We start from the raw sequence: 72,089 nt of genomic DNA, 5'->3' as shown, positions 1-72,089 counted from the left end.
GGGTCGGGCCACCGCAGAATACCGGGTCGGGCCCCCGCAGAATACCGGGTCGCGGAGTCCCCGCAGAATACCGGGTCGCGGAGTCCACGCAGAATACCGTGTCGGACCCCCGCAGAATACCGGGTCGCGGAGTCCACGCAGAATACCGGGTCGCACCCCCGCAGGATACCGGGTCGAGCCCCCGCAGAATACCGGGTCGGACCCCCGCAGAATACCGGGTCGGACCCCCGCAGGATACCGCGTCGGGCCCCCGCAGAATACCGGGTCGCGGAGTCCCCGCAGAATACCGGGTCGGACCCCCGCAGAATACCGGGTCGGACCCCCGCAGAATACCGGGTCGGGCCCCCGCAGAATACCGGGTCGGGCCCCCGCAGAATACCGGGTCGGACCCCCGCAGAATACCGGGTCGCGGAGTCCCCGCAGAATACCGGGTCGGACCCCCGCAGAATACCGGGTCGGACCCCCGCAGAATACCGGGTCGCGGAGGCCCCGCAGAATACCGGGTCGGACTCCCGCAGAATACCGGGTCGGGCCCCCGCAGAATACTGGGTCGGGCCCCCGCAGAATACCGGGTCGGACCCCCGCAGAATACCGGGTCGGACCCCCGCAGAATACCGGGTCGCGGAGTCCCCGCAGAATACCGGGTCGGGCCACCGCAGAATACCGGGTCGGGCCCCCGCAGAATACCGGGTCGCGGAGTCCCCGCAGAATACCGGGTCGCGGAGTCCACGCAGAATACCGTGTCGGACCCCCGCAGAATACCGGGTCGCGGAGTCCACGCAGAATACCGGGTCGCACCCCCGCAGGATACCGGGTCGAGCCCCCGCAGAATACCGGGTCGGACCCCCGCAGAATACCGGGTCGGACCCCCGCAGGATACCGCGTCGGGCCCCCGCAGAATACCGGGTCGCGGAGTCCCCGCAGAATACCGGGTCGGACCCCCGCAGAATACCGGGTCGGACCCCCGCAGAATACCGGATCGCGGAGTCCCCGCAGAATACCGGGTCGCGGAGTCCCCGCAGAATACCGGGTCGGGCCCCCGCAGAATACCGGGTCGGGCCCCCGCAGAATACCGAGTCGCGGAGTCCCCGCAGAATACCGGGTCGCGGAGTCCCCGCAGAATACCGGGTCGGACCCCCGCAGAATACCGGGTCGGACCCCCGCAGGATATCGGGTCGGGCCCCCGCAGGATATCGGGTCGGGCCCGTTAATGATATGCTAACGGTATTTACTGTACGTGCGTTCCCGACCGCATTGACGCCGCCTTTGAGGTGACGGACAATAGCAATTTGGCGTTAAATTGGCGCCTGCCGCGGTTTTAGCGTCATAACCTATTCTCCGCCCAATCGCATTTCCTGATTTCAGCGACAGCCAGCGGAGAATCCCGCCCTCGTTCTTTATGAGCCAGGGTTATATTCTGGGGTCTTCCCATCCACTTAGAGAATGATATTGTTACAGCTGAGCAGAATAACTGCAGGTTAATCCAGTAACAGACCAGATAACACCCAGAGTACCGTCACCCACCAAACCCCACCCAGCTCACCCTCACTCACTAAACCCCCACCCAGCTCACCCTCACCCACCAAACCCCCACACAGCTCACCCTCACCCACCAAACCCCCACCCAGCTCACCATCACCCACCAAACCCCCACCCAGCTCACCCTCACCCACCAAACCCCCACACAGCTCACCCTCACCCACCAAACCCCCACCCAGCTCACCATCACCCACCAAACCCCCACCCAGCTCACCCTCACCCACCAAACCCCCACACAGCTCACCCTCACCCACCAAACCCCCACCCAGCTCACCCTCACCCACCAAACCCCCACCCAGCTCACCATCACCCACCAAACTCCCACCCAGCTCACCCACAACCACCAAACCCCACCCAGCTCACCCTCACCCACCAAACCCCCGCCCAGCTCACCCTCACCCACCAAACCCCCACCCAGCTCACCCTCACCCACCAAACCCCACCCAGCTCACCCTCACCCACCAAACCCCACCCAGCTCACCCTCACTCACCGAATACCCACCCAGCTCACCGGCACCCACCAAACCCCCACCCAGCTCACCATCACCCACCAAACCCCCACCCAGCTCACCCTCACCCACCAAACCCCCACCCAGCTCACCCTCACCCACCAAACCCCCACCCAGCTCACCATCACCCACCAAACCCCCACCCAGCTCACCCTCACCCACCAAACCCCCACCCAGCTCACCATCACCCACCAAACCCCCACCCAGCTCACCCTCACCCACCAAACCCCCACCCAGCTCACCATCACCCACCAAACCCCACCCAGCTCACCCTCACCCACCAAACCCCACCCAGCTCACCCTCACCCACCAAACCCCCACCCAGCTCACCATCACCCACCAAACCCCCACCCAGCTCACCCTCACCCATCAAATCCCCACCCAGCTCACCATCACCCACCAAACCCCCACCCAGCTCACCCTCACCCACCAAACCCCCACCCAGCTCACCCTCACCCACCAAACCCCCACCCAGCTCACCCTCACCCACCAAACCCCACCCAGCTCACCCTCACCCACCAAACCCCCACCCAGCTCACCGTCACCCACCAATCCCCACCCAGCTCACCCTCACCCACCAAACCCCCACCCAGCTCACCATCACCCACCAAACCCCCACCCAGCTCACCCTCACCCACCAAACCCCACCCAGCTCACCCTCACCCACCAAACCCCCACCCAGCTCACCGTCACCCACCAATCCCCCACCCAGCTCACCATCACCCACCAAACCCCACCCAGCTCACCCTCACCCACCGATCCCCACCCAGCTCACCGTCACCCATCAAACCCCCACCCAGCTCACCCTCACCCATCAAACCCCCACCCAGCTCACCCTCACCCACCAAACCCCTACCCAGCTCACCATCACCCACCAAACCCCCACCCAGCTCATCCTCACCCACCAAACCCCACCCAGCTCACTCTCACCCACCAAACCCTCGCCCAGCTCACCCTCACCCACCAAACCCCCACCCAGCTCACCATCACCCACCAAACCCCCACCCAGCTCACCCTCACCCACCAAACCCCCGCCCAGCTCACCCTCACCCACCAAACCCGCACCCAGCTCACCATCACCCACCAAACCCCCGCCCAGCTCACCCTCACCCACCAAACCCCCACCCAGCTCACCATCACCCACCAAACCCCCACCCAGCTCACCATCACCCACCAAACCCCCACCCAGAGTACCGTCACCCAGCATATCCCCATTTGCTGATCACCCTCACACCCAGCCTGTCTCTCACTCACACATGTACCTACGTCAAACAGTTCGACGCTGTGTCTCAGTTTGCCCATCTCTCCTGTGGTGATCTGTCGATCTCTCTCCAGTTCAACCTGCCTTTCCTCAATGTGGTTCTGTGCAGATAGAATAAAGATTTTGCATCTGTTTGGAGGCCAAAGCTCGGCAGTAGGAGAAGACAGCGGATAATTTCTCCCTCTGAGCACTCCTGGTCAGGCAGTGGGGGTGTGGTATTTTCACTGGACCAGTGACCCAGAGGCCCAGAGTACTGCTCTGCGGGCCCGGGTCCGAATCCCACCAGGGCAGATGGTGCAATTTGAATTTAATTAAAATTGGACTCCCTCCATCCTCACTCCCTCTGAACTCCTTCCATCCTCCCTCACTCCCTCTGAACTGCCTCACTCCCTCTGAACTGCCTCACTCCCTCTGAACTCCCTCTGAACTCCTTCCATCCTCCCTCTGAACTCCCTCCATCTTTGCTCATTCCCTCTGAACTCCTTCCATCCTCCCTCACTCCCTCCATCCTCCCTCACTCCCTCTTAACTCCTTCCATCCTCCCTCACTCCCTCCATCCTTCTTCACTCCCTCTGAGCTTCCTCCCTCCTCCCTCACTCCCTCCATCCTCCCTCACTCCCTCTGAGCTCCTTCCATCCTCCCTCACTCCCTCCGAGCTCCCTCCATCCTCCCTCACTCCCTCCGAGCTCCCTCCATCCTCACTCCCTCTGAACTCCCTCCATCGTCCCTTACTCCCTCCATCCTCACTCCCTCTGAACTCCCTCCATGCTCCCTCACTCCCTCTGAGCTCCCTCCCTCCCTCACTCCTCCCTCACTCCCTCCATCCTCCCTCACTCCTCCCTCACTCCCTCCATCCTCCCTCACTCCCTCTGAGCTCCTTCCATCCTCCCTCACTCCCTCCGAGCTCCTTCCATCCTCCCTCACTCCCTCTGAACTCCCTCCATCCTCCCTCACTCCCTCCATCCTCCCTCACTCGCTCTGACCTCTGCCTCGCTGTCCTGCCTCAAGCTGCCTTGTCCCATTGCTATTTTGATCTGTGATCTGCGGCTGTACCTTGATCTCAGCGACTTCCTCCTCCACCGTCACCGTGTCGTGGTCGCGATGTCCTTTGATGGCACAGACGCTGCACAGACAGGATTGGTTAGTTCGACAGTAAAACTCCAGAGCTCGGCCGTGCTCCGGACAGCGTCTCTTCCCAAAGTCTCTGACCTGGTCTTCCAGTTGATGGTGCCGGAACACCGTGTCCTCATAGTGGGAGCGGAGGTGGGTTTCACAGAAGGAAGCCATGCACACCACACACGACTTGATGGCCCTCAGCTTGTTGTCGGTGCAGAAGTCGCAGGGGACCTCGCCCGGAGCTGCCACAGTGTCGGGGGAACCCTCCACGCCCGGCTTCACCATCCTCTCCACAATCTTGCACAGGACAATGTTCTTGGCCAGTGGTGGGCGTGGTCTGAAATCCTGCCGGCATTCTGGGCATTTACAGGTGTCCGAGTCGGTGTCCTCGTCCCAGCAGCTCCGGATGCAATCCATGCAGAAGTTATGTCCACAGGCAATGGTGACAGGGTTCTTAAATATTTCCAGACACACCGGACACGACAGACTCTCCTCGGAGAGAACAGCGTTGCGCGTACTCATTGTCACCTGAAGCAAAGCAGGGACACCTCTCATTAAAAGCAGTTTCTCAATAAGGCCACACACACACTGGCTCCTGTTTTTCAAAGCCCATTCAGCATTTCTGACGGAAAGTCACTGTTGTAATGTGGGAAGCAGCAGGCAACGTGTGCGCAGCAAATCCCACAAACCTCACTGTGACAATGACCACACCGTCTGATTTTTGCACCAAACCAAACCTGCGTTTGGAGAGGCAGGTTTAACCAGGGACAGTCAGCATGGTTTTTTTTAAAACTTAGAGTACACAATTAATTTTTCCCAATGAAGGGGCAATTTAGCGTGGCCAATCCACCCAGCCGGCACATCTTTAGGTTGTGGGGGCGAAACCCACGCAAACACGGGGAGAATGTGCAAACTCCACACGGACAGTGACCCGGGGCCGGGATCGAACCTGGGACCTCGGCGCCGTAAGGCAGCAGTGCTAACCACTGCGCCACCGAGCCCCCAGCATGGTTTTGTTCAGGGGAGGTCATTTCTGACCAACTTGACTGAGTTTTCAGAAGAGGTGACCAGGTGTTTAGATGAGGGGAGTACATTTGATGGAGTTTACTTGGAATACAGCAAGGCTTTTGATAAGGTGCCACGTGGGAGACGGTAGCGACGGTAAGAGCCCACGGGATCCAAGGAAATTTGGCAAATTGGATGCAGAATTGGCTGAGTGGCAGGAAGCAGAGGGTGATGGTCGAGGGGTGTTTCTCTGACTGGAAGCCTGTGTCCAGTGGGGTCCCGCAGGGATCAGTGTTGGGGTCCCGCAGGGATCAGTGTTGGGGTCTCGCAGGGATCAGTGTTGGGGTCCCGCAGGGATCAGTGTTGGGGTCCCGCAGGGATCAGTGTTGGGGTCCCGCAGGGGTCAGTGTTGGGGTCCCGCAGGGATCAGTGTTGGGGTCCCGCGGGGATCAGTGTTGGGGTCCCGCAGGGATCAGTGTTGGGGTCCGGCAGGGATCAGTGTTGGGGTTCCGCAGGGGTCAGTGTTGGGGTCCCGCGGGGATCAGTGTTGGGGTCCGGCAGGGATCAGTGTTGGGGTCCGGCAGGGATCAGTGTTGGGGTTCCGCAGGGGTCAGTGTTGGGGTCCCACAGGGATCAGTGTTGGGGTCCCGCAGGGGTCAGTGTTGGGGTCCGGCGGGGATCAGTGTTGGGCCCCGCAGGGATCAGTGTTGGGGTCCCGCGGGGATCAGTGTTGGGGTCCCGCAGGGATCAGTGTTGGGGTCCCGCGGGGATCAGTGTTGGGGTCCCGCGGGGATCAGTGTTGGGGTCCGGCAGGGATCAGTGTTGGGGTCCCGCAGGGATCAATGTTGGGGTCCGGCAGGGATCAGTGTTGGGGTCCCGCAGGGATCAGTGTTGGGGTCCCGCAGGGTTCAGTGTTGGGGTCTCGCAGGGATCAGTGTTGGGGTCCCGCAGGGATCAGTGTTGGGGTCCCGCAGGGGTCAGTGTTGGGGTCCCGCAGGGATCAGTGTTGGGGTCCCGCGGGGATCAGTGTTAGGGTCCGGCAGGGATCAGTGTTGGGGTCCCGCAGGGATCAGTGTTGGGGTCCGGCAGGGATCAGTGTTGGGGTCCCGCAGGGGTCAGTGTTGGGGTCCGGCAGGGATCAGTGTTGGGGTCCCACAGGGGTCAGTGTTGGGGTCCGGCAGGGATCAGTGTTGGGGTCCCGCAGGGATCAGTGTTGGGGTCCCGCGGGGATCAGTGTTGGGGACGGCAGGGATCAGAGTTGGGGTCCCGCAGGGATCAGTGTTGGGGTCCCGCAGGGGTCAGTGTTGGGGTCCCGCAGGGATCAGTGTTGGGGTCCGGCAGGGATCAGTGTTGGGGTCCCGCAGGGGTCAGTGTTGGGGTCCGGCAGGGATCAGTGTTGGGGTCCCACAGGGGTCAGTGTTGGGGTCCGGCAGGGATCAGTGTTGGGGTCCCGCAGGGATCAGTGTTGGGGTCCCGCGGGGATCAGTGTTGGGGTCCGGCAGGGATCAGTGTTGGGGTCCCGCGGGGATCAGTGTTGGGGTCCCGCAGGGATCAGTGTTGGGGTCCGGCAGGGATCAGTGTTGGGGTCCCGCAGGGGTCAGTGTTGGGGTCCCGCAGGGGTCAGTGTTGGGGTCCCGCAGGGATCAGTGTTGGGGTCCCGCAGGGGTCAGTGTCTGGGTCCCGCAGAGATCAGTGTTGGGGTCCCGCGGGGATCAGTGTTGGGGTCCCGCAGGGGTCAGTGTTGGGGTCCCGCAGGGGTCAGGGTTGGGGTCCCGCAGGGGTCAGTGTTGGGGTCCGGCAGGGATCAGTGTTGGGGTCCCGCAGGGGTCAGTGTTGGGGTCCCGCAGGGATCAGTGTTGGGGTCCCGCAGGGTTCAGTGTTGGGGTCCCGTAGGGATCAGTGTTGGGGTCCCGCAGGGATCAGTGTTGGGGTCCCGCAGGGGTCAGTGTTGGGGTCCCGCGGGGATCAGTGTTGGGGTCCCGCAGGGGTCAGTGTTGGGGTCCGGCAAGGATCAGTGTTGGGGTCCCGCAGGGGTCAGCGTTGGGGTCCCGCGGGGATCAGTGTTGGGGTCCGGCAGGGATCAGTGTTGGGGTCCGGCAGGGATCAGTGTTGGGGTTCCGCAGGGGTCAGTGTTGGGGTTCCGCAGGGATCAGTGTTGGTGTCCCGCGGGGATCAGTGTTGGGGTCCGGCAGGGATCAGTGTTGGGGTCCCGCGGGGATCAGTGTTGGGGTCCCGCAGGGATCAGTGTTGGGGTCCCACAGGGATCAGTGTTGGGGTCCCGCAGGGATCAGTGTTGGGGTCCCGCAGGGGTCAGTGTTGGGGTCCGGCGGGGATCAGTGTTGGGCCCCGCAGGGATCAGTGTTGGGGTCCCGCGGGGATCAGTGTTGGGGTCCCGCAGGGATCAGTGTTGGGGTCCCGTGGGGATCAGTGTTGGGGTCCCGCGGGGATCAGTGTTGGGGTCCGGCAGGGATCAGTGTTGGGGTCCCGCAGGGATCAATGTTGGGGTCCGGCAGGGATCAGTGTTGGGGTCCCGCAGGGATCAGTGTTGGGGTCCCGCAGGGTTCAGTGTTGGGGTCTCGCAGGGATCAGTGTTGGGGTCCCGCAGGGATCAGTGTTGGGGTCCCGCATGGGTCAGTGTTGGGGTCCCGCAGGGATCAGTGTTGGGGTCCCGCGGGGATCAGTGTTGGGGTCCGGCAGGGATCAGTGTTGGGGTCCCGCAGGGATCAGTGTTGGGGTCCGGCAGGGATCAGTGTTGGGGTCCCGCAGGGGTCAGTGTTGGGGTCCGGCAGGGATCAGTGTTGGGGTCCCACAGGGGTCAGTGTTGGGGTCCGGCAGGGATCAGTGTTGGGGTCCCGCAGGGATCAGTGTTGGGGTCCCGCGGGGATCAGTGTTGGGGACGGCAGGGATCAGAGTTGGGGTCCCGCAGGGATCAGTGTTGGGGTCCCGCAGGGGTCAGTGTTGGGGTCCCGCAGGGATCAGTGTTGGGGTCCGGCAGGGATCAGTGTTGGGGTCCCGCAGGGGTCAGTGTTGGGGTCCGGCAGGGATCAGTGTTGGGGTCCCACAGGGGTCAGTGTTGGGGTCCGGCAGGGATCAGTGTTGGGGTCCCGCAGGGATCAGTGTTGGGGTCCCGCGGGGATCAGTGTTGGGGTCCGGCAGGGATCAGTGTTGGGGTCCCGCGGGGATCAGTGTTGGGGTCCCGCAGGGATCAGTGTTGGGGTCCGGCAGGGATCAGTGTTGGGGTCCCGCAGGGGTCAGTGTTGGGGTCCCGCAGGGGTCAGTGTTGGGGTCCCGCAGGGATCAGTGTTGGGGTCCCGCAGGGGTCAGTGTCTGGGTCCCGCAGAGATCAGTGTTGGGGTCCCGCGGGGATCAGTGTTGGGGTCCCGCAGGGGTCAGTGTTGGGGTCCCGCAGGGGTCAGGGTTGGGGTCCCGCAGGGGTCAGTGTTGGGGTCCGGCAGGGATCAGTGTTGGGGTCCCGCAGGGGTCAGTGTTGGGGTCCCGCAGGGATCAGTGTTGGGGTCCCGCAGGGTTCAGTGTTGGGGTCCCGTAGGGATCAGTGTTGGGGTCCCGCAGGGATCAGTGTTGGGGTCCCGCAGGGGTCAGTGTTGGGGTCCCGCGGGGATCAGTGTTGGGGTCCCGCAGGGGTCAGTGTTGGGGTCCGGCAAGGATCAGTGTTGGGGTCCCGCAGGGGTCAGCGTTGTGGTCCCGCGGGGATCAGTGTTGGGGTCCGGCAGGGATCAGTGTTGGGGTCCCGCGGGGATCAGTGTTGGGGTCCCACAGGGGTCAGGGTTGGGGTCCCGCAGGGGTCAGTGTTGGGGTCCCGCGGGGATCAGTGTTGGGGTCCCGCGGGATCAGTGTTGGGGTCCGGCGGGGATCAGTTTTGGGGTCCCGCAGGGATCAGTGTTGGGGTCCGGCAGGGATCAGTGTTGGGGTCCCGCAGGGGTCAGTGTTGGGGTCCCGCGGGGATCAGTGTTGGGGTCCTGCAGGGATCAGTGTTGGGGTCCCACAGGGATCAGTGTTGGGGTCCCGCAGGGATCAGTGTTGGGGTCCCGCAGGGATCAGTGTTGGGGTCCCGCAGGGGTCAGTGTTGGGGTCCCGCAGGGGTCAGTGTTGGGGTCCCGCGGGGATCAGTGTTGGGGTCCCGCAGGGGTCAGTGTTGGGGTCCCGCAGGGATCAGTGTTTGGGTCCCGCAGGGATCAGTGTTGGGGTCCGGCAGGGATCAGTGTTGGGGTCCCGCAGGGATCAGTGTTGGGGTCCCGCAGGGATCAGTGTTGGGGTCCCGCGGGGATCAGTGTTGGGGTCCCGCAGGGATCAGTGTTGGGGTCCCGCAGGGATCAGTGTTGGGGTCCCGCAGGGATCAGTGTTCGGGTCCCGCAGCGATCAGTGTTGGGGTCCCGCAGGGATCAGTGTTGGGGTCCCGCAGGGATCAGTGTTGGGGTCCCGCGGGGATCAGTGTTGGGCTCTTGCTGTTTGTGGTTTGTATGAATGATTTAGAAACATAGAAAAACATAGGAGCAGGAGGAGGCCTTTCGGCCCCTCGAGCCTGCTCCCCCATTCACTATGATCATGGCTGATCGTCCAACTCAATAGCCTAATCCCACTACCCCCCACCCCCCCCTTAACCTGTGTTCCCCTTCACCCTCAGTGCGACATTCAACTGCAACTTGAAAACAAACAATGTTTTGGCCTCAACTACTTCCTGTGGGAGTGAATTCCACAGGCCGACCACTCTCTGGGTGAAGAAATGTCTCCTCATCTCGGTCCGAAATGGTCTCCCCCGTATCCTCAGACTGTGCCCCCTGGTTCTGGACACCCCCACCATCGGGAACATCCTTCCTGCATCTACCCTGTCCAGTCCCCCCCACCATCGGGAACATCCTTCCTGCATCTACCCTGTCCAGTCCCCCCCCACCATCGGGATCATCCTTCCTGCATCCACCCTGTCCAGTCCCCCCCCACCATCGGGAACATCCTTCCTGCATCCACCCTGTCCAGTCCCCCCCACCATCGGGAACATCCTTCCTGCATCGACCCTGTCCAGTCCCCCCCCCACCATCGGGAACATCCTTCCTGCATCCACCCTGTCCAGTCCCCCCCACCATCAGGAACATCCTTCCTGCATCGACCCTGTCCAGTCCCCCCCCACCATCGGGATCATCCTTCCTGCATCCACCCTGTCCAGTCCCACCCCCACCATCGGGATCATCCTTCCTGCATCCACCCTGTCCAGTCCCCCCCACCATCAGGAACATCCTTCCTGCATCTACCCTGTCCAGTCCCCCCCACCATCAGGAACATCCTTCCTGCATCCACCCTGTCCAGTCCCCCCCACCATTGGGAACATCCTTCCTGCATCGACCCTGTCCAGTCCCCCCCACCATCAGGAACTTCCTTCCTGCATCTACCCTGTCCAGTCCCCCCCACCATCGGGAACATCCTTCCTGCATCGACCCTGTCCAGTCCCCCCCACCATCAGGAACATCCTTCCTGCATCGACCCTGTCCAGTCCCCCCCCACCATCAGGAACATCCTTCCTGCATCCACCCTGTCCAGTCCCCCCCACCATCGGGAACATCCTTCCTGCATCGACCCTGTCCAGTCCCCCCCACCATCAGGAACATCCTTCCTGCATCGACCCTGTCCAGTCCCCCCCCACCATCGGGAACATCCTTCCTGCATCTACCCTGTCCAGTCCCCCCCACCATCGGGAACATCCTTCCTGCATCGACCCTGTCCAGTCCCCCCCACCATCGGGAACATCCTTCCTGCATCGACCCTGTCCAGTCCCCCCCACCATCGGGAACATCCTTCCTGCATCTACCCCGTCCAGTCCAGTTAGAATTTTATAGGTTTCTATGAAATTCCTCCTCATTCTTCTGAACTCCAGCGATAAAGTATCAGATAAAGTATTCAAGGATTCAGGAACAAAGACCTCGGCCTCGAGCTGCTATTTTTCCGGGAACCCCTCAATAGACTGGGGTTGTTTTCCATGAAGCAGAGGAGACTGAGGGAGGACCTGATTGAAATGTATAAAATTATGAGGGGTGTTGTAACCCAATGGAGTTCTCAGGATCATGACCATATAGTAGAGGGCGGTATGGTGACACAGTGGTTAGCACTGTTGCTTCACAGCTCCAGGGTCCCAGGTTCGATTCCCGGCTTGGGTCACTGTCTGTGCGGAGTTTGCACGTCCTCCCCGTGTGTGCGTGGGTTTCCTCCGGGTGCTCCGGTTTCCTCCCACACTCCAAAGATGTGCAGGTTAGGTGGATTGGACACACTAAATTATCCCTCAGTGATCAAAATGTTAGTTGGGGTTACTGGGTTACGGGGGTAGGATGGAGGTGTGGGTTTAAGTAGGGTGCTCTTTCCAAGGGCCGGTGCAGACTCGATGGGCCGAATGGCCTCCTTCTGCACTGTAAATTCTATGATTCTACGGTTTCCCATGACCTCCCCGGAATATGAACTTACCCTTTAAGGGGGCGGGGCTTCCGCTAAGCAAGGAGAATTCCTACTTGCATAAAATCCCTGCCCTGGGTGTAGGTCGCGGAAGGAGGCCCTGAGGGGAGTGGAAGCGTATTTTGAATTGCATTGTAATAAACCTTTGCCAGCTTTGACAAACAGTCATCCAGACTCAACAGGTTAGCTCCCCTCTCTCGCTCCACAATCGTTGCCAGGCTTGCTGAGATTTTCTGTTTTTGTTGTAATAATCCATTAATTTCTACTTATCATTTCTGCTTTCTGCTAACCAGCGGGTCCAACACTGGCGATGAGGATTCAGTGGAGCTGACGTCGGCACCAGTTGCTGCGCACCCGACTTATCTCATCAAGATCCCAGGAGGCCTTGGGAGGCCCTACTACTAACCGCCGAAATGCCGTGTATCGGAATACTGGAACCTTTTAACGCAGATGCCGATGATTTGGGGCAATATGCGGAACGAATGCAAGATTTTTTCGAATAAATGCGATGACCGGCGATGAGAGACAAGCTGTAGTTTTGCTAACGGCCTGCGGAGGGCACGCCTACAGTGTGATAAAGAGCCTGCCTCACCCAGACCCAGGTTCCCGCCGTTCGCCATCCTGGCGACCCCAGCGGGGGGGCGGATTTTGACTCCAAACCACCACTCATTGTGCGCCGCGTCCGGTTCCACACGGCTGCTCAGGCACTGGCTGAGACTTGTAAATTCGGAGCAACATTAAAGGAGGCACTCCAGGACCGCTTAGTGTGTGGAATCCGTGAGGCGGCCACGCAACGGAAATTACTAGCTGAGGCCCGCCTGGACCTGCCCCGCACGGAGGAGAGAGCCATTTGCTGAGACAGCGCCAAGCAAGGGGTCCAGGACTCCAGGGAATGGGGTACTCAGACTGGGGCCCCGAAACTAACGGCCATCACACTCAGCAAGAAGTGGGTAGGGCAGCCCCTGGCGGTGGGACATCTACCGGAGGAGCACAGGCCGCTGTAATAGAGGCTGGGAATGCCGCCGGACTTACTCTCCCGAACTAGCAGCAACAGGAATACGACCAACAACCAGTGGGGGCTGCAAAAGAACGCGGAGACCAAGGGAACATGAGGCGCTGTGCAGATCTACCCGCCCCCTGACCCACCAGGCGCTACCGCCATGACAGGGCTCTCTATGGAAGATAACGACAGCACCTACCAGCAGTTACACTGCGCGGCCGCACCGAGACTGCCGCCAGATCTCCCTGCACAGTGTGGCCTTCAATCACTGACCCTGTTGGACACCAACTTATACGAGGGAACCACTGGCAATACAAAATCTTAGAACAAAGAAACGTACAGCACAGGAACAGGCCCTTCGGCCCTCCAAGCCCGTGCCGACCATGATGCCCCAACTAAAAGAAAAACATCTGCCCTTACCCGGTCCGTATCCCTCTATTTCCTCCCCATTCATGGACCCATCCAGATGCCTCTTAAATGTTGCTAATGTGCTGCTTCCACCACCTCCTCCGGTAACAAGTTCCAGGCACCCACTACCCTCTGTGTGAAAAACGTACCCTGCACATCTCCTCTAAACCTTGCCCCTCGCACCTTAAACCTATGCCCCCGAGTAATTGACCCCTCTACCCTGGGGAAAAACCTCTGACTATCCACTCCGTCTATGCCCCTCATAATTTTGTAGACCTCTATCAGGTCTCCCCTCAACCTCCTTCGTTCCAGTGAGAACAAACCGAGTTTATTCAACCGCTCCTCATATCTAATGCCCTCCATACCAGGCAACATTCTGGTAAATCTCTTCTGCACCCTCTCTAAAGCCTCCACATCCTTCTGGTAGTGTGGCGACCAGAATTTAACACTATACTCCAAGTGTGGCCTAACTAAGGTTCTGTACAGCTGCAACATGACTTGCCAATTCTTATACTCAATGCCCCGGCCAATGAAGGCAAGCATGCCGTATGCCTTCTTGACTACCTTCTCCACCTGTGTTGCCCCTGTCAGTGACCTGTGGACCTGTACACCTAGATCTCTTTGACTTTCAATACTCTTGCGGGTTCTACCATTCACTGTATATTCCCTACCTGCATTAGACCTTCCAAAATGCATTACCTCACATTTGTCCGGATTAAACTCCATCTGCCATCTCTCCGCCCAAGTCTCCAAACGATCTAAATCCTGCTGAATCCTCTGACAGTCCTCATCGCTATCCGCAATTCCACCAACCTTTGTGTCGTCTGCAAACTTACTAATCAGACCAGTTACATTTTCCTCCAAATCATTTATATATACTACAAAGAGCAAAGGTCCCAGCACTGATCCCTGCGGAACACCACTGGTCACAGCCCTCCAATTAGAAAAGCATCCTTCCATTGCTACTCTCTGCCTTCTATGACCTAGCCAGTTCTGTATCCACCTTGCCAGCTCACCCCTGATCCCGTGTGACTTCACCTTTTGTACCAGTCTACCATGAGGGACCTTGTCAAAGGCCTTACTGAAGTCCATAAAGGCAACATCCACTGCCCTACCTGCATCAATCATCTTAGTGACCTCCTCGAAAAACTCTATCAAGTTAGTGAGACATGACCTCCCCTTCACAAAACCGTGCTGCCTTTCGCTAATACATTCACTTGTTTCCAAATGAGAGTAGATCCTGTCTCGAAGAATTCTCTCCAGTAATTTTGGAATATTGTGAAAAGTTCCTCCAGAACCTGGCCATGATTTTAGCCGCCCCCTCCAGCATCTGTTGACAAAGGGGTAACACTGGGATTGGGGGTGAGAGCAGCAGGCAGCATTCATCGCCATGAAACAACACCTCTTCTCATCACGACTGTCAACCCACTTCGACCCAGCCCGGCCAATCCCGTTGACCAACGACGCTTGTCCCTGCAGCCTCGGGCCCGAGCTGGCCCACACCATGGACGACGGTTCTGAACGTCCCCTCGCCTTCGCCTCAGGAATGGTGCCGGTCGCAGAGAAGCAATATGCCCAGATCGAGAATGAGGGTTTAGCTGTGGTATTCGGGGTCAAGAAATTCCATCAATGAGTCTACAGGCATCGCTTCACCGTTCACGTGGATAACAGGCCTCTCCGAGGGCTCTTCAACCTCTGCGTTGTAAGGAGAGGCTGGATGGCCTGGGACATTTTTCCCTGGAGCATAGAAGGCTCAGAGTTGAACATCCATAATCAGAACATTGTCGAGACGTCGCAATGGCAAATTCCCCAATTGCTCCCGCCCGTGTCCAGTGATGGGCATTGCTGATCGCAGCGGGTGACTCTGTGTCGGGGCACTGCGCCAGGAACAGGGTTCCCCATGCTGGCGCAGGAAGCCGTCTGCCCCACTGGGCAGTCCTCATACACCAGCTATGCCGTGTCCGTCACATGGTGCAGTGTGCCACGCCTTGCTACAAATTTAGCAAATTTTCCACTCTTCAGCTTCACAATTGAAGCAAAATAATCAGAAAGTAGTTCAGTCACAAAAAAAACAAAAGTTACAGAAATAGGGACAAGGAATTCAAATGAGCAGATTAAAGAAGTCAAACACTCCCCTAACAGGTACAGCACGGGGTTAGATACAGAGTAAAGCTCCCTCTACACTGTCCCCATCAAACACTCCCAGGACAGGTACAGCACGGGTTAGATACAGAGTAAAGCTCCCTCTACACTGTCCCCATCAAACACTCCCAGGACAGATACAGCACGGGGTTAGATACAGAGTAAAGCTCCCTCTACACTGTCCCCATCAAACACTCCCAGGACAGGTACAGCACGGGGTCAGATACAGAGTAAAGCTCCCTCTACACTGTCCCCATCAGACACTCCCAGGACAGGTACAGCACGGGGTTAGATACAGAGTAAAGCTCCCTCTACAATGTCCCCATCAAACACTCCCAGGACAGGTACAGCACGGGGTTAGATACAGTGTAAAGCTCCCGCTACACTGTCCCCATCAAACACTCCCAGGACAGGTACAGCTCGGGGTTAGATACAGAGTAAAGCTCCCGCTACACTGTCCCCATCAAACACTCCCAGGACAGGTACAGCACGGGGCTAGATACAGAGTAAAGCTCCCTCTACACTGTCCCCATCAAACACTCCCAGGACAGGTACAGCACGGGGTTAGATACAGAGTAAAGCTCCCTCTACACTGTCCCCATCAAACGCTCCCAGGACAGGTACAGCACGGGGTTAGATACAGTGTAAAGCTCCCTCTACACTGTCCCCATCAAACACTCCCAGGACAGGTACAGCACAGGGTTAGATACAGAGTAAAGCTCCCTCTTACACTGTCCCCATCAAACACTCCCAGGACAGGTACAGCACGGAGTTAGATACAGAGTAAAGCTCCCTCTACACTGTCCCCATCAAACACTCCCAGGACAGGTACAGCACGGGGTTAGATACAGACTAAAGCTCCCTCGACACTGTCCCCATCAAACACTCCCAGGACAGGTACAGCACGGGGTTAGATACTGAGTAAAGCTCCCTCTACGCTGTCCCCATCAAACACTCCCAGGACAGGTACAGCACAGGGTTAGATACAGAGTAAAGCTCCCTCCACACTGTCCCCATCAAACACTCCCAGGACAGGTACAGCACGGGGTTAGATACAGAGTAAAGCTCCCTCTACACTGTCCCCATCAAACACTCCCAGGACAGGTACAGCACGGGGTTAGATACCGAGTAAAGCTCCCTCTACGCTGTCCGCATCAAACACTCCCAGGACAGGTACAGCACGGGGTTAGATACAGAGTAAAGCTCCCTCTACACTGTCACCATCAAACACTCCCAGGACAGGTACAACACGGGGTTAGATACAGAGTAAAGCTCCCTCTACACTGTCCGCATCAAACACTCCCAGGAGAGGTACAGCACGGGGTTAGATACAGAGTAAATCTCCCTCTACACTGTCCGCATAAAACACTCCCAGGACAGGTACTGCACAGGGTTAGATCCAGAGTAAAGCTCCCTCTACACTGTCCCTGTCAAACATTCCCAGGACAGGTACAACACGGGGTTAGATACAGAGTAAAGCTCCCTCTACACTGTCCCCATCAAACACTCCCAGGACAGGTACAGCACGGGGTTAGATACAGAGTAAAGCTCCCTCTACACTGTCCCCATCAAACACTCCCAGGACAGGTACAGCACGGGGTTAGATACAGAGTAAAGCTCCCTCTACACTGACCCCATCAAACACTCACAGGACAGGTACAGCACGGGGTTAGATACAGAGTAAAGCTCCCTCCACACTGTCCCCATCAAACACTCCCAGGACAGGTACAGCACAGGGTTAGATAGAGAGTAAAGCTCCCTCTACACTGTCCCCATCAAACACTCCCAGGACAGGTACAGCGTAGGGTTAGATACAGAGTAAAGCTCCCTCTACACTGTCCCCATCAAACACTCCCAGGACAGGTACAGCACGGGGTTAGATACAGTGTAAAGCTCCCTCTACACTGTCCCCATCAAACACTCCCAGGACAGGTACAGCACGGGGTTAGATACAGAGTAAAGCTCCCTCTATACTGTCCCCATCAAACACTCCCAGGACAGGGGCAGCACGGGGTTAGACACAGAGTAAAGCTCCCTCTACACTGTCCCCATCAAACACTCCCAGAACAGGTACAGCACGGGGTTAGATACAGAGTAAAGCTCCCTCTACACTGTCCCCATCAAACACTCCCAGGACAGGTACAGCACGGGGTTAGATACAGAGTAAAGCCCCCTCTACACTGTCCCCATCAATCACTCCCAGGACAGGTACAGCACGGGGTTAGATACAGAGTAAAGCTCCTTCTACACTGTCCCCATCAAACACTCCCAGGACAGGTACAGCACGGGGTTAGACAGAGTAAAGATCCCTCGACACTGTCCCCATCAAACACTCCCAGGACAGGTACAGCACGGGGTTAGATACAGAGTAAAGCTCCCTCTACACTGTCCCCATCAAACACTCCCAGGACAGGTACAGCACGGGGTTAGATACAGAGTAAAGCTCCCGCTACACTGTCCCCATCAAACACTCCCAGGACAGGTACAGCACGGAGTTAGATACAGAGTAAAGCTCCCTCTACACTGTCCCCATCAAACACTCCCAGGACAGGTACAGCACGGGGTTAGATAGAGAGTAAAGCTCCCTCTACACTGTCCCCACCAAACACTCCCAGGACAGGTACAGCACGGGGTTAGATACAGAGTAAAGCTCCCTCGACACTGTCCCCATCAAACACTCCCAGGACAGGTACAGCACGGGGTTAGATACAGAGTAAATCTCCCTCTTCACTGTCCCCATCAAACACTCCCAGGACAGGTACAGCACGGGGTTAGATACAGACTAAAGCTCCCTCGACACTGTCCCCATCAAACACTCCCAGGACAGGTACAGCACGGGGTTAGATACCGAGTAAAGCTCGCTCTACGCTGTCCCCATCAAACACTCCCAGGACAGGTACAGCACAGGGTTAGATACAGAGTAAAGCTCCCTCTACACTGTCCCCATCAAACACTCGCAGGACAGGTACAGCACGGGGTTAGATACAGAGTAAAGCTCCCTCTCCACTGTCCCCATCAAACACTCCCAGGACAGGTACAGCACGGGGTTAGATACCGAGTAAAGCTCCCTCTACGCTGTCCCCATCAAACACTCCCAGGACAGGTACATCACGGGGTTAGGTACAGAGTAAAGCTCCCTCTACACTGTCACCATCAAACACTCCCAGGACAGGTACAACACGGGGTTAGATACAGAGTAAAGCTCCCTCTACACTGTCCGCATCAAACACTCCCAGGAGAGGTACAGCACGGGGTTAGATACAGAGTAAATCTCCCTCTACACTGTCCGCATCAAACACTCCCAGGACAGGTACTGCACAGGGTTAGATCCAGAGTAAAGCTCCCTCTACACTGTCCCTGCCAAACATTCCCAGGACAGGTACAACACGGGGTTAGATACAGAGTAAAGCTCCCTCTACACTGTCCCCATCAAACACTCCCAGGACAGGTACAGCACGGGGTTAGATACAGAGTAAAGCTCCCTCTACACTGTCCCCATCAAACACCCCCAGGACAGGTACAGCACGGGGTTAGATACAGAGTAAAGCTCCCTCTTCACTGACCCCATCAAACACTCCCAGGACAGGTACAGCACGGGGTTAGATACAGAGTAAAGCTCCCTCCACACTGTCCCCATCAAACACCCCCAGGACAGGTACAGCACGGGGTTAGATACAGAGTAAAGCTCCCTCTACACTGACCCCATCAAACACTCCCAGGACAGGTACAGCACGGGGTTAGATACAGAGTAAAGCTCCCTCCACACTGTCCCCATCAAACACTCCCAGGACAGGTACAGCACAGGGTTAGATAGAGAGTAAAGCTCCCTCTACACTGTCCCCATCAAACACTCCCAGGACAGTTACAGCGCAGGGTTAGATACAGAGTAAAGCTCCCTCGACACTGTACCCATCAAACACTCCCAGGACAGGTACAGCACGGGGTTAGATACAGAGTAAAGCTCCCTCTACACTGTCCCCATCAAACACTCCCAGGACAGCTACAGCACGGGGTTAGATACAGAGTAAAGCTCCTTCTACACTGTCCCCATCAAACACTCCCAGGACAGGTACAGCACGGGGTTAGACACAGAGTAAAGATCCCTCTACACTGTCCCCATCAAACACTCCCAGGACAGGTACAGCACAGGGTTAGATACAGAGTAAAGCTCCCTCTACACTGTCCCCATCAAACACTCCCAGGACAGGTACAGCACGGGGTTAGATACAGAGTAAAGCTCCCTCTACACTGTCCCCATCAAACACTCCCAGGACAGGTACAGCACGGGGTTAGATACAGAGTAAAGCTCTCTCTACACTGTCTCCATCAAACACTCCCAGGACAGGTACAGCACGGGGTTAGATACAGAGTAAAGCTCCCTCGACACTGCCCCATCAAACACTCGCAGGACAGGTACAGCACGGGGTTCGATACAGAGTAAATCTCCCTCGACACTGCCCCATCAAACACTCCCAGGACAGATACAGCACGGGGTTAGATACAGAGTAAAGCTCCCTCTACACTGTCCCCGTCAAACACTCCCAGGACAGGTACAGCACGGGGTTAGATACAGAGTAGCCCTCCCTCTACACAGTCCCCCATCAAACACTCCCAGGACAGATACAGCACGGGGTTAGATACAGAGTAAAGCTCCCTCTACACTGTCCCCATCAAACACTCCCAGGACAGATACAGTCGGGGTTAGGTACAGAGTAAAGCTCCCTCTACACTGACCCCATCAAACACTCGCAGGACAGGTACAGCACGGGGTTAGATACAGAGTAAAGCTCCCTCTACCCTGACCCCATCAAACACTCCCAGGACAGGTACAGCGCGGGGTTAGATACAGAGTAAAGCTCCCTCTACACTGTCCCCATCAAACACTCCCAGGACAGGTACAGCACGGGGTTAGATACAGAGTAGCCCTCCCTCTACACTGTCCCCCATCAAACACTCCCAGGACAGGTACAGCACGGGGTTAGATACAGAGTAAAGCTCCCTCTACACTGTCCCCATCAAACACTCCCAGGACAGGTACAGTCGGGGTTAGATACAGAGTAAAGCTCCCTCTACACTGACCCCATCAAACACTCGCAGGACAGGTACAGCACGGGGTTAGATACAGAGTAAAGCTCCCTCTACCCTGACCCCATCAAACACTCCCATGACAGGTACAGCACGGGGTTAGATACAGAGTAAAGCTCCCTCTACACTGTCCCCATCAAACACTCCCAGGACAGGTACAGCACGGGGTTAGATAGAGAGTAGCCCTCCCTCTACACTGTCCCGATCAAACACTCGCAGGACAGGTACAGCACGGGGTTAGATACAGAGTAAAGCTCCCTCTACACTGACCCCATCAAACACTCCCAGGACAGGTACAGCACGGGGTTAGATGCAGAGTAAAGCTTCCTCTACACTGTCCCCATCAAACACTCCCAGGACAGGTACAGCACGGGGTTAGATACAGAGTAAAGCTCCCTCTACACTGTCCCCATCAAATACTCCCAGGACAGGTACAGCACGGGGTTAGATACAGAGTAAAGCTCCCTCTACACTGTCCCCATCAAACACTCCCAGGACAGGTACAGCACGGGGTTAGACACAGAGTAAAGCTCCCTCTACACTGTCCCCATCAAACACTCCCAGGACAGGTACAGCACGGGGTTAGACACAGAGTAAAGCTTTCTGAGTTGTCTGATCACGATTGTACAGATATCTCCCTGCTTTCTCACCGTGGAATTTTGTGTTGAGCCCTAGATTGTCCGCTGAGATATAGCTCAGACTGATTGGATACACAGGGAGGAAATGATTGATGAGATGTTGAGTTTGGGGACAGGCTGGGTGTGGTGGAGGGGATTGTGACCTCAGCTGTGAGCTCGGGTCGACAGTGATGTCACCTCAATGCGTGTGTGAGATTGGAGAAATGTTGAGATCTCACTGTGACAAACTCATCCCTTTGATTTCCTCACTGCCCTGACCAGCTGACGGCAATTTGGCAAATCAAGATCCCACAATACACCAAGGTGGTATTGACCAGGAAGCAGGGGAGCACTCCTCACATTCCTGCTGATACTGCTGTGTAATCTTTAATGAAGCTATGAAAAAGCACACAACACCTTTTCACATTTCATTGGAGAGGTGGCATTTTGCACAAGTAGCACTTCCATAGTTTTCAAATAAAAACAATCTCGGGAAATCTCCGATGTGTCTGCGCCATCTGTGGAATGGGAAACTGTTAATGGACCATACACTGTTGTATTGAGGAAGCAAGGGGGCTGCAGAAGGATTTGGACAGGCTAGGAGAGTGGGCAATGAAGTGGCAAATGAAATACAATGTGGAAAAGTGTGAGGTTATGCACTTTGGAAGGAGGAATTTAGGCACAGACTATTTTCTAAATGGGGAAATGCTGAGGAAATCAGAAGCAGTAAGCGACTTGGGAGTCCTTGTTCACGATTCTCTTCAGGTTAACGTACAGGTTCAGTCAGCTGCTAGGAAGGCAAATGGAAATATTGATTGATTGATTGATATTTATTGTCACATGTACTGAAGTACAGTGAAAAGTATTTGTCTGCGGCCAAGGGAACGTACACAGTAAGTACATAGTAGACAAAAGAATAACCCACAGAGTACATTGACAAATGGTACATCGACAATCAGTGATTGGTTACAGTGCGGAACAAGGGGTCAAACAAGCGCAGCATAGGGCGTGGTGAATAGTGTTCTTCCAGGGAACAGATCAGTCCGAGGGGGAGTCGTTGAGGAGTCTGGTAGCTGTGGGGAAGAAGCTGTTCCTATGTCTGGAGGTGCGGGTCTTCAGACTTCTGTACCTTCTGCCTGATGGAAGGGTCTGGAAGAAGGCAATGCCTGGGTGGGAGGGGTCTCTGATAATGCTGTCTGCCTTCCTGAGGCAGCGGGAGGTGTATGCAGAATCAATGGTGGGGAATGCAAGCTTGTGTGATGCGTTGGGCTGAGTTCACCACACTCTGCAGTTTCTTGCGATCTTGGACCGAGCAGTTGCCATACCAGGCTGTGATGCAGCCGGATAGGATGCTCTCTATGGCACATCTGTAGAAGTTTGTGAGAGTCGATGCAGACATGCCGAATTTCTTCAGTTTCCGTAGGAAGTAGAGACGTTGTTGGGCTTTCTAGACTGTTGCATCAACGTGAGTGGACCAGGACAGACTGTTGGTGATGGTGACCCTCAGGAACTTAAAACTATCGACCATCTCCGCTTCGGAGCCATTGATGCAGACGGGAGTGTGTATCGTGCTGCGCTTCCTGAAGTCGATGATCAGTTCCTTGGTCTTTCCAACATTTAGAGAGAGGTTGTTTTCGGTACACCATGCAACCAAGTGATTTATCTCCCTCCTGTAGTCTGGTTCGTTGTTGTTTGAGATACGGCCCACCACAGTCGTAACATCCGCAAACTTATAGATTGAGTTGGAGTTAAATCTTGCCACACAGTCCGTGTGTGTACAGGGAGTACAGTAGAAGACTGAGCACACATCCTTGCGGGGCCCTGGTGTTGAGGACTATGTGGAGGGAGTGTTGTTACCTATCCTGACAGATTGCGGTCTGTTGGTGAGGAAGTCGAGGATCCAGCTGCACAGGGAGGGGCATGTCCAGGATTGCGGAGTTTGGTTATTAGTCTTGTCGGGATAATGGTGTTGAAGGCGGAGCTGTAGTCGATGAACAGCAGTCTGACGTAGGTGTCCTTGTTGGTGAGGTGTTCGAGAGTTGATTGTAGAGCCAGTGAGATAGCAACTGCTATCTCTCTAATGTTAGCATTCCTGTACAAGCCTCCCCGAACAGGCGCCTGACTGTGGCGACTAGGGGCTTTTCACAGTAACTTAATTTGAAGCCTATTTGTGACAATAAGCGATTTTCATTTCATTCACGTCGAGAGGGCTAGAATACCAGACCAGGGATGTACTTCTGAGGCTGTATAAGGCTCTGGTCAGATGCCATTTGGAGTATTGTGAGCAGTTTTGGGGCCTGTATCTAAGGAAGGATGTGCTGGCCTTGGAAAGGGTCCAGAGGAGGTTCACAAGAATGATCCCTGGAATGAAGAGCTTGTCGTATGAGAAACGGTTGAGGACTCTGGGTCTGTACTCTTTGGAGTTTAGAAGGATGAGGGGGGATCTTATTGAAACGTGCAGGATTCTGCGAGGCCTGGATAGAGTGGACGTGGAGAGGATGTTTCCACTTGTAGGAAAAGCTAGAAGCAGAGGACACCATCTCAGACTAAAGGGACGATCCTTTCAAACAGAGATGAGGAGGAATTTCTTCAGCCAGAGGGTGGTGAGTCTGTGGAACTCTTTGCCGCAGAAGGCTGTGGAGGCCAAATCACTGAGTGTCTTTAAGACAGAGATAGATAGGTTCTTGGTTAATAAGGGGATCAGGGGTTATGGGGAGAAGGCAGGAGAATGGGGATGAGAAAAGCGGAGCTCCCCATTGTAAAATACACCTTATGTACATAGTAGACTGTGGTAGTATGTATTGGGGGTCATGTGGGACTGGAAGCCCTAATGTCATTGGCTGACAGATCCCGGGTCCTGGTTGGCCGTTGACCTCATACTCCGCCCTGGAGGCGAAGTATAAGAAGCCGGTGTCTTCCCCCGCAGGCCAGTTTACTATCGGGCTGCTGGGGAACAGACACGCTTAATAAAGCCTCATCGACTTCACTCTATTTGTCTCACGGAGTCTTTGTGCGCCACAATTTATTAAGCGTGCCTAAAAAGGACTATGGAGCTCAGGATCATTCCAGAATGCCTGAGGATCAGCCCCCACGCAGTGAATGCAGCAGCAGCCTTCAAACACTGGCAGACTTGCTTCGAGGCCTACATCACATCGACCACAGGCCGAGTCTCAGATGAACAAAAACTGCAGGTCCTGCACTCGAGGGTGAGCACGGAGATTTTCACCCTCATTGAAGACACCCGCGATTTCCAGACGGCGTTCGCAGCACTGAGAAGTCTCTACGTTCGCCCAGTTAACCAAATCTACGCTCGCTGCCAGCTCGCGACGAGACGGCAAGCTCCTGTAGAGGGTGCCATCTCCGCTACTCCACTACTGGGCCGATATCTGGGGTTTGAATATCTGTGTGTGTCTCTCTCCAGCTGGCACTGAAACTTCAGAGGCCAGGGGATGTCGCACTGGGACACTTCCACTGAAGAGAGCACTGATTCAAGCCTGCCGTTTATTCCTAACCGACAGCCTGAGACTTATAGCACACAGATCTCCAGACCCCTACCAATACCCAGGTGATTCTCTCTCTTGCCGGTGGTACAACACCCACCCGGTTCCTACTCCACTAGAGTAGCTTTCCCAAGAGAGAGAATAGGACACTGCTGTTTATTTCCTAACCAGCAGTCTGTCCTGAGTGAATCGCTCAAGATGACCCTCGATTCTTGAACCCGGAATTAAGGTGAGGAGTATTTTAACAATGACTTGGTCAGAGATCGCTGGTGAAAGATTGAAGAATTTAAACGACTCCAATTATCATCAAATCAAGGTTTATTGCAAAACCCAGGTCAAAATCATCAACAGAAGAAACACAATAAAATCTTATGCTCTAATACACACTAAGTCTATTCAAAGGTAATATAGCGGACACAACGAAAATTCTTATGATTACACAGTTTTTAACAATATCACAAGGCACAAAACAAGTTCCCTTCCCCAAAGCCTCAACCACTATTAAAGTCAAGGGAGTTTCGTAAGCTGCTGCAGGGTACTTACGGTCACAGGCTGCAGAGGTCAAGTCAGGGGTGCAGAGGTCGAGCCAAGAACGAAGAGCCCCTGCTCGAAAACACAGCCCCTTTTATATAGTTATACCTGGCTTTGTTCTGTGATCGGCCAGCCCCTTTTGCATTGAAAAGGTAGGTTTTTAAAGTTCCCGCTGATCCCGCCCCCTTTGAGCCGGTCAGAGCTTTATGTTTCCGGGTATTCCTTGCAGGTCCGCTTCTTCCAGCTAGGCAGACCTGCGCGATTTGAATTTGGCGCTGGCTCCGCCCCCTTCTTTCAGTGAGTTTCTGCCGGCAGCTTCTGTCAAGATTGGAGTACCTCCCCCAGGTCCGCCTCCAACTTGGTTTTTCTGCCGGTAGCTCCTGCTGATTTTCTAGGGGCTTTTCCAGCGCAATATGCTGGACTCAGACAGTCTGATTTCTAGTTTAACGAGGTTAGGCTCTTCTGTGGAGAATTTCAGTGTCTTCCAGCTGCTCCGGAGATGGCTGCTATTCTCACCTCGCTATGTTGATGGGGTGTTAATTGGATTCTGCTCTGGTGGAGGCCAGGTCATTTACATTTGCATGGGGCTATGACCATCCCATTGTCCTGCTTGCATGCAAGCCTCCTGTGTATTCCCGTGCCCCTTTGTCTGTGTTTTGATGTTATCTTGTTGTCTGGCTCCTTCTTCCTTGTAGCTCCTCGGGGGGTGTTTTGGAAATATTTATGTATTTATGTCCCTACTCAGCTCAGCGGGCCAAGCCTGCTGGGAAAACTGGTTCTGTTCCCTTGGCTGGAAAGTCGGTTTACAGTCTCTGAGTTTCTCCAAAAGGGCCGAATTGCCCGAAAACCTTACACTCCCGGAGAATCGATGGACGAGTTCTACGCCGCGCTGCTGATTTTGGGACGAGCCTGCAGCTGCCCGTCGGTGAACGCAAACGAACACACGGACATGTTAATGCGCGATGCTTTTGTTGCAGGTATACAATCCTCCCAAATCCGCCAAAAACTTCTAGAAAAAGAGTCACGAGGACTCTCAGAGGCACGGGCCCTGGCAGCCTCGCTGGACGTAGCCGCGCGTAATACCCGCGCCTACGGCCCCGACCGCGCGGCAGGCCATTGGGCCCCGTACGTACCCGCCGCGGCAAACCCCCTACCCCCCCCCCCCCGGACACCCCACAGGCTTGCGCAGTCCAAACGCCGAGTCGCACCGGGGGCGCCCGCTGTTATTTCTGCGGCCAGGCGAAGCACCCCCGACAACGCTGTCCGGCCCGCGCAGCCATCTGCAAAAGCTGCGGGAAAAAGGGCCACTATGTGGTGGTGTGCCGATCCCGCGTGGTCGCCGCCGTCCCGGGAGAACAGGGAGCCCTACAGGCAGTCTATGCCTCCCAACCCCCCCAGCACGCCATGTGCGACCCCCAGGCGCCGCCATTTTGGGTCCCGACCACCGCGGCCCCGGGAGAACTGGGAGCCCTGCACGCCGCCTACGCTCCCCAACCCCCCTCCCCGCAGCCCATGTATGACCCGCCGCTGGCGCTACCGATTTGGGTGCCGGCCAACACTCTCCACGGAGAGGAAGGGGTTTTTCGCGTCCCGAACGCCACCCTCACCCCCTCCCGCGCCCCACGCCTGACCCGCCGGCGCCGCCTACCTGGGCCCCGACCACCGCTGTCCCCGGTGAGGGAGCTCCGCGCGGTGCCAGCGCTCGCGGCCCCACGACTGACCCGCCAGCGCCGCCGACCTGGGCCCTCGCCCCCGTCCCGCGCCCCACGCCTGACCCGCCGGAGCCGCCGACCTGGGCCCTCGCCCCCGTCCCGCGCCCCACGCCTGACCCGCCGGAGCCGCCGACCTGGGCCCTCGCCCCCGTCCCGCGCCCCACGCCTGACCCGCCAGCGCCGCCGACCTGGGCCCTCGCCCCCGTCCCGCGCCCCACGCCTGACCCGCCAGCGCCGCCGACCTGGTCCCTCACCCCCGTCCCGTGCCCCACGCCTGACCCGCCGGCAATACAACTTACCTGGACCCCGATCTCCGTCCCCGGCGAGGGACCTCCTCACGGTCCCAGCGCTCGCAGTACTGATGCCTTGGCCCCGAACACCGCGGTCCCCAGCGAGGGAGCTCCGCGCGGTCCTAGCGCCCGCGGCCCTGGCGCTCGCACCAAAGGAACTCCGCGCGGTCCTAGCGCCCGCGGCCCGGGAACTCCGCGCGGTCCTAGCGCCCCCCAGACCCCCCAGCACTCAATGTGCGACCCGCAGACGCCGCCATTTTGGGTCCCGACCACCACGAGGGGAGGAGGGGCCCCGCCATCTTGGACCGCCCCCGACCTGTACGACGCATGGGGGCGGCCATTTTGTCCACCCCCGACGCCATCTTGTGACCCCTCATCTACGGGCGAGGTATGGGGGCGGCCATTTTATCCATCCCCGACGTCATCTTGGACGGCAACAACGGACCCCACCCCACTACTACAACCACGGCTCGCTTCGGTTACACTCGATCAGGCTCGGCCCCGGACTCTCCAGACGACGACGACAACGGTCCTAATTAACGGCCACGAGACGCCATGCCTAGTCGACTCCGGGAGCACGGAAAGTTTTATACATCCCGACACGGTAAGACGCTGTTCCTTAACTACCTACCCCAGCGCACAAAAGATTTGCCTAGCTGCAGGATCCCACTCCGTACAGATCCAGGGATTCTGCATAGTTACCCTAACGGTACAGGGGAGGGAATTCAAAAACTACAAACTTAACGTCCTTCCCCAACTCTGTGCCCCCACCTTGCTGGGCTTAGATTTTCAATGTAACCTACAGAGCCTTACGTTTAAATTCGGCGGCCCCATACCCCCACTCACTATCTGCGGCCTCGCCACCCTCAAGGTGCAACCCCCGTCCTTGTTTGCGAACCTCACCCCGGATTGCAAACCCGTCGCCACTAGGAGCAGACGGTACAGCGCCCAGGACCGGACCTTCATTCGCTCCGAAGTCCAGCGGCTACTAAAGGAGGGCATAATCCAGGCCAGCAATAGTCCCTGGAGAGCGCAGGTGGTAGTAGTGAAGACAGGGGAGAAACAAAGGATGGTCATTGACTATAGCCAGACCATCAACAGGTACACACAACTAGACGCGTACCCTCTCCCCCGCATATCCGACATGGTCAATCGGATTGCCCAGTATAAAGTCTTCTCCACCGTGGACCTCAAGTCCGCCTACCATCAGCTCCCCATCCGCCCAAGTGACCGCAAGTACACAGCCTTCGAGGCAGACGGGCGATTATACCACTTCCTAAGGGTCCCTTTTGGCATCACAAACGGCGTCTCGGTCTTCCAACGGGAAATGGACCGAATGGTTGATCAACATGGGTTACGGGCCACGTTCCCGTACCTCGACAATGTAACCATCTGCGGCCACGATCAGCAGGACCACGACGCCAACCTCCAAAAATTCCTCCAGACTGCCAAAGCCTTGAACCTCACGTACAATGAGGACAAGTGCGTTTTTAGCACCGATCGGCTAGCCATTCTGGACTACATAGTGCGCAATGGGATAATAGGCCCCGACCCCGAACGTATGCGCGCACTCATGGAATTTCCCCTCCCGCACTGCCCAAAAGCCCTGAAACGCTGCCTGGGGTTCTTTTCATACTACGCCCAGTGGGTCCCCCAGTACGCAGACAAGGCCCGCCCCCTAATACAGACCACGACTTTCCCGCTGTCGACAGAGGCTTGCCAGGCTTTCAGCCGCATCAAAGCGGACATCGCAAAGGCCACGATGCGCGCCATCGACGAGTCCCTCCCCTTCCAGGTCGAGAGCGACGCCTCCGACGTAGCTCTGGCGGCCACCCTTAACCAAGCGGGCAGACCCGTGGCCTTTTTCTCCCGAACCCTCCACGCCTCAGAAATCCGCCACTCCTCAGTGGAAAAGGAAGCCCAAGCCATAGTGGAGGCTGTGCGACATTGGAGGCATTACCTGGCCGGCAGGAGATTCACTCTCCTCACTGACCAACGGTCGGTTGCCTTCATGTTCGATAATGCACAGCGGGGCAAGATCAAGAACGACAAGATCTTGCGGTGGAGGATCGAACTCTCCACCTTCAACTATGAGATCTTGTACCGGCCCGGAAAGCTGAACGAGCCGTCTGATGCCCTATCCCGCGGGACATGTGCCAACGCACAAATTGACCGCCTCCAAGCCCTCCACGAGGACCTCTGCCACCCGGGGGTCACTCGGTTTTACCACTTCATCAAGTCCCGCAATCTCCCCTACTCCTTAGAGGAGGTCCGTACAGTCACAAGAGACTGCCACATCTGCGCAGAATGCAAACCGCATTTTTTCAGGCCAGATGGAGCGCACCTGATTAAGGCTTCCCGTCCCTTTGAACGCCTCAGTCTCGATTTCAAAGGGCCCCTCCCCTCCACCGACCGCAACGCGTATTTCCTTAATGTAGTGGACGAATACTCCCGCTTCCCTTTTGCCATTTCCTGCTCCGACATGACCGCGGCCACAGTCATTAAAGCCCTGAACAGCATATTCACACTGTTCGGTTACCCCGCATACGTCCACAGCGACAGGGGGTCCTCTTTCATGAGTGACGAGCTGCGTCAGTTCCTGCTCAGCAAGGGTATAGCTTCAAGCAGGACGACCAGCTACAACCCCCGGGGGAACGGGCAAGTAGAAAGGGAGAACGGCACGGTCTGGAAGGCCGTCCTACTGGCCCTACGGTCCAGGGATCTCCCAGTTTCACGGTGGCAGGAGGTCCTCCCGGACGCTCTCCATTCCATCCGGTCGTTATTATGTACGAGCACTAATCAAACGCCTCATGAGCGTCTCCTTGTCTTCCCTAGGAGGTCCTCCTCTGGAACGTCGCTGCCGACCTGGCTGGCGGCCCCAGGACCCATCCTGCTCCGAAAGCACGTGCGGGCACATAAGGCGGACCCGTTGGTCGAAAGGGTTCACCTCCTCCACGCAAACCCCCAGTACGCCTACGTGGAGTACCCCGACGGCCGACAGGACACGGTCTCCCTGCGGGATCTGGCGCCCGCCGGCACCACGCACCCCCCCCCCGACACCATCAACCCAACCGCCCCCCTTCCTGCCACCGCCGCACCCCGCGACCGCCCCCTTCCCAGGAGGATCAGTCCCCCTCCCCTTTGCACCGACAGCTAAAACCGTGCGGTTCCCGGAGGCGACAACGCTGGTACAAGCACTACCACCACCGCCGGGGCCGAGGCGATCGACACGGACGATCAGACCGCCCGACCGACTCGTGGTGTCGATGTAAAACAAAGATGGACTGTCCAATGAACATTTTGTTTTCCTATATCCTCTGTAAATAGTTGTAACAGGACGAAACTGTCCAATACGGTACTACCATGTAACTGTTCTCTCCTCCCAGGACCAGTACTGTAAACCCTTACCACCATACGAAGCATCACCCCGCCGGGTTCATTTTTGACAAGGGGTGAATGTGGTAGTATGTATTGGGGGTCATGTGGGACTGGAAGCCCTAATGTCATTGGCTGACAGATCCCGGGTCCTGGTTGGCCGTTGACCTCATACTCCGCCCTGAAGGCGAAGTATAAGAAGCCGGTGCCTTCCCCCGCAGGCCAGTTTACTATCGGGCTGCTGGGGAACAGACACGCTTAATAAAGCCTCATCGACTTCACTCGATTTGTCTCACGGAGTCTTTGTGCGCCACATAGACATAAAAAGAATAAGCGACAGAGTACATTGACAAATGGTACATCGACAAACAGTGATTGGTTACAGTGGCACGTGGCACAGGGAGGAATCCTGAGATTACAACCCTAGAGGTCCTGCTTTTTAGCTTACTGCCTACCTCCCTGAACTCCTGCTGCACTCCGACCTCTTGCTATTCACCCTCCCCCTTCAGGATGTCCTGTGTTCATTCAGATCCCATTGAGACCGTCAGTGACCACATCTGCAGCAAGTGTTGGCTGCTCGAGGAACTTGGGCTCAGAATTGATGAGCTGGAGACCCAGCTGCACACACTGCGGCACATCAGGGAGGGGGAACATTACCTGGACGCATTGTTTCAGGAGGCAGTCACACCCGGTAGAATAAGTTCTGTTAATTCGGACAGTGGTCAGGGACATAATTAGGGGGATTGATGGCATCCTTTGTAAGCCAGATCGAGAGTCCCGCATGGTATGTTGCCTGCCCGGTGCCAGGGTGAGGGACATCTCTGATCGGCTTGAAAGGATTTTGGAGAGGGAGGGGGAGGATCCAGTTGTTGTGGTCCACGTTGGGACTAACAACATAGGTAAGACTAGGAAAGAGGACCTGTTTGGGGATTATCAAACACTAGGGACTAAATTAAAGAACAGATCCTCCAGGGTTATAATCTCTGGATTACTACCCGAGCCACGTGCCAATTGGCATAGGGTTGAGAAAATTAGGGAAGTTAACACGTGGCTAAAGGAGTGGTGCGGGATTCCATTTCATGGGGCATTGGCATCAGTACTGGGGCAGGAGGGACCTGTACCGTTGGGACGGTCTTCACCTGAAACATTCTGGGACCAGTGTTCTAGCGAATAGGATAAATAGGTTGGTCACAAGGACTTTAAACTAGCAAGTTGGGGGGAAGGGAAGGGTAAAGCTATGGACAGTACAATGGTTAATGGAGATCAAGGCAGCAGGTTACGTGACAGGTTATTATGTAGAGATATGGGTTCAAAGACAAGGAAAATTAGGAGAAAGGGTAAGAGGAAAAATAATTTGAGAAAAGTTACTGATCAAGGTGTTAGGATTCATAACAAAGACATAAAAAACAGCATAAGTGTACTTTACCTGAATGCTCGTAGTGTACGAAATAAGGTAAATGAGTTGATGGCGCAAATCATCGTGAATGACTATGATTTAGTGGCCATTACTGAAACATCGTTAAAAGATGGTCACGACTGGGAGTTAAATATCCAAGGGTATCAGACTATACGAAAGGATAGAATGGACGGTAAGGGCGGTGGTGTAGCTTTGTTGTTTGAGGATGGCATCCGGGCAATAGTAAGGGATGATATTGGTGCTATGGAGGACAAGGTTGAATCAATTTGGGTGGAAATCAGGAATAGTAAGGCGAAAAGGTCACTGATAGGAGTAGTCTATAGTCCACCAAATAGTAACAGGATGGTAGGGCAGGCAATAAGCAAAGAAATAACGGATGCATGTAGAAATGGTACAGCGGTTATCATGGGAGATTTTAATCTGCATATCGATTGGTTTAACCAGGTTGGTCAAGGCAGCCTTGAGGAGGAGTTTATAGAATGTGCCCGGGATAATTTCCTGGAACAGTATGTAATGGAACCTACAAGGGAACAAGCGGTCCTAGATCTGGTCCTGTGTAATGAGGCAGGATTGATTAATGATCTCATAGTTCGGGATCCTCTTGGAAGGAGCGACCACAATATGGAGGAATTTAAAATACAGTTGGAGGATGACAAGGTAAAATCAAACACTAGTGTTTTGTGCTTAAACAAAGGCGATTACAATGGGATGAGAGAAGAACTAGCTAAGGTAGACAGGGAGCAAAGACTTCATGGTGAAGCAGTTGAGGAACAGTGGAGAAGCTTCCGAGCGATCTTTCACAGTGTTCAGGAAAGGTTCATACCGACAAAAAAGAAAGACGGTAGAAAGGGGAAAAATCGACCGTGGATATCTAAGGAGGTGAGGGAGAGTCTCAAATTGAAGGAAAAAACATACAAAGTGGCAAAAATTAGTGGGAGACTTGAGGACTGGGAAGTCTTTAGGGGACAACAGAAAGCTACTAAAAATGCTATAAAGAAGAGTAAGGTAGACTATGAAAGTAAACTTGCTCAGAACATAAAAGCAGATAGTAAAAGCTTCTACAAATATATAAGACAAAAAAGAGTGGCTAAGGTAAATATTGGTCCTTTGGAAGATGAGAAGGGAGATTTAATAATAAGAGACGGGGAAATGGCTGAGGAGCTGAACATGTTTTTTGGGTCAGTCTTCACAGCGGAAGACACAAATAACATGCCAGTGACTGATGGAAATAAAGATATGATAGGTGAGGACCTTGAGATGATTGTAATCACTAAGGAGGCAGTATTGGGCAAGCTAATGGGGCTAAAGGTAGACAAGTCTCCTGGCCCTGATGGAATGCATCCCAGAGAGTTAAAATAGATGGCTAGGGAAATTGTAAACGCACTAGTGATAATTTATCAAAATTCACTAGACTCTGGGGTGGTCCCAGAGGATTGGAAAGTAGCAAACGTGACACCACTGTTTAAAAAAGAAGCTTAACTTCGGTTGTAGGGAAAATGCTGGAATCTATCATTAAGGAGGAAATAGCGGGGCACCTGGAGGGAAATTGTCCCATTGGGCAGATGCAGCATGGGTTCATAAAGGGCAGGTCGTGTCTGACTAATTTGGTAGAATCTTTTGAGGACGTTACCAGTGCAGTAGATAACGGGGAGCCAATGGATGTGGTATATCTGGATTTCCAGAAAGCTTTTGACAAGGTGCCACACAAAAGGTTGCTGCATAAACTAAAGATGCATGGCACTGAGGGTAAAGTGGTAGCATGGGTAGAGGATTGGTTAACTAACAGAAAGCAGAGAGTGGGGATAAATGAGTGTTTCTCTGGTTGGCAACCTGTAACTAGTGGGGTCCTTCAAGGATCAGTGTTGGGCCCGCAGTTGTTCACAATTTACATAGACGATTTGGAGTTGGGGACCAAGTGCAATGTGGCAAAGTTTGCAGACGATACTAAGATGAGTGGTAAAGCAAAAAGTGCAGAGGATACCGGGAGTCTGCAGAAGGATTTGGATAGGTTAGGTGAATGGGCTAGGGTCTGGCAGATGGAATTCAATGTTGCCAAGTGTGAGGCTATCCATTTTGGGAGGAATAACAGCAGAATGGATTATTATTTAACGGTAAGATGTTAAAACATGCTGCTGTGCAGAGGGACCTGGGTGTGCTGGTGCACGAGTCGCAAAAAGATGGTGTGCAGGTGCAACAGGTGATTAAGAAGGCTAATCGAGTTTTGTCTTTCGTTGCTAGAGGGATGGAGTTCAAGACTAGGGAGGTTCTGCTGCAATTGTATAGGGTGTTGGTGAGGCCACATCTGGAGTAGTGTGTTCAGTTTTGGTCTCCTTACCTGAGAAAGGACATATTGGCACTGGAGGGAGTGCAGAGGAGATTCACTAGGTTGATCCCAGAGTTGAGGGGATTAGATTATGACGAGAGGTTGAGTAGACTGGGACTGTACTCATTGGAGTTTAGAAGGATGCGGGGGGATCTTATAGAAACATATAAAATTATGAAGGGAATAGAGAGGATAGATGCGGGCAGGTTGTTTCCACTGGCGGGTGGAAGCAGAACTAGGGGGCATAGCCTCAAAATAAGGGGAGGTAGATTTAGGACCGAGTTTAGGAGGAACTTCTTCACCCAAGGGTTGTGAATCTCTGGAATTCCTTGCCCAGTGAAGCAGTTGAGGCTCCTTATTTAAATGTTTTTAAGAAAAAGATAGATACCTTTCTAAAGAATAAAGGGATTCGGGGATATGGTGTACGGGCCGGAGAGTGGAGCTGAGTTCACAAAGGTCAGCCATGATCTCATTGAATGGTGGAGCAGGCTCGAGGGGCCAGATGGCCTACTCCTGTTCCTAGTTCTTATGTTCTTATGTTGACCCTGGCACCAGGGAGGCAACACACCATCCTGGAGTCTCTTTCATGTCCACAGAAGTGCCTATCTGTGCCCCTTACTGTAGAGTCCCCTATAACTAGCACTCTCCTGCACTTTGCTCTCCCCTGCTGATCAACAGAGCCAGTTATGGTGCCACTGTTCTAGAACATAGAAGATAGAACATTACAGCGCAGTACAGGCCCTTTGACCCTCGATGTTGTGCCGACTGTGAAACCACTCTAAAGCCCATCTACACTATTCCCTCATCATCCATATGCCTATCCAATGACCATTTGAATGCCCTTAGTGAGTCCACTACTGTTGCAGGCAGGAAATTCCACACCCTTCCTACTCTCTGAGTAAAGAACCTACCTCTGACATCTGTCCTATATCTATCTCCCCTCAATTTAAAGCTATGTCCCCTCATGCTAGACATCACCATCCGAGGCAAAAAGGCTCTCACTGTCCACCCTATCCAATCCTCTGCTCACCTTGTATGCCTCAATTAAGTCACCTCTTAACCTTCTTCTCTCTAACGAAAACAGCCTCAAGTCCCTCAGCCTTTCCTCATTAGATCTTCCCTCCATACCAGGCAACATTCTGGTAAATCTCCTCTGCACCCTTTCCAATGCTTCCACATCCTTCCTATAATGTGGTGACCAGAATTGCACGCAATACTCCAAATGTGGCCGCACCAGAGTTTTGTACAGCTGCAACATGACCTCATGGCTCCGAAACTCAATCCCTCTACCAATAAAAGCTAACACTCCATACTCCTTCTTAACAACCCTCTCAACCTGGGTGGCAACTTTCAGGGATCTGATCTCGCTGCTCATCCACACTGCCAAGAATCTTACCATTAACCCAGTACTCTGTCTTCCTGTTATTCCTTCCAAAATGAATCACCTCACACTTTTCTGCATTAAACTCCATTTGCCACCTCTCAGCCCAGCGCTGCAGCTTATCTATATCCCTCTGTAACTTGTAACATCCTTCCGCACTGTACAACTCAACCGACTTTAGTGTCATCTGCAAATTTACCCACCCATCCTTCTACGCGCTCCTCCAGGTCATTTATAAAAATGACAAACAGCAGTGGCCCCAAAACAGATCCTTGTGGTACACCACTAGTAACTGGACTCCAGTCTGAACATTTCCCATCAACTACCACCCTCTGTCCTTGAACAAGCTCCACATTTCCATTGTGCCCATCCCCTGCAGTTTTCCTCTCCACCCGATGCATGCTAAGTCTTGCCTCATCGCATCATAATTGCCTTTCCCCCAGATATAACTCTTGCCCTGCGGTATATACCTATCCCTTTCCATCAGTAAAGTAAACGTAGTCGAATTGTCGTCACTATCACCAAAGTGCTCACCTACCTCCAAATCTAACACCTGTCCTGGTTCATTACCCAGTACCAAATCCAATATGGCCTCGCCTCTCGTTGGCCTATCTACATACTGTGTCAGGAAACCCTCCTGGAAACAGTCAGGAAACAGTTCTGGCTGCTGTTTTCCCCTGATAGGCTATCCCCCTAACAGAATCCAAAACGGTATACCTGTTCGAGAGGGGTTTAGCCACAGGGGACTCCTGCACTGACTGCCTGCCCTTTTTCGCATTCACCCATCTGTCTGCCTGCACCTTGGGTGTGACCACGTCTCTATAACTCCTATCCATGATGCTTTCTGCCACCTGCATGCTCCTAAGTGCATCCAACTTGCTGCTCCATCCGAACCACACGGTCTGTGAGCAGCTTCCATTGGTTGGACTTCCTGCAGACGTAGTCAACTGGAATGATGGAAGCATCACGGATCTCCCACATCTCACAGTTAGAGCACTGCACCCCGCTGAGTGACATTTATGCACTAGTTGATTAATTCAAAATTAATACTTCAATTTTTATCAGATTGAGCTACAATTAACTCGATGGCCCTGGTGCTAGATTTGTATTGTAAAATTAAATGCTAAGTACTAATCTCTGTCCTCAGGTTTAGTTACTCCTCTACCTAGTTTATTGATACGTTTTAATTAGTTTTTCACATTTACTTCTCCAAATTTAACAGATTCTCCACCAGCCAATCATGTCACAGCTTTACAGGGATGTCACTTCAGTTTCCCCCCCCCCCCCACAATTTGAAAAGGTCTTTATATCATTTACCTTCCCAGGATGTTCTCTTGATTTCTCCCTGCAGATTAACAGTTACAAAGCCAGAAGAAAGTAAACAAAACAAAATGGGGAAAAAGCACCTCCTCCCATGCTGCCCCGAATTACCACACTGCTCCAAATTACCGAGTTCCAATCCTCACTCAGGCTGTCTGTACTTCACGTGCGCAGGGTGGCCTGGGGTTGGGGGGGGGGGGCGGGGGTACCTTTACGACTTGTGGCCCTACGTTCACAGTGAGCTGTTAGTGGTGTGTTCAGCTGCATGGCTGCCTTGCCGGCTGCGGCAATAGTGTTCCGTGCCCGTCCACCCCGACCCCACAGCCCACCTCCTGGCCACCTCCCGTTACTCCCCCCGGCCCTGGCAGAAGCCCCCCCCCCCCCGGCCGGCGGCACAACGGTCAGCACACTATGGCGATGTTGGACACTTTCCGTACGCCCTCTCTCTCCCTCAGCAGCCACGACGCCGGTTTCATAATTTTTTAAAAGCAAAGTGAAGCACGCCATCGGGAACTCGGCCCATCGGCGAACCGGGGAGGCCCACGAGATTACCGGGTCAGGCCCGTTAATGACATGCAAACAGTGTTTACTATACGTGGGTGCCAGACCGCAGTGATGCCGCTGTCGAGTATTTCGATTTGCCATCAATTCGGCGCCTGCCGCGGTTTTGGCGTCGAACCGATTCTCCGCCCAATCAGCCAACGGAGAACCCCGCCCCATATTCATCATGGTGCAACAATCGTCAAATCAAATAACAAGACCAAAGCATAATGGCAGCATCGGAACAGCATGAGCTCTGGCTACAGAGGAAGCAGGACAGTGAAAAGAGGTTCAGCGCGGAGGTGGAAAGAAGACATAGGGAGTATCGGAAAAACAGAGGACCTGAGATATCTGCAACCTGAAGTTGAAAACTCACCACTATTCTTAGAATTCCCCCTATACCAAAAAGAGTCAATATTCCAAATGGTGAACAGGGATTCTCACTCCCTGACTCCGATGCAGGCTTAGGCGGGTGCTATTTGGGTCAAACTATATTTTCAAATTATCTCCCGGTATAACCCATACCTGAACAGAAGATTTCATCTACTGACCACTTACTAGCCTCGACCCTGGGTCCCGCATTGCTAAGTAAGTAAAGTAGACGTTTGTAAGAACCACTGTTTCAGGTTAAAACTTTTAAGTTATTTTATTATTATAGTTTTTCTTTTAAAAGAGACAATCACTGTCTTTACAGAAAAGTAAAAAGGTCTTGCTTCTGGATTCTCCTGGTTGGTTGAAGAGACCTTCAGGTCCACCATGACAATCAATCTTCTTTAGCTTTTGGTCTTCCTCACATGGATTCGCTGTTCCACTCGGTTGCTATGCTCTATCTTACCCATGTCCCGAGCTATGAGAGCTGGCTTTCTCTCTTCTTTAGCTTTAGGTCTTTCTCAGATGTATTAGCTCTTTTAGCTCGGCTGCTTTGCTCTGTCCCTTTCCCATGACCGAGCTGACTCTGAGCTGTTCCCTTTCTTCGGGTTTATATATCTTTCTAACAGTTATTACGTTTTTATGACTTTATTGTAAAGTAAATTTTATTTCACTTGGATTGTAAAAGGTACCTTTAATCTAAATTTTTCTGACATGACTAAGTATTCATTTTGAGCATGATCTCATCTCATAGATCTCTGATTACATTGTATCCTTTGTGATGTTCAAAAATGCTTTGATTTCAAAGTGGTGTGACTTTTGATTCCTGTCATTTCTATAGTTTTATTATTATCAAATTGTGTCCCCAGCTCATAATTTTGACGTTGATTTGGGTCTAATTTGTGTTTCGTAGACAGGTTGTCTACAGCTTTCTTTAATTTACCTGATGTCAGCAGAACTTCACACCTATACATTTGTCACCTAATTCAACTGAGAACCTCATCCATTCTTTTCCAGCTGCTTACTTAGATAGCTAAGGGGCTGGTTTAGCTCACTGGGCTAAATAGCTGGCTTTTAAAGCAGACCAAGGCAGGCCAGCAGCACAGTTCAATTCCCATACCAGCCTCCCCGAATAGGCGCCGGAATGTGGTGACTAGGGGCTTTTCACAGTAGCTTCGTTGAAGCCTACTCGTGACAATAAGCGATTTTCATTTTCATTTTCATTTCAAGAAGGTACGAAACATTGCTTTTAGCTATATACTAAAATTCACTTGATTGTGACTTGAAAGACCTGCCTGTTGTGTTTGCGAAGCCTGTTTGACAAAGGCTATTTGCATTTCACAGTCCTCTCCTGCAGCTGCTGTTACCCCTTCATGGGATTTTTCCCTACATTCTCTCATGCACTCTTAGATCAGACTTCCATGTTTCAAATGCCATATCTTTCCATATTTTCAATTACACCGCATCTTTACATTTGAAACATAATATATTTTTTGGTCAATTATCCCTCCATCTAATTGTACTGACTAACATATATCCCCTATCTTTGTCATTTGTGTGTACATGATTTTAAATTGGGCACCAAAACCAATTTATAAATGTATTTATATCATGTCGATAGACTCTTTTTACGTTCTTTCCTCAAATCCAATCACCGTGAACCATAGCTGTAGCTGCTCATGAAGGTATCCCAATGGCTATATTCGTGTGTTCCACTATATCCAAAGCATTTTACTTCCTTGGGGTAGCAGCACCATAGAAACTTCCTCATGTCCCTTCGAACCAGCACACAACTCAGTCCATCAGTAACCAAAAAGGTATTTTGTCCATCACTGGCTGCCTAGTGTCCCATTTTTCCCGTCATCCAAATTGCTTTCCGTTTCTCATCGGAATGGTAAATTATGATATCATGTACCACCCACTGATTCCCTTGCTTCATTAATTTAAAAGGTTCAATCGATCCTGCTTCTATCCCTGACTTCCTCATATTAATGCCTAACATTGTCCTGAACCATGTATGTCTGCCAGCCCCTGGTGTACATGAAAGAATATCTTTCTGACAAATTTCCTTCAAATCCCTTTCATCCGTTATCATTTCCCTTACAACATGAAAGTGTATATTTTCCATTCCAACACTTGCAACATAATAAGCCAACAGTATTCGCAAAACCACATCGAACTATCCCTTTTTCTTTTTCCAAATAAATTATCCCTATTGTTAAATGCACAGTAAAAAATTAAGTCTTATCTTAAAACATTGTTCATTACCTAACCGCACAAGTTTGTGTGTTACAACTTTACATATTTTCAGCAGTTATCACAATTTCAACACTAAAAGATAAAGTACAATATCGACACATCCCTTCATGGCTTTGGGACCAATAGTTATTACATACAAAATATGGCATGTTAACAGCATCAATATTATTTGTGATGTTCTATGCAGTTAAATCAAGAAAACACACTAAACTACCACTATTCCCCCTCTATTAAAACATTCACACAGTTTAGAAATGCTGATCAAGTTCTTGAATGGCACACATACCCCCATTATCATACATACTGAAATCCTCGTGCTGGTTCATGAAAAATGAAATGAAAATCACTTATTGTCACAAGTAGGCTTCAAATGAAGTTACTGTGAAAAGCCCCTAGTCACCACATCCCGGTGCCTGTTCGGGGAGGCTGTTACAGGAATTGAACCGTGCTGCTGGCCTGCCTTGGTCTGCTTTCAAAGCCAGCGATTTAGCCCTGTGTTAAACAGCCCCTACTTATCATCTTATGCTATGGTTTGCCTTCTTTCTCAATCTCTATTTAACTCTGTCAGATTCTGTTCTGCTGCTTTTGGCTAGAAACTTATCAATTGTATCTGTCGACCTCACTCTTCTCCTTGTCATGAGTTATGGTCCAACATCACCCAATCCTATCCTAATTGTTTTATTACTCAACTGTCTGCCACCTATTTTAATTTAGTGCACTTTAAACCTCCCTCTTACTAAAATAAACTACAAAATTCCAGCATTCTTTCCTTATCAATTGGACATCTCTATGCCAAGCCATGTTAAGTCCCTTTCTCATACACATATAACAGTCTCGAACAATATACATGACATTTCTTCCTTAATAACTATTACAGCTCTCCAATGCAATATTGTTTGCTGCATTGGTTACAGCTTTCCCACCATGGTATCAAGCTACAAAAATTCTTAAACTATTGCCATTTATCATGTTGGGGTTCCTCGTCAGTCGCTGCTGTCTGCCGAGACCCTTAATAACTCCACCGTGTAGTACATACTGTGACAGTTGAGGAGTATTTATCTAAGATCTGCCTGATTAGTCAAGGTTGTAAGCTACGAGACAAGGTCTTGTGAATATCTAAAGTAAGACTCACTATATGGCATATCTAATTATAGTATACACAATGTGCCTTGCGGTCACTACCTTCATGTACAGGAGAGACTGTGCCGTAGATGGCTATCTTATCCTTAACGTGACTAAATAGTTCTACTTCTTGAGAGCTGGGCATGGGCAAGTGACCCTCCAGATAGCCTCAAAGGGTGAGAATATGATGAGTCTTAGTTAAATGTCACTCTTATTTATTAAAATAGACACGGATCTGTACGATAAAATATATGCGCAATTTCTTTAAAGAAAAAAGGGTCACACAAGTGTTTTGAGAAATGATACAGTTTGACAGATACAGGATACACGATGAGTTAGCCTCTGAGCTTCTTTAACTACATATTTGCTTAAACCTTAACATCCCATATTCACATCGACTGGTTGTCTCGGAGTTCCATACTCAATCAAAAGCAGAACTCAACGAGTCGAGATATGTCAGTTTACTCCAATAAACACCCAGTAATCCCCAAAACAGCTCTCCAAGCGAAACTCTCACTTTCGCACCTTTTGCTTGAATATTTATATTGTTTTGACACTCGGGGAGAGCCGGGGAGTTTGAGGGGAGTTTAGCTTAGCCTCTGCTTCTGAAAAACAAGTTAACTCCCCACAGTTATTTCGAGACAAAGAACAGTCTCTCTCTTGGTTGGCAAGGCCTTAATTTCAGGGAGGCCTAACAGGGCACCTGTTTCTTAAGATACGAGGTTGATACCTCCGGTAGCTATCTCCAGATAAACACCAGCCTGCTTTCTTGGCAGGGTCTCTTGCCAAGCAGTAGCCCCCATAGTAGCAAGACCATTCTATAAATGATATCCTCCCTTAGTTGGCAAACCCTATTTCCAGACAAGGCCACAAGACTTAATGAGTTCACTGCATCTGGACTCTTCCAAAAATAATACATATTAAAAAACATTATTGCGATAAGTAATGGTTTACATTGATAATGGAATCATCTGTCATCAGTTTTTAATATCGGGTTAAATACATGATTTAATATTGCATCAGCTCTGATCAGCTTTTAATATAGGTGGATACCGCCACAATATCCCTTGGAGACCGCAGATCATCCATCAGCTGATGTCCAATTAGAGATGTCTGACCGGAAGTTTCATTGCTCAGTAATAATTTGATATTTTGAGTTGTTTCTAACCCTTAAAGTTTTCTTCCGGGCTCTTGTCATTTAATTCCCTCAAATATGTAACCAATTGTATCATTAGTTTCCCCCCAATCCTGTCTAAAACATTCTTCTCTGGAGTGCAGTTCTCTTCCTTCTTGTGAACTGGTCTGTCTGTTATTTATTTCCTTTTTTTTCCCCAACTGAAAATTCAAATGAACAGGTCAAGGGTGGAGAGGGCCCTATTCTTTAATTTGTACTTTCCATCTTCGTTTTGGAAACCCCAGAAGTGCCCTCTCCAGGACGTCCGGATTTCTTTTGCCACCATTTCTTTCCTTTTTCTTTTTTGAACTGGTTTATTTTCCTTATCATTGATGTACATCATACAATTAAAGCCTCATCCTTCTGTCATTGCACCCCTGAGTGAGATTCGAAGAATCTCAAACTCCTCCTCTTTTGCTCACTCAGTGATCCAATCATTGAAACCTTACCCTGATACATTCCTGATATTGCTACTGCATTTACTTTAATTACTTTATTTTGATTACGGCCGGGTTGCTATGAAGGGAAGTTCCGAACATGACATTTTAACTTCATCATCTGTCCAATCAATGCTGCTAACGGGTTTTAATTCACTGTCTTCCCACCAATTGGGTCATGTGTTTTAATTGTGATACAATTTATTTTGCTCCAGCCACCATGCTTCTCTAATTCAACTGTATGTTTACCCAGATTCTGAACAATCTTGTCTTTACATTTTACAGCTTCACTGATTATTTTCCCTGCAGTTTTAGTTGGTAACTTCACCCAAACTTTCTCTGTGTTATCAATTGGTTTAATATCTTAATTTTTCCTGCATCTATTTTTATTAAATCTTTCCCTGCCATCAGATGCTCATTTCCTGATACTGAAAGTAATTCTCTTAATCTAACTTCTGGTCCAATATCTTTGTTCTCCAAAGCTCCTTCTTCAATTGTATTTAACATTCCAAACATCATTTTTTTTTTGCTGGTGACTTTTTGTGATCGTCGGGCACTAGGACCCTGCGGAGCTAAGCAGTGTCAATTTCATAGCTCAGTTTCAAAGTAATTGCCTGCACACAGCTCTGGCTGCTGCCGAGTAGAAACTTCTTTATCTGTTTATTCTGAGACCAATTTAGTTCTGAACATACTGATTTACTACCTCATAATACTTATCACATTTCCACCTGCCGTTTATAACTTCCAATTGATGTGAAACTCAGTTTTGCAAAATGCAACATTTAAAAAAATACAAACACCAAAGGAAATTCACAAATCCTTATTAAACATACACACTCTCATCCATCCACTCAGATCTTGGATCTCTACTCTGTAGGGTTTTAGGTACTCCTAAAAAAAATTGAGACCCCTCCGTTCTGAAATGTCTCTCTTATCCAGGAGTATTTTGTCTCTGTTAATCTTTTCCACTCGTTTCATTGCTTCAACTCTCTTGACTGTTTTCCAGGGCAAGAGAATTACCCTAATTGCCATTTTTCGGATTTCTAACTTTCTGTTCCTGGTTGTCCTTTTCAGGTCGACTCTGAAATTAAGGATAAGTACCCTTTCTGGGCCCTCTCCAAGGGTACTAAGGCACGACCTTCCTGTTTTAGTTAAGGGTCGATTGGTTATTGGTCTCTAAAGATTCTAGACGTCCTCTATTTCTCTAGGATGTTCCCTCACAATCTGCCTTACTGTAGGGATGATTTATTTTTTGGCCTCCTTTTACCAGTAATGGATGCACGATTTTTAGTGCTGTCACCAAGATGTCTTGCAGACTTTTTCTCAGGGTCAGCATCTTCTAGTCTGCTGATTTCACACCCAACCTGAGTTTTATGTCCCCTCGATCCACAGAATATCCTTACAAAGTCAATCACACATGGCCTTCCAGACTAAACTCGGCAGGTAAAGTCTGACTCACACATAGACCAGAAACATCGAATATTCTAGCCCCCATTCTGCTTAACTGGAAACTTCTATTATTTTAGCCTCGCTTTACCTAGAAACTTCTAATATTCGAGGCCTCCACGCTGGGTGCCATGAAGTAAAAAACTCACCACTATTCTTAGAATTCCCCCTATACCAAAAAGGGTCGACATTCTAAATGGTGAACAGGGATTCTCACTCCCCGACTCCGATGCAAGCTTCAGTGGGTGCTATTCAGGTCAAACTATATTTTCAAGTTATCCCCCAGTATAACCCATACCTTCACAGAAGAATTTTATCTACTTACCACTTAGTAGCATCGTTCCTGGGTCCCGCGTTGTTAAGTAAGTAAAGTAGACTTTGTAATAACCACTGTTACAAGTTAAAACTTTTAAGTTATTTTATTATTATATTTTTTCTTTTAAAAGATGCATTCACTGTCTTTACAGAAAAGTAAAAAGATCTTGCTTCTGGATTCTCCTGGTTGGTTGAAGGGACCTTCAAGTCCACCTTGACAATCAATCTTCTTTAGCTTTTGGTCTTCCTCAGATGGATTCACTGTTCTGCTTGGTTGCTATGCTCTATCTTTCCCAGGACCGAGATAACTCTGCTGGCTGCCCCCTTTCTTAGGGTTTATATATCTTTCTAACTGTTATTAAGTTTTTATGACTTTATTGTAAAGTAACTTTTATTTCACTTGGATTGTAAAAGGTACCTTTAATCTAATTTTTTCTGACACGACTAAGTATTCATTTTGAGCATGACCTCAGCTCATAGATCTCTGATTACATTGTTTCCTTTGTGATGTTCAAAAATGCTTTGATTTCAAAGTGGTGTGACTTTTGATTGCTGTCATTTCTATAGTTTTATTATTGTCAAATTGTGTCCCCAGCTCATAATTTTGACTTTGATTTGGGTCTAATTTGTGTTCTCGTAGACAGGTTGTCTCCAGCTTTCTTTAATTTATCTGATGTCAGCAGAACTTCACACCTATACATTTGTCACCTAATTCAACTGAGAACCTCATCCATTCTTTTCCAGCTGCTTATAGCTAACTTCAAGAAGGTGCGAAACATTGCTTTTAGCTGTATACTAAAATTCACTCGATTGTGACTTGAAAGACCTGCCTGCTGTGTTTGCTAAGCCTGCTTGACAAAGGCTATCTGCATTTCACAGTCCTCTCCTGCAGCTGCTGTTAACCCTTCGTGGGATTTTTCCCTACATTCTCTCATGCACTCTTAGATCAGACTTCCATGTTTCAAATGACATATCTTTCCATATTTTCAATTACAAACCATTGAAAGTCAGTGGGAAGCAGGAATTCTCTGAACTAGGATTTCTTCTTTTGTTGCTGAGTAATTGTCCTGATTCCACAAACATCCTTGTCCGTAAACTCATTACCTGGCCTCGTAATCTCCTCCAAAAACATTCCGTTGTTGTGTGTCATTCCTGTCACGCTGTGTTCTGCACATCCCACTGGCTCATTGCAGGCAGAGGGATGTGGGAAATCCTGACTGAGGCATTAATGCCTTCTGTGGTGGTCACTGACACCTCTGGTCCCAGTTTAGCCCATTACCGTTAACCCCCACTTATCCCCATCACCTTTAACCCCATTTAGCCCCATCACCTTTTCGGCTCGAACCTTTGAAAAACTGAATAACTTGGTAAAAATACAATGTGGGGTAAAAGAGGGAGACACAAAATCATTTGAATTATTTGATTTAATATTTTCAATTGTGATTGTCATACACTTCAGTTAATGCTTCATGTGTGTCTCTGTCTCAGAGTGTGACCCACAGATGTAGAAAACTGTTCCCATCACATTACACAGCAGTCGGCTTGGTAAAAGGTGTGAACTCTACTGTTTGACTTGAGAATTTTATTCAGCACAAGCCTGGACAGACAGAGGCTCTTAAGCTCAACCACAAACATTTTTATTAACTAAAGACATTCTTAATGTCTAATACAAAAGCTTTAAACAAGTGTAATGAGAGTCCATGGCTCTCGAGACAATGACAAAGCCTCCACAGGCAAAACCCCATGTATCTGCCGAAATCTCCACCCAAACTCCCTCAGGGTTTAGTTGCTACCCTTGAACTGTCCTTAAACCTCGGCTCCACTACCCCTCAGATCTGGCAGATGCTCACAACTCCCCCACAGCTGGCCCTCCCGGTGTCAGCTGTGGGTCCATGGGTCAGGGTGACCCTTCCTGACTCTCCCTGGTGGCTGCAGTGCCAGACTCTACTCTCTTGGCCTTTTTAAAATCACAGCGCTTTGTCAAAAATATCAATGCATATTTCCTGGAGCCATCCAATTGGACGGGCTTTGCTCAGCACCTATTAATCTCTTTGGCCTGATTCTTGCCTTGGTCCAGTCAAAGCCAATCATCGCGATGGCGTTCCCATGCCCAAAACAATGGACCCCATTCAGGTGTGACGACTCTTGCCCCGACATTGGTTTGGATGTGATAAAGTCCATTTCTCCTTCGCTGTGGTTGATGTTTGTTTGTATAAAGTCTGTTGCCTGCGGCCATCTCCTCTGATGGTCTCCCAGTCTTTTCAACTGGATTGTCTGGGGGTGACCCTTGTGTCTTTGCGATGGTGATGTTCCAGTGTCCCGGTTTCAGTACCGACACGTTTGAAGATTAACCCCTTCCAGCACAGTTGGGATTTGGCCTGTTTGTTTGCCATGTGTATGTCCATGAGGATTTGGGGGTTCTACGTTTAATAAAAGTCCAGTTCGAGGAGAGTCCCATCCTACATCTCCCCCGCTTTAGTATCTCGAATATTAGAGACACATAACCCGATATCAAGCCCTCTCCTGGATTTTGGTAATTGTGTTCCCCAGCAAACCCCTTCTTCACCATTTACCCAGGTTTTGCCATTTGCTTTTAGCTTCAGCTACAAGACAAAGCTGTATAATATCATAACTGGGGAATGAGGACTAACATGTGAAGCAAGTCTGACCCCAGAGAGTATTTGAATGCTGAGGCCAGGGAGCCAGCAGTTTGGGGATGTTATTATTCTGCTTCCTTCTGTGTCTCTGTGTTCCACAATGTTTCTGGGGTAAAGATCATGGAACGTAGAACATAGAATTTACAGTGCAGAAGGAGGCCATTCGGCCCATCGAGTCTGCACCGGCTCTTGGAAAGAGCACCCACCCAAGTCCACACCTCCACCCTATCCCCATAACCCAGTAACCCCGCCCAACACTAAGGGCAATTTTGGACACTAAGCGCAATTTATCACGGCCAATCCACCTAACCTGTACATCTTTGGACTGTGGGAGGAAACCGGAGCACCCGGAGGAAACCCACGCACACACGGGGAGAACGTGCAGACTCCGCACAGACAGTGACCCAAGCCGGGAATCGAACCTGGGACCCTGAGCTGTGAAGCAACTGTGCTGACCACCGTGCTACCGTGGTTTATTAATTTTGTGAGGCGCTTGGGAGGTGGTGGACTATCAGATGCAAAGTGAGTTCTTTGTAATTTTGGAGATTCACTGATGTGTGATCAATTATCCTCACTTCTGTGATCTCGAATTCTAGCGGGCGTTTAAAACAGAAAGTCGGGTTCGGGTATGATTGTTTAGTCGATACTCGCTCGCACTGGGGTAAGACAATGTGTCACATTGCCCTCATGCACCAGTTGGGATGGGACATGGGACATGGACATACCCGGGGGGGTGGAGGGGAGGGTGGGGACAGGGAGTACCCCGGGGGGGGAGGGGGTGAGGAAATACCCGGGTGGGGGTGGGGTAGGGGACAGGGTATACCCCGGGGGAGGGGGAGGGGACAGGGCGTACACGGGGGGGGGGGCAGGGAGTACATGGGGGGGAGGGGGGGTTGGGGGGGGGGATACCCGGGCGTGGTTGGGGTAGGGGACAGGGTATACCCCGGGGGGAGAGGGGGAGGGGGGAGGGGACAGGGCGTACACGGGGGGGGGAATACCCGGGCGGGGTTGGGGTAGGGGACAGGGTATACCCCGGAGGAGGGGGAAAGGGGGGGAGGGGGCAGGGAGTACACGGGGGGGGGGAGGTGGGTTGGGGGGGGAAATACCTGGGCGGGGGTGGGGCAGGGGACAGGGTATACCCCGGGTGGGGAGGGGGAGGGGACAGGGCATACACGGGGGGGGGGGGGGTGGGGGGAGGGGGGGGCAGGGAATACCCCGGGGGGGGAGGGAGGGAGGGGGCAGGGAGTACATGGGGGAGGGGGTTTGGGGGGGGAATACCCGGGCAGGGGTGAGAGAGGGGACAGGGTATACCCGGGGTGGGGGGGTGTTGGGGACAGGCAATACCCGGGTTGGGGGGGGTGGACAGGGAGTACTGGGGGGGGGAATACTGAGGGGGGGGGAGTACTGGGGGGACGGGGAGTACTTGGGGGGAGGGGACAGAGAATACTGGGGGGGGGGGAATACTGGGGGGGGTGGAATACTGGGGGGACGGGGCGTACTTGGGGGGGGGGAACAGGGAATACTGGGGGGGGGGGAATACTGGGGGGGGTGGAATATTGGGGGGACGGGGAGTACTTGGGGGGGACAGGGAATACTGGGGGGGAATACTGGGGGGGGGATATTCTGTATTTGTCTATGGTTTGTAAATGCGGTGAAATGTTGTGATTTTCTCCTCCAGCTCGCTGAGCTTTCTGTTGATGTTAAAATCACGCAGCCAATCGTCAAAGCCCTCCTCCTGGATGCAGGTGAAGATTTTGTCCAGAATGCTCTTCATCCCGACGATGCCGTAGAACGTTTCCACTGAACACTGACGGTTCAACATCTTCAGGAGTCCCTCCAGTTTGGTGATGTAACTGGCGTTGTCAGATATCTTTTCCCCCACAGCTAACAACAGGTCCACCTCTCCCTTCAAAGCCGCTAACTCGACTTCCTTCTCCCGCAGATTCGCTACACCCTCCACTCGCTTTAATTTCAGTTCCTTTATCTTCTCGTTGCCACATTCAAGAGCTTTCTCCTTTTGTTCGCAACCCGTCTTCAAAACCCCTTTGGCTTCAGTCGTATTTTTGATCAGCTCCTCACAACGTTCAATTTCTTTGGCAGCACCGAGAGCCATTGGGATTCCTGCAGGGGATGGAATGCAGAACCGAGTGAGATATCAGGGGGGCAGATATAAACCTCGCTAGAATGTTCAGTGAGGGGGGGGGGTGATCGTGTGGCAGAGGGGAGGGGGGGGCGGGGTGCTGCTGGTGGGGGACTGTTAACGTTGAAAACAATGCAAATGTATAAAAATGAGATTCACGCCCTCATGATAGCGTTGGAGAGAAACAGGGAAAACCATGAAACTCGATCTCTCCAGCGAGAATTCCATTTCCTGATTCATGTGACGTTTTTAGCCAGTGCCCCAAATCCCACTGACAGCGCGTGCAGGCTGAGGATTGTCCCATACCTTCAGTGATGGGTCTGCAGTTCTGTGCTGGGGCCTGTGGTTCTGTGCTGGGGCCTGTGGTTCTGTGCTGGGGCCTGTGTTTCTGTGCTGGGACCTGTGTTTCTGTGCTGGGGCCTGCGTTTCTGTGCTGGGACCTGTGTTTCTGTGCTGGGGCCTGTGGTTCTGTGCTGGGGCCTGTGGTTCTGTGCTGAGGCCTGTGTTTCTGTGCTGGGGCCTGTGTTTCTGTGCTGGGACCTGTGTTTCTGTGCTGGGGCCTGTGGTTCTGTGCTGGGGCCTGTGTTTCTGTGCTGGGGCCTGTGTTTCTGTGCTGGGGCCTGTGTTTCTGTGCTGGGTCCTGTGTTTCTGTGCTGGGGCCTGTGTTTCTGTGCTGGGGCCTGTGTTTCTGTGCTGGGACCTGTGTTTCTGTGCTGGGGCCTGTGGTTCTGTGCTGGGGCCTGTGTTTCTGTGCTGGGGCCTGTGTTTCTGTGCTGGGGCCTGTGTTTCTGTGCTGGGACCTGTGTTTCTGTGCTGGGGCCTGTGTTTCTGTGCTGGGTCCTGTGTTTCTGTGCTGGGGCCTGTGTTTCTGTGCTGGGGCCTGTGTTTCTGTGCTGGGGCCTGTGTTTCTGTGCTGGGTCCTGTGTTTCTGTGCTGGGGCCTGTGTTTCTGTGCTGGGGCCTGTGTTTCTGTGCTGGGACCTGTGTTTCTGTGCTGGGACCTGTGTTTCTGTGCTGGGGCCTGTGGTTCTGTGCTGGGGCCTGTGTTTCTGTGCTGGGGCCTGTGTTTCTGTGCTGGGACCTGTGTTTCTGTGCTGGGGCCTGTGGTTCTGTGCTGGGGCCTGTGTTTCTGTGCTGGGGCCTGTGTTTCTGTGCTGGGACCTGTGTTTCTGTGCTGGGGCCTGTGGTTCTGTGCTGGGGCCTGTGGTTCTGTGCTGGGGCCTGTGTTTCTGTGCTGGGGCCTGTGTTTCTGTGCTGGGGCCTGTGGTTCTGTGCTGGGGCCTGTGGTTCTGTGCTGGGGCCTGTGTTTCTGTGCTGGGACCTGTGTTTCTGTGCTGGGGCCTGTGTTTCTGTGATGCGTCCTGTGGTTCTGTGCTGGGGCCTGTGGTTCTGTGCTGGGGCCTGTGTTTCTGTGCTGGGGCCTGTGGTTCTGTGCTGGGGCCTGTGTTTCTGTGCTGAGGCCTGCGTTTCAGTGCTGAGGCCTGTATTTCTGTGCTGGGGCCTGTGTTTCAGTGCTGAGGTCTGCGTTTCGGAGCTGAGGACTTTATTCCAGTGCTGAGGCCTGCGTTTCAGTGCTGAGGCCTGCGTTTCAGTGCTGAGGCCTGCATTTCGGTGCTGAGGCCTGCGTTTCAGTGCTGAGGCCTGTGTTTCAGTGTGCAGGCCTCTGAGCAATAGCCAGGAAGTTAAAATGCTGGCTGTATGTATCAGACTCCACCCCCTCTGCCTCCCTCGCAGTTCCTCATTCTGTCTATCTCACAGTTTCTGTTCTCAGAGGTCGTGCCATTGCCGTTGCTGAGTACGCCACCTCCATTCAGCCCCTCATTTGTTTCCCCGCTGCTGAGGATACCCGCCCCCTCCCCACCCATCCCTGCCAATCTAGTTTAAACCCTCCCTTGTAGCACTGCCAAATCTGCCCCCAGGATATTGTTCCCCCTCCAGTTCAGATGCAACCCGTCCCTCTTAAACAGTCACCTCTGCCTCGGAAAAGATCCCAAAGAGCTAAGAATCGGAATGGGTGCTTCCTGCACCAATTCTTCAGCCAAGTATTCATCTGCCATAGCCTCCTGTTGTAACCCTCAGTGGCACTGGGAGGAATCCAGAGATCATCGCCCTCGAGGTCCTGCACCTTAACCTTTTTCCGAGCTCTCTATAATCACTCCTCAGGAACTCATCCCGACGTCTATTCCTGCCATTTGTGCCAACGGGCACAATGCCTGCCGGCTGCTCCCCCTCCGCCCCCAGTGCGGGCACAATGCCTGCTGGCTGCTCCCCCTCCCCCCCAGTGCGGGCACAATGCCTGCGGGCTGTTCCCCCTCCCCCCCAGTGCGGGCACAATGCCTGCTGGCTGCTCCCCCTCCCCCCCCAGTGCGGGCACAATGCCTGCCGGCTGTTCCCCCTCGCCCCCAGTGCGGGCACAATGCCTGCCGGCTGCTCCCCCTCGCCCCCAGTGCGGGCACAATGCCTGCCGGCTGCTCCCCCTCGCCCCCAGTGCGGGCACAATGCCTGCCGGCTGCTCCCCCTCCGCCCCCAGTGCGGGCACAGTGCCTGCCGGCTGCTCCCCCTCGCCCCCAGTGCGGGCACAATGCCTGCCGGCTGCTCCCCCTCGCCCCCAGTGCGGGCACAATGCCTGCCGGCTGCTCCCCCTCGCCCCCAGTGCGGGCACAGTGCCTGCCGGCTGCTCCCCCTCGCCCCCAGTGCGGGCACAATGCCTGCCGGCTGCTCCCCCTCGCCCCCAGTGCGGGCACAGTGCCTGCCGGCTGCTCCCCCTCGCCCCCAGTGCGGGCACAATGCCTGCCGGCTGCTCCCCCTCGCCCCCAGTGCGGGCACAATGCCTGCCGGCTGCTCCCCCTCGCCCCCAGTGCGGGCACAATGCCTGCCGGCTGCTCCCCCTCGCCCCCAGTGCGGGCACAATGCCTGCCGGCTGCTCCCCCTCGCCCCCAGTGCGGGCACAATGCCTGCCGGCTGCTCCCCCTCGCCCCCAGTGCGGGCACAATACCTACCGGCTGCTCCCCCTCGCCCCCAGTGTGGGCACAATGCCTGCCGGCTGCTCCCCCTCCCCCCCCAGTGCGGGCACAATGCCTGCCGGCTGCTCCCCCTCCCCCCGAGTGAGAATGTAGCCGCTCCCAGATATCCTTGACCCAGGCACCCCGGAGGCAACACACCATCCTGGACTCCCGTTTACGGACACAACATCTCCCATCCGTCCCCCAAACTGTTGTGTCTCCTATCACTACGGCCCTGTCTATCTTTACCCTTTCCTGCTGTGCCCCAGAGCCACACTCATGCTCACACTCACATCCACACTCACACTCACGCTCACACTCACGCTCACACTCACACTCACATCCACATTCACACCCACACTCACACCCACACTCACATCCACACTCACATCCACACACACACTCACGCTCGCACACACATCCGCTCACACAATAACGCCCAGGCCCACACCCACACCCACACCCACACCCACACCCACACACACTCACACTCACACTCACACCCACACTCACACTCACACCCACATTCACACTCACAACCGCACACACAATCACACTCGCACTCGCGCTCACACCCACACTGACATCCACACTCACACTGACATCCACATTCACACTCACATCTGCACACACACTCACACTCACATTCACATTCACATTCATACTCACATCCACACTCACACTGCCACACACACACATACTCACACACACTCACTCCCTCAGTAACAAAATCACTCCCTCAGTAACACACACTCTATCAGTAACACACTCACTCCCTCAGTAGCACACTCACTCCCTCAGTAACACACTCACTGCCTCAGTAACACACTCACTCCCTCAGTAACAAAATCACTCACTCAGTAACACACACTCTCTCAGTAACACACACTCTCTCAGTATCACACTCACTCCCTCAGTAATACACTCACTGCCTCAGTAACACACTCACTCCATCAGTAACACACTCATTGGCTCAGTAACAAACTCACTCTCTCAGTAACACACTCACTCCCTCAGCAACACACTCACTCTCTCAGTAACACACTCACTCTCTCAGTAACACACTGACGCTCTCAGTAACACACTCACACTCTCAGTAACACACTCACTCCCGCAGTAACACACTCACTCTCTCAGTAACACACTCACTCTCTCAGTAACACACACACTCCCTCAGCAACACAGTCACTCTCTCAGTAACACACTCACTCCCTCAGTAACACACACTCACTCAGTAACACACTCACTCTCTCAGTAACACACTCACTCTCTCAGGTACACACACTCTCTCAGTAACACACTCACCCTCTCAGTAACACACTCACTCCCTCAGCAACACACTCACACTCTCAGTAACACACTCACTCTCTCAGGAGCAGACTCCCTCCCTCAGGAACACACTCAATCTCTCAGTTACACATTCTCTCCCTCAATAACAGACTCAGTCCCTCAGTAACTCAATCATAACCCTCAGGAACACACTCAATCTCTCATTTACACATTCTCTCCCTCAATAACAGACTCAGTCCCTCAGTAACTCACTCACACCCTCAGGAACACACTCACTCTCTCAGTAACACAGTCACCACCTCAGTAACACACTCACTCTCTCAGTAACACACTCAATCGCTCAGTAACATACTCACTCCATTAGTAACACACTCACTCTCTCAGTAACACACTCACTCCCTCAGTAACTCAATCACTCCCTCTGTAACACACTCACTCCATCGGTAACATACTCACTCTCTGAGTAACACACTCACTCCCTCAGTAACACACTCACTCTCTCAGTAACACATTCACTCTCTCAAGAAATCACTCACTCTCTCAGTAACATACTCACTCTCTCAGCAACTCACTCACTCCCTCAGTAACACACTCACTCTCTCAGCAACGCACTCACTCTCTCAGTAACACATTCACTCTCTCAAGAAATCACTCATTCTCTCAGTAACACACTCACTCCCTCAGTAACACACTCACTCTCTCAGTAACACACTCACTCTCTCAGCAACTCACTCACTCTCTCAGTAACACACTCAATCCCTCAATAACACACTCACTCCCCCAGTAACACACTCACTCCATCAGTAAGACACTCACTCCCTCAATAACACACTCACTCCCCCAGTAACACACTCACTCCCTCAGTAACACACTAGCTCCCTCAGTAACACACTCATCTCTCAGTAACACACTCACTCTCTCAGTAACAAACTCATTCTCTCAGTAACACACTCATTACATCAGTTTCCCACTCACACACTCACTAACACAATCACTCCCTCAGTAACACACTCACTCCCTCGGGAACACACTAACTCTCTCGGTAACACACTCATCACCTCAGTAACACACACACTGCCTCAGTAGCACACTCACTCACTCTGCAAATCACTCACTCTCTCAGTAAATCACTCACTCTTTCAGAATCACACTCACTCCCTCAGTAGCACACTCACTCTCTCCATAACACACTCCCTCCCTCTGTAACATATTCACTCCCTCAGTAACACGCTCACTCTCTCAGGAACACACTCACTCTCTCAGTAACACACTCCCTCAGTAAATCACTCATTCTCTCAGCAACACACTCACTCTCTCAGTAACTCCCTCACTCCCTCAGTAACACATTCAATCTCTCAGTTACTCCTTCTCTCCCTCAATAACACACTCAGTCCCTCAGTAACACAATCACTCCCTCAGTAAAACACTCACTCCCTCAGAAACACACTCAGTCCCTCAGTAACACAATCACTCCCTCAATAACACACTCACTCTCTTAGTAACAAACTCACTCCCTCAGTAACACACTCACTCTCTCAATAACACACTCACTCTCTCAGCAACACACTCACTCCTCAGTAACACACTCATTCCCTCAGTAACACAATCACTCTCTCAGTAACACACTCACTCCCTCAATAACACACTCACTCTCTCAGTAACTCACTCACTCCCTCTGCAACATATTCACTCCCTCAGTAACACAGTCACTCTCCCAGTAACACACTCACTCCCTCAGTAAATCACTCATTCTCTAAGTAACACACTCACTCTCTCAATAACACACTCACTCCCTCAGCAACACAATCACTCCCTCAATAACGCACTCACTCTCTCAGTAACACACTCACTGCCTCAGTAACACACTCACTCTCTCAGTAACACACTCACTCTCGCAGTAACACACTCACCCTCGCAGTAACACATTCACTGCCTCAGTCACACACTCACTTTCTCAGTAACACACTCACTCTTGCAGTAACACACTCACTCTCGCAGTAACACAATCACTCTCTCAGTAACACACACACACTCTCAGTCACACACTCAATCTCCCAGTAACACACTCACACCCTCAGTAACACAATCTCTCCCTCAATAACACACTCAATCTCTCAGTTACACATTCTCTCCCTCAGTAACACACTAACTCCCTCAGTAACGCACTCACTCTCTCAGTAACAAACTCACTCTCTCAGTCACACACTCAATCTCCCAGTAACACACTCACACCCTCAGTAACACAATCTCTCCCTCAATAACACACTCAATCCCTCAATAACACACTCACTCCCTCAGTAACGCACTCACTCTCTCAGTAACAAACTCACTCTCTCAGTAACACACTCACTACATCAGTATCCCACTCACACACTCACTAACACAATCACTCCCTCAGTAACACACTCACTCCCTCGGGAACACACTAACTCTCTCGGTAACACACTCATCACCTCAGTAACACACACACTGCCTCAGTAGCACACTCACTCACTCTGCAAATCACTCACTCTCTCAGTAAATCACTCACTCTCTCAGAATCACACTCACTCCCTCAGTAGCACACTCACTCTCCCCATAACACACTCCCTCCCTCTGTAACATATTCACTCCCTCAGTAACACACTCACTGCCTCAGTAACACACTCACTGCCTCAGTAACACACTCACTCTCTCAGTAACACACTCACTGCCTCAGTAACACACTCACTCTCTCAGTAACACACTCCCTCAGTAAATCACTCATTCTCTCAGCAACACACTCACTCTCTCAGTAACACACTCACTGCCTCAGTAACACACTCACTCTCTCAATAACACACTCACTCTCTCAATAACACACTCACTCTCTCAGTAACTCCCTCACTCCCTCAGTAACACATTCAATCTCTCAGTTACTCCTTCTCTCCCTCAATAACACACTCAGTCCCTCAGTAACACAATCTCTCCCTCAGTAAAACACTCACTCACTCAGAATCACACTCACTCCCTCAGTAACACACTCACTCTCCGCTTAACACACTCCCTCACTCTGCAACATATTCACTCCCTCAGTAACACACTCACTGCCTCAGTAGCACACTCACTCTCTCAGTAAATCACTCATTCTCTCAGCAAAACACTCACTCTCTCAGTAACACACTCACTCTCTCAGCAACACACTCACTCTCTCAGTAACACACTCACTCCCTCAGTAACACACACTCCCTCAGCAACACACTCACTCTCTCAGTAACACACTCACTCCCACAATAACACACTCACTCTCTTAGTAACACACTCACTCCCTCAGTAACACACTCACTCTCTCAGTAACACACTCACTCCCTCAATAACACACTCACTCTCTTAGTAACAAACTCACTCCCTCAGTAACACACTCACTCTCTCAATAACACACTCACTCTCTCTGTAACACACTCACTCCCTCTGCAACATATTCACTCCCTCAATAACACACTCACTCTCCCAGTAACACACTCACTCCCTCTGCAACATATTCACTCCCTCAATAATACACTCACTCCCTCAGTAACACACTCACTCTCTCAGTAACACACTCACTCCCACAATAACACACTCACTCTCTTAGTAACACACTCACTCCCTCAATAACACACTCACTCCCCCAGTAACACACTCACTCCATCAGTAACACACTAACTCCCTCAGTAACACACTCACTCTCTCAGTAACGCACTCACTCTCTCAGTAACCAACTAACTCTCTCAGTAACACACTCACTACATCAGTATCCCACTAACACGCTCACTAACACAATCACTCCCTCAGTAACACACTCACTCCCTCGGGAACACACTAACTCTCTCGGTAACACACTCATCACATCAGTAACACACACACTGCCTCAGTAGCACACTCACTCACTCTGCAAATCACTCACTCTCTCAGTAAATCACTCACTCTCTCAGAATCACACTCACTCCTTCAGTAGCACACTCACTCTCCCCATAACACACTCCCTCCCTCTGTAACATATTCACTCCTTCAGTAACACACTCACTGCATCAGTAACACACTCACTGCCTCAGTAACACACTCACTCTCTCAGTAACACACTCAATGCCTCAGTTACACACTCACTCTCTCAATAACACACTCACTCCCTCAGTAACACATTCAATCTCTCAGTTACTCCTTCTCTCCCTCAATAACACACTCAGTCCCTCAGTAACACAATCACTCCCTCAGTAAAACACTCACTCCCTCAGAATCACACTCACTCCCTCAGTAACACAATCACTCTCCCCATAACACACTCCCTCCCTCTGCAACATATTCACTCCCTCAGTAACACACTCACTGCCTCAGTAGCACACTCACTCTCTCAGTAAATCACTCATTCTCTCACCAACACACTCACTGTCTCAGTAACACACTCACTCTCTCAGCAACACACTCACTCCCTCAGTAACACACACTCACTCAGCAACACACTCACTCCCACAATAACACACTCACTCTCTTAGTAACACACTCACTCCCTCAGTAACACAGTCACTCTCTCAGTAACACACTCACTCTCTCAATAACACACTCACTCTCTCAGTAACACACACACTCCCTCTGCAACATATTCACTCCCTCAATAACACACTCACTCACTCAGTAACACACTCATTCCCTCTGCAACATATTCACTCCCTCAATAACACACTCACTCCCTCAGTAACACACTCACTCTCTTAGTAACACACTCACTCCCTCAGTAACACACTCACTCTCTCAGTAACACACTCTCTCGCTCAATAACACACTCACTCTCTTAGTAACACACTCACTCCCACAGTAACACTCTCACTCTCTCAGTAACACACTCACTCCCACAATAACACACTCACTCTCTTAGTAACACACTCACTCCCTCAGTAACACACTCACTCTCTCAGTAACACACTCACTCTCTCAATAACACACTCACTCTCTCAGTAACACACTCACTCCCTCAGTAACACAATCACTCTCTCAGCAACACACTCACTCCCTCAATAACACACTCACTCCCACAATAACACACTCACTCTCTCAGTTACTCACTCACTCCCTCTGCAACATATTCACTCCCTCAGTAACGCACTCACTCTCCCAGTAACACACTCACTCCCTCAGTAAATCACTCATTCTCTCAGTAACACACTCACTCTCTCAATAACACACTCACTCCCTCAGCAACACAATCACTCCCTCAGTAACGCACTCACTCTCTCAGTAACACACTCACTGCCTCAGTAACACACTCACTCTCTCAGTAACACACTCACTCTCGCAGTAACACACTCACCCTCGCAGTAACATACTCACTGCCTCAGTAACACACTCACTCTCTCAGTAACACACTCACTCTCGCAGTAACACACTCACTCTCGCAGTTACACACTCACTCTCTCAGTAACACACACACACTCTCAGTCACACACTCAATCTCCCAGTAACACACTCACACCCTCAGTAACACAATCTCTCCCTCAATAACACACTCAATCTCTCAGTTACACATTCTCTCCCTCAGTAACACACTAACTCCCTCAGTAACGCACTCACTCTCTCAGTAACAAACTCACTGTCTCAGTAACACACTCACTACAGCAGTATCCCACTCACACACTCACTAACACAATCACTCCCTCAGTAACACTCTCACTCCCTCGGGAACACACTAACTCTCTCGGTAACACACTCATCACCTCAGTAATATACAAACTGCCTCAGTAGCACACTCACTCACTCTGCGTATCACTCACTCTCTCAGTAAATCACTCACTCTCTCAGAATCACACTCACTCCCTCAGTAGCACACTCACTCTCCCCATAACACACTCCCTCCCTCTGTAAAAATATTCACTCCCTCAGTAACACACTCACTGCCTCAGTAACACACTCACTGCCTCAGTAACACACTCACTCTCTCAGTAACACACTCACTGCCTCAGTAACACACTCACTCTCTCAGTAACACACTCCCTCAGTAAATCACTCATTCTCTCAGCAACACACTCACTCTCTCAGTAACACACTCACTGCCTCAGTAACACACTCACTCTCTCAATAACACACTCACTCTCTCAATAACACACTCATTCTCTCAGTAACTCCCTCACTCCCTCAGTAACACATTCAATCTCTCAGTTACTCCTTCTCTCCCTCAATAACACACTCAGTCCCTCAGTAACACAATCACTCCCTCAGTAAAACACTCACTCCCTCAGAATCACACTCACTCCCTCAGTAACACACTCACTCTCCGCATAACACACTCCCTCCCTCTGCAACATATTCACTTCCTCAGTAACACACTCACTGCCTCAGTAGCACACTCACTCTCTCAGTAAATCACTCATTCTCTCAGCAACACACTCACTCTCTCAGTAACACATTCACTCTCTCAGCATCACACTCACTCACTCAGTAACACACACTCCCTCAGCAACACACTCACTCTCTCAGTAACACACTCACTCCCACAATAACACACTCACTCTCTTAGTAACACACTCACTCCCTCAGTAACACACTCACTCTCTCAGTAACACACTCACTCCCTCAATAAGACACTCACTCTCTTAGTAACACACTCACTCTCTTAGTACCAAACTCACTCCCTCAGTAACACACTCACTCTCTGAGTAACACACTCACTCTCTCAATAACACACTCACTCCCTCAGGAACACACACTCCCTCAGCAACACACTCACTCCCTCAGTAACACACTCACTCCCACAATAACACACTCACTCTCTTAGTAACACACTCACTCTCTTAGTAACAAACTCACTCCCTCAGTAACACACTCACTCTCTCAATAACACACTCACTCCCTCTGCAACATATTCACTCCCTCAATAACACACTCACTCTCCCAGTAACCCACTCACTCCCTCTGCAACATATTCACTCCCTCAATAATACACTCACTCCCTCAGTAACACACTCTCTCTCTAACAGTTACTCTCTCAGTAACACACTCACTCTCGCAGTAACACACTCACCCTCGCAGTAACACACTCACTGCCTCAGTAACACACTCACTCTCTCAGTAACACAACCACTCCCTCAGTAACACACTTACTCTCACAATAACACATTCACTCTCTCAATAACACACTCACATTCCCTCAGTAACACACACACACTCAGTTACACACTCACTCAGCCAGTAACACACTCACTCCCTGGTGTCCCAGTAACATCAGTAAGGTGTGTTACTGATGGTGTGAGTGTGTTACTGGGAGATTGAGTGTGTGACTGAGAGTGTGTGTGTGTTACTCCCTCCCTCTGTAACATATTCACTCCCTCAGCAACACACTCACTGCCTCAGTAACACACTCATTGTCTCAGTAACACACTCACTCTCTCAGGAACACACTCACTCTCTCAGTAACACACTCACTCGCTCCGTAACACACTCACTCTCTCAGGAACACACTCACTTTCTCAGTAAATCATTCACTCTCTCAGTAACACACTCACTCGCTCAGTAACACACTCACTCCCTCAGTAACACATTCACTCTCTTAATAACACACTCACTCCCTCAGTAACACACTGAATCTCTCAGTTACACATTCTCTCCCTCAATAACACACTCACTCCCCCAGTAACACACTCCCTCCCTCTGTAACATATTCACTCCCTCAGCAACATGCTTGCCTTCATTGGCCGGAGCATTGAATCTAAGAATTGGCAAGTCATGTTGCAGCTTAATAGAACCTTAGTTAGGCCACACTTGGAGTATAGTGTTCAATTCTGGTCGCCACACTACCAGAAGGATGTGGAGGCTTTAGAGAGGGTGCAGAAGAGATTTACCAGAATGTTGCCTGGTATGGAGGGCATTGGCTATGAGGAGAGGTTGAATAAACTTGGTTTGTTCTCACTGGAACGAAGGAGGTTGAGGGGCGACCTGATAGAGGTCTACAAAATTATGAGGGGCATAGACAGAGTGGATAGTCAGAGGCTTTTCCCCACGGTAGAGGGGTCAATTACTAGGGGGCATAGGTTTAAGGTGCGAGGGGCAAGGTTTAGAAGAGATGTACGAGGCAAGTTTTTTACACAGAGGGTAGTGGGTGCCTGGAACTCGCTACCGGAGGGAGTGGTGGAAGCAGGGACGATACTGACATTTAAGGGGCATCTTGACAAATATATGAATAGGATGGGAATAGAGGGATACGGACCCAGGAAGTGTAGAAGATTTTAGTTAGTCGGGCAGCATGGTCGGCACAGGCTTGGAGGGCCGAAGGGCCTGTTCCTGTGCTGTACATTTCTTTGTTCTTTGTTGTTCTTTGTAACACACTCACTCTCTCAGTAATAGAAAAAGCATAGAAAAATACAGCACAGAACAGGCCCTTCGGCCCACGATGTTGTGCTGAACTTTTGTCCTAGATTAATCATAGATTATCATTGAATTTACAGTGCAGAAGGAGGGCATTCGGCCCATTGAGTCTGCACCAGCTCCTGGAAAGAGCACCCTACCCAAACTCAACACCTCCACCCAACACCAAGGGCAATTTTGGACACTAAGGGCAATTTATCATGGCCAATCCACCTAACCTGCACATCTTTGGACTGTGGGAGGAAACCGGAGCACCCGGAGGAAACCCACGCAGACACGGGGAGGACGTGCAGACTCCGCACAGTCAGTGACCCAAGCCGGAATCAAACCTGGGACCCTGGAGCCGTGAAGCAATTGTGCTATCCACAATGCTACCGTGCTGCCCTTAAGAACAAATTAATCTACAGTATATCATTCTACCGTAATCCATGTACCTATCCAATAGCTGCTTGAAGGTCCCTAATGTTTCCGACTCAACTACTTCCACAGGCAGTGCATTCCATGCCCCCACTACTCTCTGGGTAAAGAACCTACCTCTGACATCCCCCCTATATCTTCCACCATTCACCTTAAATTTATGTCCCCTTGTAATGGTTTGTTCCACCTGGGGAAAAAGTCTCTGACTGTCTACTCTATCTATTCCCCTGATCATCTTATAAACCCCTATCAAGTCGCCCCTCATCCTTCTCCGCTCTAATGAGAAAAGGCCTAGCACCCTCAACCTTTCCTCGTAAGACCTACTCTCCATTCCAGGCAACATCCTGGTAAATCTCCTTTGCACCTTTTCCAAAGCTTCCACATCCTTCCTAAAATGAGGTGACCAGAACTGTACACAGTACTCCAAATGTGGCCGTACCAAAGTTTTGTACAGCTGCATCATCACCTCACGGCTCTTAAATTCAATCCCTCTGTTAATGAACGCGAGCACACCATAGGCCTTCTTCACAGCTCTATCCACTTGAGTGGCAACTTTCAAAGATGTATGAACATAGACCCCAAGATCATAAGACCATAAGACATAGGAGCGGAAGTAAGGCCATTCGGCCCATCGAGTCCACTCCACCATTCAATCATGGCTGATTTCAACTCCATTTACCCGCTCTCTCTCCATAGCCCTTAATTCCTCGAGAAATCAAGAATTTATCAACTTCTGTCTTAAAGACACTCAACGTCCCGGCCTCCACCGCCCTCTGTGGCAATGAATTCCACAGACCCACCACTCTCTGGCTGAAGAAATTTCTCCTCATCTCTGTTCTAAAGTGACTCCCTTTTATTCTAAGGCTGTGCCCCCGGGTCCTAGTCTCCCCTGCTAATGGAAACAACTTCCCTACATCCACCCTATCTAAGCCATTCATTATCTTGTAAGTTTCTATTACATCTCCCCTCAACCTCCTAAACTCCAATGAATATAATCCCAGGATCCTCAGACGTTCATCGTATGTTAGGCCTACCATTCCTGGGATCATCCGTGTGAATCTCCGCTGGACCCGCTCCAGTGCCAGTATGTCCTTCCTGAGGTGTGGGGCCCAAAATTGCTCACAGTATTCTAAATGGGGCCTAACTAATGCTTTATAAAGCTTCAGAAGTACATCCCTGCTTTTATATTCTAAGCCTCTTGAGATAAATGATAACATTACATTTGCTTTCTTAATTACGGACTCAACCTGCAAGTTTACCTTTGGAGAATCCTGGACTAGGACTCCCAAGTCCCTTTGCACTTCAGCATTATGAATTTTGGCACCGTTTAGAAAATAGTCCATGCCTCTATTCTTTTTTCCAAAGTGCAAGACCTCGCACTTGCCCACGTTGAATTTCATCAGCCATTTCTTGGACCACTCTCCTAAACTGTCTAAATCTTTCTGCAGCCTCCCCACCTCCTCCATACTACCTGCCGCTCCACCAATCTTTGTATCATCAGCAAACTTAGCCAGAATGCCCCCAGTCCCGTCATCTAGATCGTTAATATATAAAGAGAACAGCTGTGGCCCCAACACTGAACCCTGCGGGACACCACTCGTCACCGGTTGCCATTCCGAAAAAGAACCTTTTATCCCAACTCTCTGCCTTCTGCCTGACAGCCAATCGTCAATCCATGTTAGTACCTTGCCTCGAATACCATGGGCCCTTATTTTACTCAGCAGTCTCCCGTGAGGCACCTTATCAAAGGCCTTTTGGAAGTCAAGATAGATAACATCCATTGGCTCTCCTTGGTCTAACCTATTTGTTATCTCTTCAACGAACTCTAACAGGTTTGTCAGGCACGACCTCCCCTTACTAAATCCATGCTGACTTGTCCTAATCCGACCCTGCACTTCCAAGAATTTAGAAATCTCATCCTTAACAATGGATTCTAGAATCTTGCCAACAACCGAGGTTAGGCTAATTGGCCTATAATTTTCCATCTTTTTCCTTGTTCCCTTCTTGAACAGGGGGGTTACAACAGCGATTTTCCAATCCTCTGGGACTTTCCCTGACTTCAGTGACTTTTGAAAGATCATAACTAACGCCTCCACTATTTCTTCAGCTATCTCCTTTAGAACTCTAGGATGTAGTCCATCTGGGCCCGGAGATTTCTCAATTTTTAGACCTCTCTGCTCCTCCACATTGCCAAGAACTCTATTAAACTCCCTCTGTTAATGAACGCGAGCACACCATAGGCCTTCTTCACAGCTCTATCCACTTGAGTGGCAAGTTTCAAAGATGAATGAACATAGACCCCAAGATCTCTCTGCTCCTCCACATTGCCAAGAACTCTACCGTTAACAGTGTATTCCGCATTCATATTTGTCCTTACAAAATGGACAACATCACACTTTTCAGGGTTAAACTCCATCTGCCACTTCTCAGCCCAGCTCTGCATACTATCTATGTCTCTTTGCAGCCGACAACAGCCCTCCTTATTATCCACAACTCCACCTATCTTCGTATCGTCTGCAAATTTACTGACCCACCCTTCGACTCCCTCATCCAAGTCATTAATGAAAACCACAAACAGCAGAGGACCCAGAACTGATCCCTGCGGTACGCTACTGGTGACTGGGATCCAGGCTGAATATTTGCCATCCACCACCACTCTCTGACTTCTATCAGTTAGCCAGTTTGTTATCCAACTGGCCAAATTTCCCACTATCCCATGCCTCCTTACTTTCTGCAGAAGCCTACCATGGGGAACCTTATCAAATGCCTTACTAAAATCCATGTACACTACATCCACTGCTTTACCTTCATCCACATGCTTGGTCACCTCCTCAAAGAATTCAATAAGACTTGAAAGGCAAGACCTACCCCTCACAAATCCGTGCTGACTATCCCTAATCAAGCAGTGTCTTTCCAGATGCTCAGAAATCCTATCCTTCAGTACCCTTTCCATTACTTTGCCTACCACCGAAGTAAGACTAACTGGCCTGTAATTCCCAGGGTTATCCCTAGTCCCTTTTTTGAACAGGGGCACGACATTCGCCGCTCTCCAATCCCCTGGTACCACCCCTGTTGACAGTGAGAACGAAAAGATCATTGCCAACGGCTCTGCAATTTCATCTCTTGCTTCCCATAGAATCCTTGGATATATCCCGTCAGGCCCGGGGGACTTGTCCATACTCAAGTTTTTCAAAATGCCCAACACATCTTCCTTCCTAGCAAGTATTTCCTCGAGCGTACCAATCTGTTTCACACTGTCCTCTCCAACAATATGGCCCCTCTCATTTGTAAATACAGAAGAAAAGTACTCGTTCAAGACCTCTTCTATCTCTTCAGACTCAATACACAATCTCCCGCTACTGTCCTTGATCGGACCTACCCTCGCTCTAGTCATTCTCATATTCCTCACATATGTGTAAAAGGGCTTGGGGTTTTCCTTGATCCTACCCGCCAAAGATTGTTCATGCCCTCTCTTAGCTCTCCCAATCCCTTTCTTCAGTTCCCTCCTGGCCATCTTGTATCCCTCCAATGCCCTGTCTGAACCTTGTTTCCTCAGCCTTACATAAGCCTCCTTCTTCCTCTTAACAAGACATTCAACCTCTCTTGTCAACTATGGTTCCCTCACTCGACCATCTCTTCCCTGCCTGACAGGGACATACATATCAAGGACACGTAGTACCTGTTCCTTGAACAAGTTCCACATTTCACTTGTGTCCTTCCCTGACAGCCTATGTTCCCAACTTATGCACTTCAATTCTTGTCTGACAACATCGTATTTACCCTTCCCCCAATTGTAAACCTTGCCCTGTTGCACACACCTATCCCTCTCCATTACTAAAGTGAAAGTCACATGAATTGTGGTCACTATCTCCAAAATGCTCGCCCACTAACAAATCTATCACTTGCCCTGGTTCATTACCAAGTACCAAATCCAATATTGCCCCTCCTCTGGTCGGACAATCTACATACTGTGTTCGAAAAGCTTCCTGGACACACTGCACAAACACCACCCCGTCCAAACTATTTGATCTAAAGAGTTTCCACTCAATATTTGGGAAGTTAAAGTCACCCATGACTACTACCCTGTGACTTCTGCACCTTTCCAAAATCTGTTTCCTAATCTCTTCCTCCACATCTCTGCTACTATTGGGGGGCCTATAGAAAACTCCTAACAAGGTGACTGCTCCTTTCCTATTTCTGACTTCAACCCATACTACCTCAATAGGGTGATACTCCTCGAACTGCCTTTCTGCAGCTGTTATACTTTCTCTAATTAACAATGCCACCCCCCCCCCACCTCTTTTACCACCCTCCCTAATCTTATTGAAACATCTATAACCAGGGACCTCCAACAACCATTTCTGCCCCTCTTCTATCCAAGTTTCCGTGATGACCACTACATCGTAGTCCCAAGTACCGATCCATGCCTTAAGTTCACCCACCTTATTCCTGATGCTTCTTGCGTTGAAGTATAGACACTTCAACCCATCTCCGTGCCTGCAAGTACTCTCCTTTGTCAGTGTTCCCTTCCCCACTGCCTCATTACACGCTTTGGCGTCCTGAATATCGGCTACCTTAGTTGCTGGACTACAAATTTGGTTCCCATTCCCCAGCCAAATTAGTTTAAACCCTCCCGAAGAGTACTAGAAAACCTCCCTCCCAGGATATTGGTGCCCCTCTGGTTCAGATGCAACCCGTCCTGCTTGTACAGGTCCCACCTTCCCCAGAATGCGCTCCAATTATCCAAATACCTGCAGCCCTCCCTCCTACACCATTCCTGCAGCCACGTGTTCAACTGCACTCTCTCCCTATTCCTAGCCTCGCTATCACGTGGCACCGGCAACAAACCAGAGATGACTACTCTGTCTGTCCCGGCTTTTAACTTCCAGCCTAACTCCTTAAACTCGTTTATTACCTCCACACCCCTTTTCCTACCTACGTCGTTGGTACCAATGTGCACCACGACTTCTGGCTGCTCCCCCTCCCCCTTAAGGATCCTGAAGACACGATCCGAGACATCCCTGACCCTGGCACCCGGGAGGCAACATACCTTCCGGGAGTCTCGCTCGCGACCACAGAATCTCCTATCTATTCCCCTAACCATTGAATCTCCTACAACTATTGCTTTTCTATTCTTCCCCCTTCCCTTCTGAGCCCCAGAGCCAGACTCAGTGCCAGAGACCTGGCCGCTAGGGCCTTCCCCCGGTAGGTCATCCCCCCCAACAGCATCCAAAACGGTATACTTTTTTTCATAGAATTTCATAGAATTTACAGTGTAGAAGGAGGCCATTCGGCCCATCGAGTCTGCACCAGCTCTAGGAAAGAGCACCCGACCCAAGGTTAACGCCTCCACCCTATCCCCATAACCCAGTAACCCCACCCAACACTAAGGGCAATTTTGGAGACTAAGGGCAATTTATCAAGGCCAATCCACCTAACATGCACATCTTTGGACTGTGGGAGGAAACCGGAGCACCCGGAGGAAACCCACGCACACACGGGGAGGATGTGCAGACTCCGCACAGACAGTGACCCAAGCCGGAATCGAACCTGGGACCCTGGAGCTGTGAAGCAATTGTGCTATCCACAATGCTACCATGCTGCCCGTTTTGAAGGGGAACGGCCACGAGGGATCCCTGCACTGTCTGCCTGTTTGTTTTCTTTCCCCTGACTGTAACCCAGCTATTCCTGTCCTGTACCTTGGGTGTGGTTACCTCTCTGTAACTCTTCTCAATCACCCCCTCTGCCTCCCGGATGCTGCGAAGTTCATCCAGCTTCAGCTCCAGTTCCCTAACACGGTCTTTGAGGAGCTGAAGTTGGGTGCACTTCCCGCAGGTATAGTCAGCGGGGACACTGGTGGCATCCCTCACATCCACATCCTACAGGAGGAGCATGCAACTGGCCTAGCCTCCATCCCCTCTTACCTCACAGAATATAGCTGCTGTGTGGACTAACTAGATCTCCGCCCTTCGACTCTGCTCCCAGTCAGCTGCACTCTCTGTAAACTCCTGGCTCTCTTCTCGCTCTTTGCGGAAATGTCTCGCAGTAACACACTCACTCTCTCAGTAACACATTCACTCTCTCAGTAACACACTCACTCTCTCAGTAACACACTCACTCTCGCAGTAACACACTCACTCTCGCAGTAACACACTCACTCTCTCAGTAACAAACTCTCTCTCTCAATAACACACTCACTCTCGCAGTAACACACTCACTCTCGCAGTAACACACTCACTCTCGCAGTAACACACTCACTCCCTCAGTAACACATTCACTCTCTCAGTAACACACTCACTCTCTCAGTAACACACTCACTCTCGCAGTAACACACTCACTCTCTCAGTAACAAACTCTCTCTCTTAATAACACACTCACTCTCGCAGTAACACACTCACTCTCTCAGTAACACACTCACTCCCTCAGTAACACACTCACTCTCTCCGTAACACATTCACTCTCTCAGTAACACACTCACTCTCGCAGTAACACACTCACTCTCTCAGTAACACACTCACTCTCGCAGTAACACACTCACTCTCGCAGTAACACACTCACTCTCTCAGTAACACACTCACTCCCTCAATAACACACTCACTCTCGCAGTAACACACTCACTCTCGCAGTAACACACTCACTCTCTCAATAACACACTCACTCCCTCAATAACACACTCACTCTCTCAGTAACACACTCACTCTCTCAGTAACACACACACTCTCTCAGTAACACACTCACTCTCGCAGTAACACACTCACTCCCGCAGTAACACTCTCACTCCCTCAGTAACACACTCACTCTCTCAGTAACACACTCACTCTCGCAGTAACACACTCACTCTTTCAGTAACACACTCACTCTCGCAGTAACACACTCACTCTCTCAATAACACACTCACTCCCTCAATAACACACTCACTCTCGCAGTAACACACTCACTCTCGCAGTAACACACTCACTCTCTCAATAACACACTCACTCTCTCAGTAACACACTCACTCTCGCAGTAACACACTCACTCTCGCAGTAACACACTCACTCTCGCAGTAACACACTCACTCCCTCAATAACACACTCACTCTCTCAGTAACACACTCACTCTCTCAGTAACACACTCACTCTCTCAGTAACACACTCACTCCCTCAATAACACACTCACTCTCTCAGTAACACACTCACTCTCGCAGTAACACTCTCACTCCCTCAGTAACACTCTCACTCCCTCCGCACTCGGTGTGAGTATCAGCGTCAGATTGAGGGGAACAGTGCACGCCCCGCTCTCGGCCTCTTGGTATTGTGTCGAGTTTGGAGATTGTTAGATTTAAATTCACTGATCTTACCTATGAATGGGATGATGATCAATCCTATTCCCACATTGCGAAGGGTTGTCTTCCCTGCTTTCTGAGCTTTCATGCGGTTCAGAATATCTTCTGTGCGCAAGATGTTGGCCCGAATCTCCTGAACACTATCCTTTGTCTTCTCTTTTTCAATCTCCTGTGATACTAAATCCTTTTCCACTTGCTGCAGGTTTTTTTTCTGCTCATGTACCTCATCCTGGAGGTCCTTCAGGATGGAGTCCTGACTGTCACTGTCCACACCATCTCTGATCTTCTTTACTTCTGTTGATGCTTCCTGCATTTGGGTTTGAGTGATTTCCAGCTCAGCTCTCAGTCTCTCCTCCTCACTCTCACTCAGGTTACGCCCATCAGCACAGATGGCGATATCAGTGAGAGACACAACTGACGTTAGTGCTTTTAAATAGCGGGGTAAGACTTTTTGCTTGAATTTCTTCTGATATTCCATTTTTTGTGCTGATAGCTGTTGCGTGGGACACTTTTTACTCCAGCAAGTCCTGAGGAGCAGGTCCTGAAGTCCTCGTAAGGAGTGACAGCGATCTCTCTCTCTCTCTCTTTCTCTCTCTGTAGTCCAACAGCCCGAGGCAAGGACAGTGAGATCAGGATGTGGTGTAGCTGCGTAATGGGAGGAGCATTTCTACAGAGCGTAACGACGAAGCAGATCAGATATCAACTGGAAGAAATTCTTCACATCTAGAATTTGGTCCAACCAACCTCAGTACTCTTCATGTCTTCACTCTGTTTGAGCCAGTTCTTTAATTCATTAACTCCCAATAGATCTCATTGATTTCCACCTTATCATTGATCATAGAATTTACAGTGCAGAAGGAGGCCATTCGGCCCATCGAGTCTGCACCGGCTCTTGGAAAGAGCACCCTACCCAAGGTCAACACCTCCACCCTATCCCCATAACCCAGTAACCCCACCCAACACTAAGGGCAATTTTGGACACTAAGGGCAATTTATCATGGCCAATCCACCTAACCTGCACATCTTTGGACTGTGGGAGGAAACCAGAGCACCCGGAGGAAACCCACGCACACACGGGGAGGATGTGCAGACTCCGCACAGACAGTGACCCAAGCCGGGAATCGAACCTGGGACCCTGGAGCTGTGAATCAATTGTGCTATCCACAATGCTACCGTGCTGCCCAGGGAGGCAGGGTGACACAGTGGTTAGCACTGTTGCTTCACAGCTCCAGGGTCCCAAATTGAGGGTTCCCAAATCCGATTCCTGGCTTGGGTCACTGTCTGTGCGGAATCTGCGCGTTCTCCCTGTGTCTGCGTGGGTTTCCTCCGGGTGCTCCGGTTTCCTCCCACAAGTCCTGAAAGACGCGCTGTTAGATAATTTGAACATTCTCAATTTTCCCTCTGTGTACCCGAGCAGGCGCCGGAATGTGGTGACTAGGGGCTTTTCACAGTAACCTCATTGCAGTGTTAATGTAAGCCTACATGTGACAATAATAAATATTATTCAACTATTATTATTAGACTAATCTGGCGTTGAGCTTAGAGTAACAATTCTGGGCATCTGGAACGAAACCTGCGAAAGGCTGGACTTAATTTGTGCTTTGACGATATCTTTTACACATAAATGCTTTGTCCTGATCTTTAAGCTGTTTGTTGGTGTGCGAGGAACTGCAGGAACCTTCCCGCCTTTTTTTGGAATTCTCCCACCTCTTTGGAAAAAGGGCGTTAACCGGAGTGTTTTCCTGCAAGAAGCTGCCGCCATTACTGAGAAACAGTTCAGAATGCTGTGCTGCCAGCTCGTGAGCCCGACAAATCCTAACTGTTTGTTCCAAAGACAGCTCCCATTCCGTGTGTTGTTTAAACACACGGCAGTTTCTGTGCACATTACCATGCTGTTAATTCTTGCAGTCTGCAAAATCTTCAAATCTCTGTGGCAGGCTCAGAGTTTTTTCTCAGTGTTTAATACCATCCAACCCTGGTACCATGTAATGTTCCCGTTGGATGGCCTGATTTATTACAAGAACACTTTTAGTTAAAGCTATGAATGATTTATTAACATTAACTGTGGGTAAACTATATACAAGAGAACAGATGAAAAAACAGTAAAATCATGCACATGCAAACCAGTCTGAGGGGTCAGCTGACATTAACATTCACTTATAGACCAGTGAGACTCCTAGTGATCAGTTGGTGAATTACAACACAACCATGATATCACCACAATAATCACACATGTTCCTTTTTTGCATGCATATCTGATTCCCA

General features: G+C 51.2%; 2 protein-coding genes across 3 annotated transcripts in view; both read right to left on the bottom strand.

Annotated features, from left to right (window-relative positions):
• LOC140428753 (E3 ubiquitin/ISG15 ligase TRIM25-like) overlaps positions 1 to 21,231 on the bottom strand; it is a 481,100-nt gene extending 459,869 nt beyond the window's left edge. For both annotated transcript variants that reach the window (XM_072515463.1, XM_072515462.1), the window contains exons 1-3: positions 21,169 to 21,231; positions 4,363 to 4,953; positions 3,315 to 3,410 (exon numbers count right to left, since the gene is read on the bottom strand). In XM_072515463.1, the coding sequence (XP_072371564.1) occupies positions 3,315 to 3,410; positions 4,363 to 4,947 (681 nt within the window). In that variant the 5' untranslated portion in view covers positions 4,948 to 4,953; positions 21,169 to 21,231. The remainder of the gene's footprint in view (positions 1 to 3,314; positions 3,411 to 4,362; positions 4,954 to 21,168) is intronic.
• A 27,607-nt stretch (positions 21,232 to 48,838) lies between these two features.
• Positions 48,839 to 70,419, bottom strand: LOC140412447 (uncharacterized). The gene is made up of 2 exons (XM_072500827.1): positions 69,840 to 70,419; positions 48,839 to 49,424 (listed from the first exon to the last, which is right to left on the bottom strand). The coding sequence occupies exons 1-2, from the start codon at positions 70,300 to 70,302 to the stop codon at positions 48,937 to 48,939; spliced, it is 951 nt and encodes a 316-aa protein (XP_072356928.1). The 5' UTR covers positions 70,303 to 70,419; the 3' UTR covers positions 48,839 to 48,936.
• Between the last annotated feature and the right edge of the window lie 1,670 nt (positions 70,420 to 72,089).

This window comes from Scyliorhinus torazame, chromosome 1 (genome assembly GCF_047496885.1).
Source record: "Scyliorhinus torazame isolate Kashiwa2021f chromosome 1, sScyTor2.1, whole genome shotgun sequence".
NCBI lineage: Eukaryota > Metazoa > Chordata > Chondrichthyes > Carcharhiniformes > Scyliorhinidae > Scyliorhinus > Scyliorhinus torazame.
This window is presented reverse-complemented; position numbering and strand designations above follow the sequence as displayed.

Coding starts and splice junctions, on each gene's coding strand:
- LOC140412447 (XM_072500827.1), bottom strand. CDS start 70,302: ATGGAATATCAGAAGAAATTCAAGCAAAAAGTCTTACCCCGCTATTTA. Junction 49,425..69,839: donor GATCATCATCCCATTCATAG/GTAAGATCAGTG, acceptor CATCCCCTGCAG/GAATCCCAATGGCTCTCGGT.